The following is a 72,089-nucleotide window of genomic DNA, read 5'->3' on the forward strand; positions in this document are numbered from 1 at the left end:
AATTTAAATTTGACAATGTTAAAATTAAGACTTTCTCTGTGAAAATCCAACTGAAAATGTGGAGAAGCTATTTGTAACATGTCTAACAAAAAAATTAATAATTAAAATACATAAAGGCAACCTACAAATTAAAAAGAAAATGAATGGCAAACAGAACAGTAGAAAAACAATGGGAAAAATATTTTTTCAAAATATTTTTTTAAAAAGAATTTACATCATTTTGTAAGATTGAACATCCATATATCCTTCAATCTGCTAATTTTACTCCTGATATAAACCCAAAGGAAATGTTAGCATGGGTGTACCAGGAGACTTAGACAAGAGCATCCATTTGTTTGTAACAGCAAAATCCAGAAACAACACAGATGGAGGTAAATGGGAGAACGGATAAATAAATGTGGCATATAGTTGAATACTATGTAGCAATGAAAATGAAGAACCTCACTATGCTCATCAACATGCATCATGTTGAATGAAAAGAGCAAGGCACAAAAGAACAATTATATAAAGTTTGAAATCAAGCAAAATCAAACAGTACACTATTTAGGGATCAATACCTATGTGGTAAAACTAAAAAAGACAACAAAGGAATGATAAACCCAAAACAGTTTTTTTCTCAAGAAGTCTACTTTCTAACTGGCGAGATGGCTCATTTATATGCACTCAATCGCAAGTCCCTGGAATGGGGGAAGGTGGCTAGATTGGGGATGGGTACCTGGGACTTCAAAGGTGTTGCCAATGTCTGATTTCTGAAGCTCAGTGCTGGGTATACAAGTATCCATTTTATTGTTCTTTAGACCTTATGTTATAAATGCTTCTTTTGTATTAAATATTTATTTGCAGGTATTTTTTGTTAAAGAATAAAAGCACTGAAAATGGGAGAAAACTGTATCAGGACCAGTTTGAGTAGTCTATTGGTTCCTCTTACAGGCAGTGTAGCTTGGGGTTTTGAAATAGATAGGTGGCATCTTTAAAATTGGCTGAGTGACATTTCTGAGACTCAGTTTTCTTGTTCATCAAATGGGGCTGCTACTTGACCCATAATGTATTGTTAGGATGAAATTTGATCGTTTTTTTAAAAAATTCTACCTTATGAACTGCCATCTAGTAAGTATATATTTGTTTTATTGTTGTATTATTATTAAAATATTATACTATATTAGCAAAGAGTTTTAAAAATAAAAATATAAACTACAGTCTTTTGAAATGAAATATACTGAGGTAATATTAAATTAGTGGTGCATTATTTATAATATTGCTCACGAATTTGAAGGGTATGTTTTATTCAAAGAACGCACAATAAAACTGCTGTCCATCATCCAAACTTTGTCACAGCTCATTGTGCATGGGACATTTACACAGAATCGTACTTTGTCCATCACTCCAGGCTTGATTCTGAGAATGGCTATGGGTCTTCAGACAACAGGCATTGAAGGTCATTCATATTAATCACCTCCCATCAAAAGACTTATAAAGGAGAAAAGTAAAACAAAGTTCAAAGAGGAAGGACAGAGACCCCGCTTTTCTAGAGGTCAGGGTTTATGTGGGCACACCCTCTGGATGACTTCATCTGATAGTTCTATCAAAGAGAATTGGTTTGACAACCCCAGAGAGGTGGGCTTGGGGTAGCTGCTACTAGCAAAAGTCAAACTACTTTACCAAAAAAAAAAAAAAACAGGTTATGTTGCTGAAACTTTTGAACTAAAAAGAGAAGACAGAATTTCCTCCAATCACAAGGAACCAAGAAAAATATCACATTTCCTGGCTGCCCACTCAACTTACCACCCCCTCCCTAGCTCCCCTTGAGCAACAGAGAAAGAAATCACAGTCGTGAATTAACAGCGCCGTGAGCCAGACTTTCCTTACCCCGTGTGATTCAGCCCCACAGCCGGAGGAGGGGTAGGTCGCCAGTTCTTTAACACTAAGCGCTCTGGACTGGCTTTCAATATTAGACATCCGGAGTTTTTGAAAATTAACACTGGAACAAAAGTGACTATCATACTCCATGTCCCCTTCACCCGCCCTCAGTCAAAACTTTATTTTAGGTTTCTTTGGGGCCGTTTAAAAAAAAAAAAAACTAATGGGAAACACTATCTAGAAATGGAGAAATCAAACCAATACTGAAGCGTGTTGCAGCAATTACCACCACCTATGATTGATTTTACTACATACTAAAAGGAAAAATGTGTTTTACCATAAATGACACTCCTCAAACTCTGTCACCAGCCTCCTTCCAGCATATCTATTTAATCATGCATGACTGCAGCAAGGTGATGCAATAGTTTCAATGTAACTGCCTTATCTAGGCATGGAATGAGAAAACTTGTGTGATTGAGGAGTTGTAGACGCTCACAGCATAGTCCCTTGGGCATGAGAATAGTGGCGAATTTTTTCCGCTGAGCCTTGTAGGGGTGTCTATGGCACCTGAACCTTCCGGGAGGTGCCTCCCAATAATCCACAGACCAGATAGGACTCCAGGGCCTTGCTCTACACATTTCTGAGATAAAGGTATAATAATAAATTCAATTTCCAGCCCCCTCACCTGCTTTCTGGGTTTCCAAAGCCCAAAAACTTGCCTAAAACTACATACATGACCAGAGGAAATCCTGTTAACCACTAGTGGAATTGAGAACTATAAGAGGCTCTATTGACTATGAAATGACTATCAGATGCCCCATCTTTTTTTAGTCCCCACTGACATTCTCAGGATTATGTCTGTTGGTGATACACTTCTAGTGGGTGACCTTCACACTCATAGGCAGAGTGAACTCTTCCAGACCACCAGAGTAAAATCAACCTCACAGGGCTCCCTCAGCTGGGGAGTGTGAATTGTTGTATTGGCAATACAACTATGAAACCAACTACCCGGGATGGTTGTCTGCCCCAGCAGAGAATGAGGGAATCCTCAAAGTGCTACTCTCTGTGAAATTCACTATTATTATTCTCTAGTACATGATAGAACATTCTAGAAAGTACCCAAAAACTGCTCACTTACACAGGAATAAGGAGCCTTGCTCTGAAATGAGGCTGAAAGATACTTGGACAGCTGCCCTCCTCTGAGGAGGAGAGTTTGAGCCTTGGCATCCAGGGCGGAAGTGAGAAGTCATCTCACCTCCTTCCTACCTCTTCTGGGGAACATCTGCATTTCATTTGGCTTTTGACATCACAAATCAATATGATCCTATCCATTAAAATGCATTTCTCAGAAGCTCTGTGAAAAACACTTGAATATAGACGCTGTTTTCCAAGAATGTTCCCACTGTTAAAAAAGAAAATTGGCCTTAACTTTTTCTTAACGACGCTAACGTTTACTTCAAGAAGAAAACTGTGAGGTTTAACCTTTGTACATTTGATTTTCCCACGCAGCCTTTTTGGGACCTAGGGTAAATGGGGAGATAGTTATTATAACTTAATACTAATTTTAAAAATAGATACTGTACTGAACTGTTATGTTATTTGTAATTTCAATGCCTTTTATGGCAGATGTTTGGTGGTAACAGAAGGTCCGTCCATGTATTTTGTTGAAAAAATGTGATGAGATCTAGGTTTAAGATTTTGGAGGTAGGTGCAGGAGCGAAGTGGAGTTGTTTATCAAATTCATCAATATTTTAGGATATCCTATTTGGTATTGCTTAAGACATTTTTTTCTATCCTCAAGTCAGAAAAGATAGTAAACTATATGTTCTTCTCAAAGATTTAAAGTTTTGTTTTTGACATATAAATTCCATACTCTATCTAGAATTGATTTTTGAGTGTGGTGAGAACTAGGACTCCAAATTCAATTTTATCCATAAATATAATCAGTTTTCCAACTCCACTGATTAAACATACCTCCCTTTCTCCACTGCTCAGCTATGACACCCACATCACGTGACAAATTTCCATGTATACATGTGTCATATGAAGCAACACTCAATCTTACTGCTGAGCAAGGAAATCCAAATCAGGCCTGTTGAGGTATCATTTTACACCCTCTTATTTGGCCTCTTTATTCTGTTCCACTGAAAATGTGTCTGTCCTTGTATTAAACTGTATTATTTATTATGAATTGTTATTCTAGGATGGAGCCAGTTAGTTCTTGGTATATTGTCTGTCTAAATAAGACTTAGATTAGGTTTTCTAATCATTTGTTTCTTATTTATATACTTATATTGATGGCTGAATTAGATCTCTAATTTCCCTTTCTCATTTTATTCTTCTCTAAAATTGGTAGCAAATCACACTGAATTCATAGAATGAGCTGTGGAGTGTTCCTTTGTTCTGTATGACTTGTAGAGCTAATATGAGGGATCAGGTTTAAGAAAATCCCTTTTTTTAAAAAGATAACAAAAGTAATATAAGTTACTGCCATAAATTGTAAAAACACCCAATATTATTTAAAAAATAGAAATAATTATAGCATTACCATCCAGAAAGTATTGTTAAGTATATTTTGGTATATTTCCTTCTAGATCTTTTTGTCTATTTCTGCAAGATATGTCCAATTTGCTCTTTATCTCTCTCTATATATCTATACACATACACACACACTCATTCACACAGAATTATGATCATAGCAGCTTATACTATTTTAGCTACTCTTTTACTACTTCATTAGCATTCCCCATGCCATTAAATGTTCTTCAATAACAGGAATTTTAGTAGCTGTGTATTAAGTGGATTATTAAAATCCATATTAAGCTCCTTTTGGGTTCCAAATAAAACTTTTTATTTTTTTTTTAGGAGAGTGGTTAATGTTTAAAAACTCAGCACAGTAATATATTAATACATATTTCCATTTCCTGTTAAGCTTTGGGCAACTGTCACCTTCATTCTTAGCTCCACTTTGGTCCTGAGCCAGCGGCATGATCAAGCCTTGAAGTATAAAATGCTGAAACCCTACTCAGAGTTGCAACCTTGAATTTGTGTCACATCCAAGGCCACCGTGCCTCAGGCGGGCTCCGACTTCTTTGAGTCCACTGAGCTGCCCCCTTTCTCTTTTTCCTGGCCTGCACTGAGCTTGCTCAGCTCATATCACTGGGCAGCTTGTCCTGACTAACACTGAAATCCCCCATGTGGGCCAGGAGCCAGGCCACGAACTGCACTCAGCTTCTCCGGAGCCTTGACAATGGGATTTCTCATTGCTAGAAATTTGTTTATTCTGTTAGTCAGTAGGTCAAGTCAATAAAAATATATTGATCGCCTACCCTGTGCTATGCTACTATGTAGGGGATGCTACTGCCTGGACTTTGATCGGCTTCTGGGATATGGTTGCAGATAGACTCCAGTCAACCCTGCCAAATGCCTAATTCTGAAAATCACACTGTCTGGACCTGTTGGGTACTGATACCATGCCGAGCCTGCTATATCCCTTTTGACATAGTATTAATGACTTAAAAATCTAGCTGCCCATCTTAGGCCTGGATTCTATAGCCAGGTCAGTCCCCCACTAATTCTGGTTCCTTTCCTATCCTCATGTTTCTCTTGCCAAGATCTGCAAAGATGGCAGATTTTTACATAAACCTTCTTGGGTTCTGACCTTTACAACACTTACAGTCTACAAAAATATCTTTATATGTATTTTCCCATTCTAGTTTTTTTTTGTTGTTGTTGTCGTTTTGTTTTATTTTTTTGGAGACAGGGTCTTGCTGTGTTGCCTGGGCTAGAGTGCAATGGTGTCATCATAGCTCACTGCAACCTGAAACCCCTGAGCTCAAGCAATCCTCCTGCCTCAGTCTCCAGAGTAGCTGGGCCTACAGGTATGTGCTGCCAAGCCCAGCTGATTTTTATATTTTTTGTAGAGATGGGGTCTTGCCATGTTACCCAGGCTGATCTTGAACTCCTGAGCTCAAGCGATTCTCCTGCCTTGGCCTTCCAAAGTGGTAGGATTACAGACATGAACCATTGTGCCTGGCCCCCATTCTAGTTTTGAACCTTAAAATAATTCTGTGAGGTCAGAGGGGATGGTTGCTAAATTCCTGTTTCACTGAAGAGGAAATTAGCTTTAAGAAGTCTAATGATGTATTTGTGTCCATGTAGCTAATAAATGGCCTTTTAAGGACTTAAACTTAGATCTTGTCTCTTATTTCAGTGTTTTTTCTACATGATAGGGGTTGGCAGGGGGTGGGGTGGGGGCACGCGTGGGGAGGGGGGCTGCTCTGACCTCCACTTCGAACAGACCTTACAATTTATTTCAGGAAGTAGCCAATTCTCTAGCATGCAGGATTAATGTGTTAGATCTCCTAAGACAATACTTTACTCCCCAGATAATTATTCAAAAGGTAAAAATATTAGATACTGTGTAGTTAGTACGATAAAAATCAGTCGATGAAAAAGACCTTTGAGTAAATTCCCTTAAATTTCTCCTGATCTCTTGTGCACGAGGCCAGCTCCCCTTGTGAGAATATGTTCCTTAGCTAGGTGCAGACCTATCAAGGGGAAAGCTCTGTACAGCATCTTTTTTTTAATTTAATTTTTTATTAAAACATAATAATGACATATATTTATGGGATACATGTGATATTTTATACAGGCATACAATGTGGAATGATAAAATCAGGGTAAGTTGGCTACCCGTGACCTCAGACATTTATCATTTCTTTGTTTTGGGAACATTTCAAATCTCTTCTAGCTGTTTCGAAATATATATCCTTAGAGGGTTTCTGCAGACCCAAGATGACTTGGCTACTTCAAAGTAGGGAAGTTACCCCAATATGGGCAGTGTTAGCTGCCACCTCCTGCGGGAGCCCTTCCCAGCTCTCCCTTCTATGTTGGGCCTGAGGAAGGCCTGGAAACAGCATTTCCCAAGCTATCTTTCTAGCAGAGTTTTTATCTAGAGTTTCCCTCTGAGAAAGACTCACCAGAGGTTTGGAAAGCAAAAGAAAAGGAGAAACCATTATCCTCTGGTGACAGCTATACATAGTTGGTATAGGCAGAAATAAAATGTTATTCCTGCATTTTCACACATTTTGAAAGTCAGCCGCAATTTTTCCTGAGTTCCTCTCCCTTAGGAATTCTATCAGTTACCTTAGCATCACATTTCCTGTATTAAACCCTTTTCCACTTGTAATTTCTAACACGGTATTTTTTTTTCCTGATTCAATTTTGACCAATTATCACACTTTGCCCATGGTGTACTTTTGATATTCACGTTTGTTTCTTTCTCTGGATGGAATCTCTTGAAGGCATATGTGTGTCTAACTTATCTGTCATCCCCAATACTTACCATATAAAAGGTATTCAATAAATGCTGTTAAAACATAAAGAATAAATTTGAGTTGGGGGAAGGTGAGATATTTTGGAGCAAGTGAAGAATCGAATATCCTGAATAGGGGAATAAAAGGAAATATTCCAAGTGTTATTATTTAATTCTAGACTTATTTTCTGTGAGTCAATTAGTTATAAGCATTTATACACTGCCTTGACTAAGACATTCTATGCCCAAAAAATCCTCTTCGTAATGAAGTTCAGGAATATTTGTATGCCATGCAAATTAGTTTTCAAGTCGATGATGATATGGCTTCTAATTGAGATCCATGAGTGGTGACCACCACAAGAGAACTACCCATATTTAAAAAATTGTTTCAACCCATAGCTGGAGATAGAGAAAGCCAACACTGGGTTAAACATAAAATTCTGATCCCTAATAAACATCGGGCACCTCAAACACCATCTTAACATTTACATCCAGAGAAAGCCCCAACTATGTCAGACACTGGGTTAAGCATTTTAGACACAGAAAAATGTGGCAGAGAGCCACAGGCCCACATCACAAAGGGCCCTGTGAGCCACACAAAGGGGCTTGGACTGAGCTGAGGAGTCTATCGAGAGCCATTAAAAACAAGTCCTATGGCCAGTGAAGTTCTGCTCAGAATTTAGGGACCCAGATGTCAGGTCCCTGCCCCTGAAATTCTCCAGTTCTAGGGTATTCCATGGGCCCCAAGGGGAGAACATGATGACATGGACATTTCAAAAGATCCCCATCTGCACTGTAGAGGACGTTTTACAAAGCTTATGATTGACACATAGGAGGACCAGCTACAAAGCTGTTTGGGTGGAGCAGGTGAGAAGAAATCTGGTTGCTGGGCATGGTGTTCTAGAAGAGATAGAGGGGTAAAAGGTCCAAATGAACAGAATTTTAATCCTTTTTCTTCTCTCTCTCTCTCTCTTTTTTTTTTTTTGTTGTTGTTGGTTTGTTCTGTAAATTAAATATTTGTCTGAAATTTTTTTTTCTGGACATTTTATTTCATTTTCATTTACATCAAATATTAATAATATTTTATAGTATCATCTATTTACCTGATGGTTTGGAATACAGGTGTACTATATGATCATAACATCTGTTAGCAAATTTTCTGACAGGTGTGATCTTTAATGTATTTTGGGCTTGGAAGAGGTATTAGTGTATTTACTCAGATGTGGAATACCAATTTGTCCTTTTCTTTAAAATACAAAATCCTACATAGAAAACAAAAGAAGCATAAAGTTGGTCTGAGTAATGTGTTTCTAAACTCTGTGGTTAAATAATTATGGCACATTTTTTACAGACCCACAGACTATTTTGCTGGCCCTGAGGGCATCTTGTGCTAGGCCCACGGGGTGACCCTTTTTTGGAGTCAGAGGCCTGTGTGTCAATAATTTCCTCTCTACTCTTTGAAACGACTCCTGTTTGTTTGTTTTTCACTGTGAAAAAGACTGCTCCTTTTTAATACTTGTGATAATTGTTTTTACTTTAAAGTATCTACTTTAAGAACCACAAACTAGTAGACAGCTTTAAATCCTCAAGAAGTGATAAAACTACCACCAGGTTTTTAAGTTTTCTAACCTTAAGTTTAAATCATTTTAAAGCTTATGTTTCCTAAAGATGATCACGAAAAGCATGAAGTGCTAGCTACTTCCTATTTTCTGACTCATTGTTCTACTGGAAAATCTATACAACTGGAATTTAGAGAGAAGCATTATAGATTCAGGACGCTAGTTTAGTATTCGACCAACATGCTAATTGATTTCAGCTTCACAAAACTGTTGGCGTGAAGGGGCCCTGGCACAGCCTGGACCTGAAGGATTTCACGGGCCAGCCCTTCAATAAAGTCAGGGTTTCTAAAACCTGAGAAGAATTTCACTGAATCGTAGGTCGGAAAGATGCTAGAATACTGTCTGTTGTTTTAAAGGCGAGATGAGTGCTGTTTTGAAGGCAAGAGGTGGGTGGATGGGGCAATGCAAGAGTTATTTATTCTTTCCTTAGTCATTTCAGGACTCCACGTTTCCTCATATTAGGAAATTCATGCCTGTGATTATTGTGCTTCCTCATACTGTAAATCATGTCTCCCCTTCTTCTGATTCCTGTGCGGTCCGACAGCAGCAGGATGTCCTTCTTACTATGATAAAGGATTCCGATGATATTTGAAACTGTATGTGTCAAATTTCATTCTAACAAAATAAAGATTTCCCAAATGACTGACTTCTAACTCAAGATTTTAGGTACTACCTGGAGGAGGCAGTAGCTTGGAAATAAGATTTTTGTCTGAGGGTTAAATAATAAACCAGTTCAGAAATGTACAAAGTCACCAGAAGAGACAGACTGTGACTTAACTGAAGGTATGGATAGGAAGGAGAGGAAAGTGGGCCAGTCAGAAAGTGGCAGTGGTGACACAAAGGACAGGCAGGGTCTCAAAGGCAGACACTGGTGGGGCCCATCCGAGCACCACCATATGCAGAGACAGTGCCCTCAAGGACTCTTGACCTTGAGGAACATGGCCCAGTACACGCAGAAGCACGCTTCAGCCCACAGCCTGTCGCCAGCTCTCCAAGATCTGATTCCAGGCTCATCAGGCATGTGGATAATAAGAATTCCCATAAAATGTGTCTCTTAGGACACAACGACCAGAGAGTTCAGGTGTTAGCGCCTCTTTGGTAATTAGTGGTTCTTTTCTAAATTATCAATACAGTAAGCATATCTCTGATCTTGCTTAATCTGATATTGCCTCTGGGACATTGAGGTTTTGTGCCACTTTTATGCTAAAGTGGATTCACAGTGGTGATAAAGGCCACACAGTGCAGGTGCAGATGAAGAGCCGGTGACCTGCAGAGGAAGACACCTGTCCTTTTCCAATGCTCTAGGTGCATACCGTAATTGTGTTCCTTTCTCCCCAATTGCCTCTGTGAAAATGTACTCTTTGGGCTACTAGCCATTCCAGACTCTGTACACATATTAGAGCCATTTAAAAATATAAACTTAAAAAATAATTTAATATCAGAGACGGCCATCCCAGGCTACTTAAAGATGAGAATCTCTGTGCACTAGCACCACTTAAAAGCCCTCTGGGTGATTCTAATATGTCCCTAGGGTTGAGAACCATTGGCTGCGCTATTGATAAGAAGAGCATTTTCTGGTAGGGTGAGGAGGAAAAGTTCCCTAATATATATTTTAAAATATTAATGAACATTTTACAGATAAAGCACCTGAGACTCAGAGACTTGAGGCAACTTGCTCAAAGCTGAATAACTAACAGGTAATGGGGCTGGGATTTAAACATAGATATTTCTTTTATAAAATACCAACTTTTTCCATGATATCTGGGAGAATGTGGTACAGAAGGCAGGAACTCTACTAGATTCTGGTGAAGGGAGAGAAGAGAGGGCAAGTGGATGGCAGGAAGAGCATCCAGAGTGTGCGTAGAGTGGAGTTTTCCAGAGGTTCTGTGACATGGCATGATGCCATTGTTCTGGTGGAACGTTGCTTGTGTATTCTGTGCTTGGACATTTTCCCAGTTTTAATTTCTAAAATGGTAAATATAAACCGATATAACACACATAAGCAAAAGCTCTCTGGGGTCCTGAACAATTTTTGAAAGTGCTAAGACCAGAAAGATCCTATTCTAGAGAGAATAGGAAGCCATAACATATACACATATATATTTATGTGTATGTATATGTGTGTATATATATATATATACATATATGTATGTATGTAGTGGTGGGAGACAAGAATGAATACTCAAATTGGTTCAAATTATAAAGAACCTTGCATAAAATGTTGGAAATTGGACTCCAAATCCTTTTGCTCTCATACCACCTTTAAAAATATTTTGGGGCTGGGTGTAGTGGCTCACTCTTATAATCTCAGCACTTTGGGTGGCTGAGGTGGGAGGATTGCTTGAGGTCAGGAGTTCAAGAGCAGCCCGAGCAAGAGCAAGACCCCATCTCTACTAAAAATATAAAAATTAGCTGGGCGTGGTGGTATGTGCCTATAGTCCCGGCTACTTGGGAGGCTGAGGCAAGAGGATCACTTGAGCCCAGGAGTTTGAGGTTGCTGTGAGCTAGGCTGATGCCATGGCACTCTACTCAGGGCAACAGAGTGTGACTCTGTCTTAAAAAAAAAAAATATATATATATATATATATTTGAACATGCATTCACAATGTATGTATTATTTTAAATCAATTCTAATGCACTATCATATTGAATATTAAAAATCACAAAATATAAGAATTTTAAAACAATGAGATAAAGATAATGTAAGCAATATTTTAAAAGCAATATTTTATTAATGGTAAAACACCTTTTGATATCAATAAGAAATAATAATAAAATTAATAAAGCCATTCCCAAATCTAAGTTCACTTTGTTGTAATCCTTTATGTTAACAGAGCTGAAATGACACCTCAAGAAGATAGGAAAAAAGATAAGATAAAAAAAATCACTGGGTGTGCTTCCTAATTCATGATTCATTATATTCCATTCCCAGTTATCAAGTATGCAAAAGTTTTTGTTGAACCTCTGCTAGTATATTCCTGTCTTCTTTGATGTCAATTACATAGGAAGGTGTAAAGATAAGCTGATATTTCCAACAAATGGGTTCAAAACCCTTTGAAACTCTTCATTTGGGTAATTTTTTAAAGACTAGAAAATTTTTTTTCCAAGTTTATCTGTGCAGACAAGAGAGTTTGTAGGCGGTACGTCTACACTGTCTCTGAAGGCATGGATGAGTGAAGGTGCTTCTGGCACCCCTGTGCCCCAGCTGAAAAACGTACACAGTGACAGTGATCCACTGACGATGACAAAGTCAGAGAGCACTAGCATACATTTAAAAATCAAATATTATTAGCAAAATTTTGTTTATATCATATTTTTTAAGATTAAAAAATAAACTCAGAGGTCTCCTGTTTTCTTGCTTCACTGCCTGGTGGCATGCACCCTACTTTGGTATTTGGGAGCACTAGAAAGCCATCGGGGAGTCTGAATTAGAGGACGCATGCCCAGGTCTATGATGTACAAGCATAGGTAACAACAGTAAGGGGACAGCAAGAGAGGGGGCTGGAAAGAAGCATCTGAGGCAAAGGGAGAGAGGAAGGCTGGGGCCCGAACTGGAGCTTCAGAAGGTTGATGGGGGTGGGCAGACAGATTTGAGACACATTCTGGAGTAATACATAAAGTTTATATGTGGGAGGTGGGGGGAAAAATCCAGAGGTGGCTAGGAAGATGACAATGCCCTTCCTTTCCTAAGCATGGAAACAAGAGGGTGGGCATGAAATCTGAGTTCAATTTTGGATGGTATGAGCTTTCCCCCTGTGTGGTATAAGGGCAGCATTCTGCAGCATTGGGAGTGAATATCTGGGCAAGCTGAAGCAAAGCCAGTTCCTTCCAAGCTTTATTTTTCAGCCCTCTAATCCCTGGACTCTTTGTCTTTTTGGAAAGTTATCAATTTCTTTGAGACTCTGAAGAAAGCCATGGGTTTCCGCTCAGGAAAAATGAATGTATGCACTGCGACATAAAATTGTGCATATACTTTATAGGACCCCCATTCCCCCAGAGGTCCCTCCACGACCCCAGATGGGAGCCTTGCTCTAACTGGCTTCCTGGATACTCTCTAAACCTGCTCTATTTCCCAGTCTATGTGCCAATCCTCTGAGTCGGAGATAATTTGCTAATTGTAAGTCATTTCCTATTTTAGAAACGCTCATGACTTATGGTCAAATGCTTGTGTTCATTATGGTGATTGAAGAATTGTAATTTCTTAATGCTGGGTGAGAGATGGGAGAGAAAATGGAGAAAAAAGGAGGAGACCCATTCTGAGACTATGTGATTCCTCAGGGCCAGCATTCACATGGCTCATGCAGGATGGGATGCAATAGAAAATACACACAACCATCTGAACATGATTCTTGGGTCACTGAATGAGAACCTAATAGGAGGTATAGAAGAACAAGTTAAATAAATGATACAAGAGAGCAATCAACCAAATCCAGAATGCAGGAGAGTCTATGGAACAAAGGACCCAATTGCTGTAACAAACTAATAGCATGAAAAATTAAAAGGGACTATTGCAGAATAAAAGAGCTTCAACAATTAAAAGCAATAGGATTTTTTCTTGTATAGAGGACAATTTGAGAAATTAGAATACATACTTGGGATTTGGATCATGTTAATAAAATAATTTAGCTGGGTGTAATAATGGTGGTTATGTAAAAAGAACGTGTTATCATCAGAGACACACGCTGAAGTTATTTGTGGGTGTGAGGACACAATACACAGTATCTGGGATTTGCTTTCAAACAGTCCAGCAAAAAAAGGAGGTAAGAGATAAAACCAAAAAAGGGAAAGTAATTGATGAAACAACATTTGGCAAAATGTTAATAATTGTTGAAACTGGAAGGTGGATATATGAGGGTTCATTTCCTACTTTTTCATACATGAAAGTTTTCTATAAGTTAAAAAGATTATAAATGATTTTTTTAAAGTGTGGTTCTAAAGTCTGGCTGATCACAAGAATCACCTGGGGAGCTTAAAACAACTCGATTCTGGGAGCTGCACAGCCCCAGAATCAATCCTCTGTGGGTACATTTGTACTGGATGGAAGCTGGGGATGAAGGCTTGAGGGTGGGAGGCGTCGTAATTTCACGGCCATGCCATGTCTTCTGACATGTCTGACCTGGGACATCTTACACCAGTCTTCCTTCCCCCCTGCCCATCTCTCTTTCCTCCTCCCTCTTGTTTTCTCCTTCTTCACTGTATGAACCCTTAGGGCAGGAACCTTCGGCGGAACACAGGGTCCTAGCACGTCCTTCCTACTCCCATCTGGGCCTCAGTGTCCCATTGTTGAACCGGAGGCCTGAGCCTGAGTATATGGCCCTGCCCTCATGCAATTGTTATTAAAAAGCTACCCTACTACCCATAGGTAACAGACACACCCATCACTTGAGTGTACATAAAAAAATAAAGTCACTTAGGAAGCACAGCCTTAATATTTGAGCCATTTTTTGCTTTTAGCCACTCATCAATAGAAAACATCAAAATTTGTTCTTAAATAATTTATTTTTAAATTTTGACTCTTGTGAAAAGTTACATTTATTTAGGAAAACTTGAAGAAATCCAACGAAGAATAGATAGCTTTCTATTAGGGACAACTATATGTGCAAATTTCAAATACTTTCTATAATAAGTATAAATAATTCTGTTTATTTCACATTAAGAATGAAAATATTGATAGACACAAAATATTAAGATACCAACTTTAACAGGACCAGATGAAAACATTGAAGTTTATTTGACATCTTCGGAAAGAAATTATAGAGGTTTATGTGTCAGGGGAAAGAATTTAGAGAATTCTAAGTAGAAAACATCAGGTAACAAGAATCACAAATAGGTTCAGGTCCTAAGTTCAGACCCAAAGTATAACCACCTTTCTTCCTGGGAAAATGCATTTCCCCTTTTATTCTAGAGCGAGTATAACAGCAACACAATGCACAGAGAGAAACTGCAGGCCAACAACAGAAAGAAATTTCCACATACTCACTGTTACTGGGTTTTGCTGTTCCAATGCTGGGGTGCCCCAGGACACAGGGTCACTTGCCCAGCCCCCCAGGACACTGCACTAACACAGCAAATAAAACCATCACAAAAGGCCACTTCTTTCCCTGTGACCCTCCCCAATCTCATCTCTGCTCCTTCCCTATCTTCTCTCCAAGGAGGTAGGATACTCAGAGGCATCTACAGAGCACAGAGACCAGTTTCTTTTCATGTGGCTGGAGTTTCGTAAGGAGAAGCATGAGACTTGAATGAATTTACTCTTGACACAATTCCTACTTTCCTAGGGAGGCCAGCAGAGTGTATCAAAGACGCCTACTCCCTCACTGTGGTCAAGAACTTGTCTGGTTCCACAACCTGACCCAAAGCAAATATGTTGCCTTAAGAAGACACTGCAGCATTTTCCTCAGAGTAGAAGAAATATCTTCATTTAAATAACCTTAACATTTGTAATAAAATAAATAAAGGGAATCACACAGACACAACTGAAGAGCTCCCTTTACAAAGGCAGCTGGTTGAGTTCACACGAGCTGTGTACATTAGACAGTGCCCCAACAACAACCAGAAAATAGGTTATTATTATTCAGTCTTCCTACATATACCTCTAGGGTAGCATTTCAGTATAATTTAAAAAATCCCTCACACATAATATAAGGGTATAGTATATATGTACACTTTCTTACACACACCTCAGTTCAAGCTAACCTTTTAGGGAGTGAAGACAGTGATAACCCAGTGTTACACGTCTTCCCACTAAAACAAGTCTGATTTTTAAAAGGTGCATATTGTAAAGAGCAGCTTGTTTTCTTTGTAATGTGAACAAGTTGTCGCAGCAGACTCAGAATCACAAGTCTGTGGATGGTTCTGCTTTTCTGCTGAGTCCCCGGGAAAAGAACTAGGTAGATAGGGGAAAACCATTAATATGTCCGAATGTCACTGAATATGTCCATTTTCCCTGAGCTTCCTTGAGCTTCTTGCAGGGGCCTTGGTGCCAAGGACTCAGCTTCACATCTCTGAGGAAGGGCAGGTGGAATGGCTCTGGGGTTCCCAACCTGCCCGACTGCATGCCTTTTCCCTTCTCTCCCGAGATGATAAAGCAGTCCTGGCAGTGCAGGCGTCACAGCCAGTCCTAGCACATGTTCCAGGTCCAAAGACATTCCCAGGCTCCTGCATGGTAGGAGAGGAGCCCTGGGCTGAATCTGACATCAACCACTGCCAGTCACAGTTTCTAAGGCCACCCGGGAACATTCCCCAGTTACCAAGCCCAAGCGTCATGGGCACGATGCTCATCTTTCCTCCCCTGCTCAATGACACCCTCGAGCACGCTGTTGCAGGGACTGAGCCTCCAGCGGCAGCTGAGGGTTTAGAGTGTAGCACCATGTTGGCTGGCGACTTGAGGCCCCTCTTCTCGTAGGGGCTGGCCTGCCTGTTTCCGGTTAGCCATACATCTGCTTGAACTGAAAGCACTCGTTGCAGTAGCCGTTGCACTTGGCATTGCCGAAGTGATCACAGGCGGGGGCCCGGCAGCGCTGTTTGGGGGGCTCTTCAGGATTGGGTTCAGCCACGTGGGCCCCAGGGACCACTCGCTGGGTGAGGTGCTGGCACTCCATGCAGAGTTCCTCGCTGCGGCAGGCCAGGATGTTCTTGCAGGAGGCCCGGGCACACTTGGGCCTTGAGGTGCTCTGTGTGGCTCGAGGGACGTCTCTGTGCTGGCTTGATCTCTGAATGGAAAGAACAGACAGAACTGTTGCACATTTCTCAGGGAAAGGACAATGAGACCACATGTGACAGGGTGGATTCTACAAAGAGCTTTATCTGCCTGAGCAAGTTAACAACAAGAGTGCACATGCAGCCTATGAGCTGCAGCTCATAGGTTGAGCTCCAGGGAAACCCTGCAGCTCCAAGGTTTCCTTCCAATACCACTAAAAGCCAGCCTGGCCTCAGGAAGGCCGAGAGGAACCACCAATCCTAACGTGGAGGCCTGCAAACTTGGCCCAGCTCTTGGCCCAGTTAAAGTCTACTTTTCTTATATGCCATAAAGTGGAGGCACCCAGGAAAGTCTGCCTGCTCAGTTCTAATGATAAGAAATTATTTAAGAAAGTTTGCTTTCTAGGTGTCTGTGCTTCTACTACATATCAAGGATATCTCTGATCACCATTTGGCTTTCTGGAGGATGAAGAAGTTTTATACTATGGTTGACTTTATTTGCTTTTTAAAATAAATTCAAAGGTACATTTAGGCCATGAAAATTGACAATACTTAGAACCCAGGGAGCCACAGGTTCTCCTAGCAGACTTTCTTAAATAAGCCACTACTTTGAGAAGACAGAACCCAGCAGGAAGGAAAACCTGCTTATCGCAGTCAGAAGAAACTGCTCCAGCAAGGAGGACTCAACACACAGGAGGGGAAATTCCTCAAAATGTCTCACCAGTTGCTCTTCAGTCCTTTTGGCTTCATGAAATCTCTGGTTCTGAGCTTCAATGAAACACTTCTGACAGTAGCCTTCAAACATGGTGCTCCCAAGGGTGCCACATTCCCTGCCCAGGCATGGAACTGTGTTCTGGAACCTGGAAGGTGTGGGACTGGCTTTTCCTGATGCAGTGACAAAATCTACAAGAGAGTTGATGCTAATGAGTACCACACATAGGTCACCCTGCAGACACAGAGACAATGACATTGGAGAAATCAACGGGTTCCAAATACAGACTAGGCCAGCCTTAAGTAGATATATGAAACCAGCCTTTTATAAATTCAGCCAAAAAATTAATTAAAATACTATTACTGAAACATCTTTGGCTTTACAAATCTCTCACTTTGAACATGGAGCACCGATCAGTCACAGTAGCAGAACAAAGAACAGACAGTAACTGCTCATCCTCCTTTTAAATTAGAGATTTACGAAACCACAAATGTTTTTTTACAGCGTCAGTGGAGACTTCCCTCTCTCCAGCTATTCCTCTTCAGATTTTGCGATTTCTCTATTCTACCAAAGTCGCACAAGAAATCTGGTTTAAACTCTTATCTTATAAATGCCAGACACTGAGTGGCCTTATGAAAGCAAATTCCCTGACCGCTATCTGCAGGGCACTTTTGGTTTTTGGAACGTTGTATCTAGGAGCCGCTGCAATCATACAGTGCCTTTTGCCTGCACATGTGGTTGGCAGAGCCACTGTGACTGTCCCTGGGTACAAGCTGGTAGAAAGGCATGGTGGGTTCTGACCATTCTACCTGAATGCCCAGATGGGTGCCTTTCCTTAAAGATCAGGAACGAAACCTGCTCTAGACAGTAGCTGCTGCATTAGGATCATTTCACTCACGTTTGTTTTCTCTGTACTCGATGAAACACAGCGTGCAAAATCCCTTGTTTTCTGGAGTCCCAAAATACATGCAGCCAGGTTTTCTGCACTTGCTCGACCCCGTCCTGTCCCCTGGAGTCCGTGCGGCTGGAGAGAGGCAGCCAGATGGGGCGGGGCTGTCGTTTCCAGGTCTGTGGCAAGAACGTGGGGAGGGACTCCGCCTGAGCTGGGAGGGATCCGACTTGGACCGCTGATGACAGGAGGAAGGGCCACCGGAGCTGAGAATGGAGGCGGGCTCTGCCGTAGTCCTTTTGAAGCAAGTGCTGCAGATCCCGTTAAACGTCCTGCTGACATCCTGGAGGCAGGCACGGCACTTCCCGGGATCTAAATGCCTCTCGCGGTCTGCGGCGTGGCTGGCCTGGCGCTGCCGGGCACTGTGGCAGCGCTCACACAGTCCGTTGTGCTGCACGTTCAGCGTGAACGGGCAGCCCGGGCTCCTGCACTTCATGGCGGTGGTTTCACTGAACAGGAAAAGGCTGGGTGCTGTCGGTGGGGCCGAATGAGGACCCCCAGCTGGCTCCTCGGGGTTCCAGGCCAAGGGCTCACAGGCCTCTCCCCGAGAAGCCCCAAGTGCCACGCCAGGGAGCCCCTTGGCACCTGGCTTAGAGTTCAGCTTTGGGAGTTTGTTTTGATTCTTCTGCCGCCTCTCTGAACATTCGTGGCATAAGGGCTGGGTGTTCACAGACATGAAGAAAGGACAGTTGGGAGTTTCACATTTTACGTCCATGAGAGATAGCTGGGGCATGGAAGGTTCCAAGGGATTCTGGGCATGCATCTCTCTCCTCCCCTGCTCGTTGTTTTCCTGCCACTTCTTGTACTCATGCTGAACAAGTTCAAAGTAATCATCTACCAGATTGATTTCTTTTGGTAAGTTAGCTTCATCCAATCTAAAGGCCAAAAGGAAAAATATGAGACTACATGACATTTGTACATCATTAGCTCATAGAACAAACTTCTAGAACTCTATAACCATTCATTGAAAATGTAGGCATTTGATAAATAACTCGTACTTCTAATATAAGGTGGTACACTACATTTACTAACATGATCTAGAGTCAAATGTGATGTCCGTCTGCTAAGAAGATTCTGTTATTTTTAAAATCATAGTCTCATTTAATCAATCTCGGTCCATCCCAAATTACAGATTGTTCTAAAGAAAGGGCTGCTCTGGGGCTGCCTCTGCTTCTTATTACCCTACTGGCCCCTTCAAAAGTCACTTTGACTTTCTAAGTTCTCAGAGACCAAATTTCTGTTAATAGTACAACACTACTCAGGCTATTCATTTGGGACTAGTCTATAATACAAACCACTTTGGAACTTTGTGTTCTACATTTTGCTGTTATTAATTTACACTTGTGTCTTGTCTCTACTAGCATTAACTGCCAGGGTAACTAAGAGGCAGGCACACCCAAAGGCGCTGTCTATTTGCTTTTGACTTTGTAATTTGCTAATCTCCACTTTGAGAAACCGATTCTCTTATGTCCTCACTGTCGTCTCTTGTGCATTTCAAGTGCTCAGAAACAGCCAAGTCTTGAACATAAAGCTGGTGTTTAGAGATTGGCTATCTGCACAGCGCATACTCTGGGGCTCTCCTCCCATTTCCGTGTGGCAAAATCATGGGCTGTCACATAAACACATTCTACAACCCAGGGTGTGGCTGATGTGTCTATCTTTACCAAAAATACAAGAAAAAAGGCTTTTGTTTTCAAGAGTTTTCACTTGCTAGTCTTTTTAATATGTATTAGAGCAATTAAAGAAAACTCCCCTTGATGTAAATGCCCTTTTAAAGCCCATAATTCTGACTCTGATTCTAGCATCTAGATATCCAGGAAAATTGTTCTGGATAAATTCCTTGTTTGCATTGGAAATCAAAGTTAGTACTCCCTTAAGTGTTCCTCTTCAACCATGCACGAGGCTCTGAATTTGTCTCACATGGGCACACACTGGCTGTAGATTACTTTTTGTTGAGCTATGGGTGAGAGCCACCAATCGTGACTGAAGCACAATAGTTACAGATGACAGAGAACCGAGCTAAACACAAACTGCTTACTTTGCAGCTTTGATGAGATGAGTCGTGCCATGGTCCCAGCCTTGGACTGGGATTTCTATCAGCGTCAAGTACTCTTTCAAGAGCTTTTCCTTCATCTCATTTTCAGGCTCTGTCAAAAAGTGAACTTTCAAGTCTTCAAATCTTCCTCGATCTCTGTTAACAAGTGGAACAGCTCGGATTTCTGAAGGAAAAAAAAAATCACATAAGTAAAACAGTATTCTACTAAATGAGGTCTTATGTAAGGTCATATATAAAATAATTAACTTTTGAAGATGCACAAAAGTATTATCTAGTCACAGTTAAACTCAAATGGGCAAACAAAATGTGCTGCATTCTAACATAAAATGCATCTATGTGATATTGGGCAGGTAATTTAACTTCTTCTAGCTTCAACTGCCTCATCTATAAAATAAAGATACCAATGTCTACATCTCACAGGAATGCTATGAGGATAGCATGCAATAAAATAATATACCTAAAGCACTTAATGTAGTGCTGACTCTACATGAAGCTATTAAAATAATAGCTAAACTTGACAAACATTTACCTGTTCATACCAGGCACTCTATTCAGGGCTCTGTGTGCCTTAATTTATCATGTATACTACTATCATTAATAGTAGTAGTGATGTATATAAATATATCATCTACTTGCAATTAACATATTGACAGCACTTTCCAAGTCATACACAAAAAGATATGGGGGTATTTTGATTATTGCTATTGCTCTCCTGTTACTAACCAAACAGGTGACGGAATGATATATTTAAGTAAAAATAGTATTCTTAAATAAGACTATTTCAGTAAGGAGCAAAAGAGCAAACTCTGATGTTCCAGTATCTAACAGAATTTGTGAGTGTGAACTGATGCAGTTTTCTTACCAGGCCCACTGTCCTTCAGGGTCACTAGAGGTACAAAGTGTTGGCTGTCGTAGCCGAGAACGATGGGGTATCTGTAGCATTCCTGGGGAGGCCAGTGGAGAGGCAGGTAAATTCCACCCACTCTCAGAGGGGCGAAATTTGAACCCGATTCCAAACTTCTTAGCATTTTGTCTGTTCAGCGAAAGAGAAATAAATATAAGGCCCTTGAGTGACTTTCATCAAATTCCATTTAGCCACTGTTACCTGTAACTTTAGTAGTGTGGGTCTCCCCTAAGAGCGGAAAGCACTTTAACACAAATAAGTGATCTGTAGGTATCTCACCTGAAATGACAATGATTGGCCTTCTGAGGATGTTACAAAGGACAAATATGTGTATTTCTTCCAGTGAATTATACTGAAGTCCACCCTGGGCCCCTGGAGTGTCTGTGGAAGCCATTTTGATTAGGGTGTCCCATTCATCATTCCAGTTCTAAGGAGAGAAAGGTGAAGCGAAAAAAGATTGAACATACTCTGTATTAAAAAAACATTCTGACATCACTCGACAATTATTCATTTATATAACTCAGCTTATTTTTCCCCTTTCTTGAAACCATCATTCAAATGATCACCCTTTTTCCCGTTTTGGTTCTCTTCCTTTACTTTTTCCACTATAAGGCAAACTCAAAAGTGGGGGAGTATGGGGACAGCACCTGCTTTCAAAAAAATCCCTGATGAGGCATAACATTGAAGCCCCTCATCCAAACATACATGAAAATTCCAAGCTTGTGGCTGAGGAAGGTGAGGCACGTGGCTGGATCTGATTGACTGGGTCAGCAAATCACGCTAGGGGCAAATGAACCCAAAACCAGAAAAAATACCAAAGGAAAAGGCCACAATCAGAAGACTTTCAGTTACAGTGAAGAGACCCACAAGCTAGGAATCTGCAACCCCAAAGCAGTGGCAAATGCCTCAGGTTAATCCCGCAGGAGGTTTCTGGTGTTTTCCATTGAGTATGTCTTAGCCATATTCACGTGACCTAGTCAACCATGTGATCCCTGAAGGTAGGACCTGGCCCGGGGTGCCCTTTGCCAACCATGGAGCTCTGTCAATAGATGCTTACAAGGGAACAAGACATACCCGAGTGTCGTAGCAAAGCCCCGTTTCCACAAATTCCTGAGATTTCAGAGACTCCAGTTGCCAGCGGAATTTAAAGTTGCGTGTGTCTGTCTCCTTAAGCGTGCTGAAGAGTGCCTTCCTCAGGACCAAGTCTGTGTCCTGAACGCCCCACATGTACTGAGAAGTGGCGTGCATGAGGCAGTTGCCATCACCTGAGGGCAGAAGGGAAGGCAAGAGGCACAAAGTCAAGTTGGATCTGCATTTAAGGCCAGCAAAGGTTTTCAGAACAAACTAGCCCTACTGTGCTATCATAGGGAACTGAATGGTTTAATTTGGTTTAAATTCTCAGTCAAGGGCCAACTGATAACATATCACAAGGTGATGACAGTTTTAAGGAAAAAAATAATTCCTTTCATTCTTCTTCTTAATGAATGATACCGACAGTGCAAAGGAGCCAGGGGACCTTGGTTCCAGATTGGTTTGCTCCTAAGTTGTTCAAGTGACCTTGAGGGAAATTCCTAAGGCATTTTTCCTCCTTGTGAAATGAGGGCACTAGATTACGGTCTCTAAATCCCAACCCTTTCCAACATTCCCCCATCTGCTAGTGAAGGCACTGGCACTGTGCTCTCTAACTCAAAGGACACACAGGGCAGCGCGCACAGACCAGGAAGCAGGCATGGCTCAGTTACTAGACAGGGACCTCTGGCTATGACTCAGCAGCAAATGACTTGATCATTCCACATTAGCCTTTGGAACCTGGGAGTTTCCTCTCCTGGTTTGTAGAATGGGCTGGACAACACCAAATTCCTTATGGCCTGTGGCCTGCCAGCCCCAGGTCCCCCAAATGCTTTATGTGAACCTGCTTATTAGCAATTGTAAAGTCCTTTTTAAAAGTTAGAATGTACCTGGATATCTGACTATGAAAATAAATCCATATTTAGGGCTGGCATTTTGAGGGGAAAAAGAAAATCAGAACAGGTTTCATTTTATTCTATGAATTTGTGAACTTTCCAGGTTAAAACTCATAATTCAATAGATTGCATTTTATTTCAACCCCCAAACAATAAGCATTTTGGGGAAATGTTTAAAACAAAAAGAAAGTTAATTCATTAATCTCCTTTGACAAGTGCAAAATAGTTTTTATAAAGAAAAGTTAAACTGTTTCTTATTCTACAAGTAGAACAATAAAACTATTTGGAATTTTATCAAATTTTAATTATGGTCAAACTGTAAAAAATAATTTAAAAAAACCCACCAACAAAACCTCAAATATGTATCCACAGGCAGTATTCCTTCAATTTACACACTTGGAAAAACTAGCTAAGTATCTGAACAAATGAACAAAAAAGATCACTTGAGCCTTGTGTCTTGGCAGAAGTGTGGCAACCACTGCATTCTGTTGAAATTTCCCCTTTGCAAAATCTAGAGCAAAGATAAGGCTTTTTTTCTTCTTCTTGTGCTTACTTTCAGTTCTTTATTGAGATGCACCAGTATAAAATTCCCTAAGTAACATCTGGAATTCCCCAGTGCTAAGTTATTTGACTAGCAATTGAGCAACAGCTATTGTACTTTTTGTTCTGGTGTGTAGACATTTAAACTGCGAAGTGCACCCTGGACTTTCCAAGTGGGTGTGGCCAGGGTGAGCTGGAATAGGGCTACTCATTATACAAGTGAAATCGCTGCAGCCAATAGACGCTGGAATTTTTCACATAAAGTTTCAATTTTATGCCACCTACTCCCTTCCTCATTCACCGCAGTCTCATATCCTCAAATGCAAACTTGTGAATCACCCCCTCCCCAAACAGACCACTGCCTTTGAAGAACCCTCCTATGGGTCGGGGGAAGGGGGAACGGGAGGATAATAAAAAAGTACTAATAAAAAACAAAGAAGACAAATCATTTGTTTTTCCCTTCCTCCCTTAAATATATTTTCTTCTTTCCTCTGAATGTTAAGGAATTTTTCTCAAAAGTGGGAAAATATACGTCTAAAAATCCTTATTTTTCAGAAAATATTATCAAAATGCACTTGCTTTTGTAGTGTGACTCCTTGTTGATATAAATGACTTATGTTTGCAAAATAAGTGTTTCCTATTTATATTCTATTTTTTTTTCATATGGAAATATGGCATTTCCTTTCTTAAGGAAATAGAGCAAAATGTCAGCTAATTCTGTTAATGATGATAAGATTTTTCCCTTTCTACCACACTTCTAGTTCAGTAGAATCTCTTTGTTTCCAAATCTCTCAAAGTTGACTCTATCTCTTTTTTGTAACAAAATGGGAAAGGGTTAAAACCACCAACTGTCAGGCATATAAAGCCCTTGATGATGACTTAACATAATTACCTACTTCTTGGCATCACTTAATTTAATGCCAAGAACAGTATAGACAGTATTTATCCCTAGTCTTCTGTCTACCTATGTTTCTAAGAGTACTTTCGCAAATACAGGCAAGACATTGAGGCGATATACAAGAGCCCCTAGAATCAAAACAAAAACCCCACAATCATTCTAAGTTACCCAAGTCAAAAACAGCCAAAGTTAATGTACCGATTTAGTTAATGTTCTTATCATAATCATTGTCAACAAGGATTTTCTGCTTTTGGATGTAGTATTTTGATCAGGATGGCTTAGGACTGTCATTGATGGAAGGGCCTGAGATTCCTGCTCTGATCTAAACCATGAACTTTTTTTTAATTGCTTTTGCACAGTCTACTTATTTATCCTAATAATTATCTACATCCACACAGTAGAGTTTTGCATGTGCATGAAGGCAGTATGCTCAGATGTTCCTATTGATACCCATACTCTCGTTCAAGGGAAATGATGAAAAAAAAAAAGAAACAAAACAAAACAGTAGAGCTTGGTGTAAGAGACAGCTACTAGTAGTCAAGCCCACTGGGCAGAAAGGCACAGATAGGAAGAAATTCAGCGACTAGGACTCCCTAAAAATAATGAAGTAGAGGTCTACAGTCTGTGCTAAAAATCTCAAATATCTTTCTATTCCATATTACAGGACCACGGGCAATAGAACCCAGGCAAGGGAGGAGGAGACAAAAGGAGCCTCTTGTCCTCAACAGCCATTCACTGGTTAACCCATAAAATGCCACTAATTCGAGAAGTATAAGAACATCACAAGCATTTTCTAATGACAATAGGAAACAACAGTAATAGTTTTCACACCATTTTTTCCTTTTGAACATAAAGCCTTTTAAAATTTCCATTACTGGCCATGGAAGGGTATTTTACACATGATTAAACAGTCACAAGAATTAGAAACAAATCACTTAACTGGGGCATGGTGTTTAGAAATACATAACCCAAAGCCTATTGTACTCTGTGCTCTAACAGATACAATTAGAAAATATCTTTAATAAAAATACTCACCAAACAAGCTTGCTTTTATCACATGCCCCTTATAGAGTTTCTACACTTAGGGGTCTACGCTAAATCTCAAGAGATTTGAGTTTGGGCTAGTGCTATGAAAACTTCATTGATAGGGACCCAGAGGCAGAAGCCATCCTCCAGGCAAAAGAAGCTAGACAGAGCAAGTCTTACCATTTGTTTTCAGAGCCACGAGCTTCCTGACTTCTCGACACCAATTGAGCTTCTTCTGGCTTTCCAGGGAAGCCTGGATGCTTCTGTCGATGAGAGCTTTGTGGATGATCTCCCGAAACTGTGGGCAAAACTGGCAAGTTCTGAACATTTCCAGCGTGTACCGGTGCATGGTTTTAAAATGAGGAATGATCCCATTGGTAGGTTTAAAAATGTCCTCTGGAGTTCTCTCTCTTATCTTCACAGCTTTCCGCATATTGCTCAAATACAAAGCCTGGGGAAGGAGTTGTTCAGCCATTGTGCTCTCCAACACCTGAGGAGGAGGGGGGAAGAAGCCCATTCCGTTAGCCTGACTTTGATACCACTCCTATATACCTGCCTGCAGGAAACCCCGGTGTTTGATCTTGTCATTACCCTAATCTGTAGGCACAAGATCTTAGTCACCTCTACTCCCAGGATACCAGCTGGCCTCAAAGATTAACTCACACCGGACTGTTTTAAGTTACATCACTTTTAAAGATTAGTCTAAACAAGAGAAGGAAGGCGGAGAGTGGGTACTGAGGAGGAGGGGGATAACCCGTGTTTTCAGTAATGTCTGTCTGTCAGGGAGTCAAGCCTGTCTGTCAGCAACAGGTACTGCGCCTCAAAATCGACTTAAGCTCCCACTGCACTCAGATGCCGCTCTGGAACAGCTGCTGGCTTTGGGGAGTACTGAATGCCAATTAAGGGCACAATAGTAGGTCTTCCCTTAAGACCAGCACCAAGCAATCCCAGCTTCTGGGTAAAGTCTAGATTTATCACTCCCTCCCTGTGATGGAATGACAACAAATATTTTATGAAAAATCCTGCAATTTTATGCTGTCATCTAGGCTGCTAGTCTTTAGCCCCCCCAAAGAAGTATTTGTAAGGATTTTATTCATAAAATGTATTATAATATTTATAAAGAGTAAAAACTGAATGTTTTATAACCAACACAAAAGTCTATTTCCAGCAAACTGCTTCATAATTTTAAACACAAACAGCACTTCCTCAAAGCCTATCATTGGACTTTATAACAATAGGCTAAGAAACAGAATACCAATAATAGAACAAATAAACTCTACATTTCTAGTAATAGACATTGGAGCTTAATTAGTTCAACTCAACTACCAACCAAACTTTTTCTTGGTTTTTTAAATTTTTTGTTTGTTTGTTTTAGAGATGGGGTCTCACTATGTTGCCCAGGCTGGTCTTAAACTCCTGGGCTCAAATGATTCTCCCACTTCAGGATCTTGAGTGGCTGGGACCACAGGCACTGCGGCACCACCATATCCCGCGCAGCCAAATTGTATCATTGCTCTTCAGGTACGAACACTCAAATGCATTTCCACCCTGTCCTATACCCTGAAATATTCAAGCATATTCAACTGGTGGAGGAAATGAGAGTCTGGAGCAGACAAGGAAAGGAGTTTCAGCCAGGAGACCACTCAAGACAAGTCAAAGAAGTGTGCAGACAAAGACAGAATCTATGACCCGCGCCAACAGCGTGGGATGACGTGAATTAACATAACGTGGGATCTCTCCAGTGTGCAGCTCTGGTTCCCTACTCCTTAGTAGGGTGCCTCACCACACATCCTAATTTCCAAGAAGACAAAGACAATTTCAGAATACAAAGATATTCTCTAGGAAGTTTTGCAGCGATTGTTTAGCCTACTCGCGCATCATACTATCTGCCAGGGCAACCCAGTTGATAAAGATGTTAAACCTGTGTAAGAAGGATAGGAAGAAACCTGGATTTTTGGGAAACCACTGGGGGCATCTAAGCTCTCTTAAAGCCATTGATAAGGTGGTCTAAATTCTGGTGGCCGACTCAAAGGAGAAAGTTTGGATTAGACGACTCTGAGGTCTCTTCCGAGGAGTTTTGTGGTGGTAGTTTTGGACTGGGATTCTTAATCTGATTGCCGGGAGAGGCCAGGGAGAAGTCATTCTCTGGGTCAGATAGTGATCTCTCCTATGATCTCAGACATTCCCTGCAGGTAGAATTGGGCAAAGTCTTAGCAGGACTACAGACATAATGAGGGGACAAAAACACCACATACACTTTTCCTTTATGGAACAGCAAAAGTCTCTTTCACAACGTCATTCATCCATCCATGCATCTGTCCATTTAACAAACACTAGCTGACCACCTAATGAAGGCCAATCACCACACTTGATGCTGGGGCTAAAAATAAAAAATGACCTTATTCCCTGCCTTGAAGTCACAAACCACCTTAGTCTGCAGCTAAGGCAATGAAGGTACAGGTCCTGTGCAGGTCCCACAGCCATTCATAGGCAGAGCTTTGCACACGAGCCAGGTTTTCCAGTACCTGCCTCTTCCAATTCCCACAACACACTGGCGGCTACAGTGCCTGCCACTCTCAGATGGGAACAGACCGGCAGTAGGAAGATTTTAAACAAACTAGGTGTTGCCTCCTGTTGCTTTTCTGACTTTTTTATTTTTCTCTTCTGGACCTAAACATTTTTCAGCAAAGATCTAAAATAGTGAGAGAGCTGTAAACCATGTGCAAGACATGCAAATGTCAATATTCGATAGCCCAGTGTGACCTCATTCATATATTTAGCCTTGCACAACCTGCAAAATTGCCTCCTTAAAGAAATCAAAACCCACTGCCCAAGTGTCCAGTTCCTGGACTTCTCCACACTTAAGATTAAAGAATAAATTTTTCTGACATATGATAATATCCTTATGTGCAAAAAAAAATACAATATTAGTCTTGACATTTTGTTTTTACATTCATTACCTCACTGCCTTAATAAATTTCCCAATTTTTGTCACAAGGATCAATGACATTCTATAGAACTTATTCATTACTCAAACTCTTCTCCACCTTGTTTTATTTCCCACTCTGGACAAACATTTATGTCCATGATGTGGAAATCTATGAAGTATTTATCAACAAATACGTCATCCGAATATTGGGGAGTACGCCTCCAAACATTCAAAAATTGTACAAAGAATTGCCAAAAAAAAGAAAAAATCAAAGTAGAACCTTAGACAATGAGACTGGAGCACTAACTGGCTGGCCAATAATCTGGGACATCAGGATTGTGGTCCAGAGACTCTTTAATTAACAGTGGTTCTCCCAAAATGCTGCCCTGGGACACTCGACCAGACTGGCTTTCCAAGGAAAGCAGATCAGACCCAGAGAGAAGTGAAAACAAAGGGGGCTCAAAAAGAGCCAAGCTCCTTCCTTACTTAATACCACTGCTTTCCTGAGAGACCAGGTGGCAGGATGTGGGACGACCTGGGCTGACAAAGACTGTCTGACTGTGGGGTAGGGGCTGGAGCAGCAGCCTGCAGATCTCTGCGGAAGTGGAGCCCCCCAAAGGTAGGTTACCAACGCACTTCTACATGCATACTTCGCTTACACGTCTGCAACAGAAACAGAGGGACCCGAGCACCGACCCCACCGTCCTGCACAGACCCCTGGAAGCTGTATCTGGGAAGGTGGCGGGCTGAAGCCCCCCGACTTCGCCTACTCTGGCTGCCCCCCGTGGCACCTCAGTGCCCTTGGGCTGGTTGTGCACAATCTAGGAAGAAGTCACAGTGCTTCTGCAAGGTCTACGTGGCCATGGGCATGTAGCGCTTCATTGCAAAAATAGACACGAAAAGGAGCAAAGCACCAACGACCACCCGCGCAAGGGGCCCGAGGGGCGACTCTCCAGCAGCCAGCTGCAGCTTAAGTTCTCTGCATTATCTGAAAGGAACAGCTGGCTGGAGAAATCCAGGGCTGTCACCCCAACATCTGGAGCAGCTACCTCAACTCCCAGCACTTCAAAACCTGGAATGGGAACGCAGGGCCAACAAATGCCCCTCGAGGACCTCTGCAAGACCAATGCCAAGTAGACGGCGCCAGCCTGGGGGCTGCCGCCCCGCGCGCGCCCGCAGCCCTTGGCCGCGGTGAGCCCGAGGCAGACGGCGCAGGGAGGCGCGGCGTTACCTGTCGGAGCCGCGCGATCCTCTCCCGCAGTCCCGCGTCCCGGTCAGGACAGGCGCGCGCCGCTGGCGGGGGTCGGGCCGAGGCTGCGCGCCATGGACGCCCGGAGTCGGGCTCGCTCGCTGCCGGGGGTGTGATCTCTGCTGGCGGCTGTCCTCGCCGCTCCGCCCCCGCGGGCTAGCTGCTCTCTGCACTCGCCCGCCACGAAGGCTGCAGACTGCGCAGTTTCCTTTTTTCCCTTTCAGTTGTACTGCCCGCGACCGCCGGGGATTTCCAGGGACTTTCCATCCAGTCACGTGACGCGCGCGTCCCGCGGGGACGGCCGGCAGGGGGCGCAGGGGAGCAGGAGCAAGCGTCGCGCGAGGCCCCCGCCCGGCCCGCCCCGCCCCGCCCCTGCCCGCCCCTGCCAGCCCCGGTCGCCCGGAGAAACTCCTGCGCCCCGCCCCGGGGTGTCCCCGCGTGAGTCACCTGGGCATTTCGGAAGCTGGGCCCAACGTCACATCCATGTGGAAATCGCAGTGATGGGAAGTGGAAATGAAATAGGTTCTTTTTCGCAGCCGTTTTTCTGCAGAAAATCATCAACTGTGGAGAAGAAGAAGGGAAATAAGAAAGAAAGAAAACCCTAAAAACCACCAGGCCTCCTGGACCACAGGCCTCGGGCAGAATTTGAAAAGTTTGAGCTGCGCACGTGATGAGCTCGGAGGGGGAGTCCTAGCCAGGGCCCCGGTGGGGATTTCTAGAGAAAGAAGCAGTACAACCCGGGACCCCAGCCTGGGTGGGGTGCAGGTCCGAGGAGACAGGCGACCCCGTGGTCCTGCGGGGTCCGGGGCTTCGGGGTCGAGGCCAGTCTTGGACAGAGTGAGGAGTCAGAACGACCCCCACCCTTATCCCCGCGCTTGCTCCATTTCCTCTTCTCTATTTCTGCACACCACGCGCCCAGGTGGCATCACATTAAATAGCATTTCAGTTTAGAAAGCGCTTCCCTAGTCTGGTTACGTGTTTCCTTGCGTTGTGTTTCCAAGGCTCATTTATTAGGTGTGTTTTTAGCTGTCCTGATAATTAGTTCACCCCCGGGATGCTAACGGCTGCTAATACTTTGTGCCTCCTGCTCCCATCCCCCATGTGCTCTTGGCTTGGTGATGCACTGCTCAGCCTTCATCTGGACGGTGAGTCACGGGGAAATGGGAGCCGACCACCTGGGCGGTGGAGGTGCTGGAGCTGTGGAGGGAGGGGCCTTAGGGCGCTCTTACTGCCTTGCTGCCCTCTAAGCACCGGCTCCCTTTTGGACCATCTACTAGAATGGCTAAGCTGGAAGCAGATTGTAATAGCCTGTACTATTGTCCCCTTACGTATGCTTAGGAATTCTTGTCAGGTTTATATTGCAAGGTGTGAATTAGAAAAGGATGACACTGTCTGTACTGAGGACCTGCAGAGACTGGGTGGGGACTGGATGGAGGGTGGCACTTTTTTGGCAAAGGGAGGTTTAGAGAAGAGAGTCGATAGTGGCTACTGGCCCAAGGCTAGTCCTGGTCTTTTTAAACCCATAGCTGGATTTTTTTTCCGGCTCCAAATCTTTTGTTATTTGTTCTCTTCTCCTTCGCAGATGTTTCAGCTGTCAACACTCAAACAATGGGTAGTCAACTTGGTAATATAAAATGACATTTATCAGGTACTTACTATATGCTTATATGTGCTTTTTTAAAATTTCAAAATATTAAGGAGGTACACATATTTTTGTTACATGGATACCTTTTACAATGCTTAAGTTGGGGCTTTTAGTGTGCCTATCACCTGAGTAGAACAGTGTTCATTGAACCCGATAGGTAGGTTTTTTACCCCTTCTTCCCTCCCCCTCTTTCTTAATTTCCAGTGACTTTCGCATCTCTTTGTGCCCGTGTGTGACCATCAATTAGCTTTATGTATGCATTTATATGAAGCTTAAGAAGCTTAAGGCATTTGCCCAAAGTCTACACAACCAGAAAGTGGCAGAGCCACCTGTGGAATTAGGTAGGTCTGTCTTTCTCTAAAGCCCATACTGATAAACCTTCATTATTAGACTCTTCCTTTCAGGCAAGGTCCTATAAGATTTCAAGTCTCAGGGGCCCTGTTGGTACTCTGACCCCCGTTCTCTCCAACGCATCACAGTCACTTAGCCAAACATGGACCCCTGGGCAGAATGTGGCTTGGGAGGCAAAAGGGCCTTGGTTCCACCCTCAGGAAACCTCCTAGACTTCTGTTGAGATGATGAAAGAAGATGATGTCTGTAACAGAACACCCTGCACAGAATGTTAATCCTCAGATCACTCTCCCTGGCGCTTCTTTGTAAACACAATCTGCATGCTCGCCCTCATCTGTCTGGCTCTGACGCTGCGACACTTTGTGCTGCATCCAGTGCCCCTTTCTGGCTCACGTCTTGCTCCCTGGTATGATGAGCTAGGAGTGCAATAAGGAAGAGTGACAAGCCTGAAAGGCCACGTTTCATACCTGCCACTTCCATTGCCCCAACGTGGCTGCTTTGCCATCTTGCCTGCCAGGATTTGTGACAAGGGTAACAGCAGGCAGATACAGGAGTGGTCTGTATCCCTCGATTTTGTTCTACCTCTATTTTCCACAGTTCTACTGTTGAGCTTGTTGATTCATCTGTTGATTCCACAGTTCTACTATTAAGCTTGTTGATTCCCCACCCCAAAGCAGTTATTACTGTCCTTTGTAGCTTCTAAATTGGGGCTTTGTTGGGTTAGACACATAGCTTTTCCCTTTTACTGCTTAACAAGACCAGTAAGAATTTTCTTGGTGGTGGTTCGGAAAGAAAGAATAGAAGAGGAGAGAGTATAGATGGAGTGACTTCTTATGAAAAAAGGGGATATAAAATTTGTTGAAGGAATTAAAAACAAAGAGATCAAAGAGATATAGAATGCCCAGAAACCTTGAAAGGGACTTTAATTTTGCTATAGACCTTGTAAAGTTGGATGGAACTCTTCAAAGAGGAAGGGACATTTATTAACATCTAGACACTTAGGAGGGAAAATGTGTCTCCTTATTAGCGGAAATAGGGATTGTGGTTATGTGGGGCGTTTTGCAGAGTTTCTAAGTTGGGTGCCATTTTCACCATGGTGCCAGTGTTCATGCATCATGAGCCGCATAAAATGAGCACATGTGACCTCTCGGAATTCAGCGGTACCAGTAGCGGACCAGCTTGTATGCTTGTATCACACACAATGGAAATGATGTGCATGTCAACATGGTGGGGAGCAGGAGAAACCTAATGAAAGTGAGGCACCTGTGACAAGTGGGAAAGGGACCAGGCTCAGCCCCAGTGCAGGTCGTGAACCTTTCTTAATCAAGAATCAGTGACGGCTGGGTCCAGTGGAAGGTGCCTATAGTCCCAGCTGCTCCAAAGGCTAAGAGGCCAGAAGATCGATCCTTTAAGTCCAGGAGTTTGAGTCCAGCATGGGCAGCACAGCGAGACTCAGACCCTAAGAAGAAAATAAATAAATAAATAATAAGAAAATATATTTGAAAAAAAAAAATCAGTCTTTCTGAGTGTATGGAATTCCAGGGCATGGCAATCATGGGTCAAACTAAAATTGGACATTTTATGTCTGTTGTACAATTGTCCCCTCCCCTTTTCCCAGCACTATGCTCTCTTGAAAGGCAGATTCTTGTTAAACATATTTTAAAGCAGCCTCTTGTGAGTATAGATAGCAGTTGAGTTGTTACAGAGTAATTTTGAATCCTGCTTCAGTTTTTCAAATCCTGCTTCAAACATTACTAAAAAATAATGTTTGCCCTTTCAAGCCCGTTGCCAGAGCTAGTTCTGAGAACACAAGAGAAGGTCTTTGTGGATTATAACTGTGAGAACTGAAATAGTGACATCATAGATTTCATCATCATATGAAGGCCAAATTCTACGGAAATGCTGTTTCTTATCTAAGGACCTCAGATCCCTTACAGGTGTTTTCTGGGCTGAATGGAGAAAGGAAGACCCACCATGGTGGAGGGACTACTACAGTAACCCAGTGAGTCACTAGTAACAGGAACAAAGACTCTGCACTGGAAGGGAGGCAAGTTAGTTTACTGCCAAGTATAGCTCTTGTCCCACTTTGCCTGAAAGCATGGATGCTGACATCGAAAACTTGTCAGAAAATTCATTGCCCCTATGAATTCTGATTTAATTTCCTGTCAACACTCGGCAAAGAAATTTTATTTTACGTCATGAATCAATATTCAATTCTTGGTTTCATTTCTGTTTTTGTGGAGGCTGCTATTAATGACCAAATTTGAACAATGACAAAAAGCCCAGAAATTGATATTATTAGGAACCAACTGGTGTTCAGTGTTGGTTTTAGCAGTGCACTGGTGCTCACCAAGATAAATCAGTGCCTGTTATTTGGAAGAGTCTCAGACATTGTGAAAATTTGTCCTTGACACTCTTCCTTTGTCCTTCTGTCTCCTCAGTGCAGTTTGGGGTCTCCATAGTCCTGCCTCCTTGGCACTCCTCTCCCCCCATCGCCATTAGAAAGGGATTTGGCTTTCATTCTTTCAGGGACCTGTTTTCTTGGACTGGTTAATAAGGTAATTCATGCTCTTTTTTCAAACAGATTGCCACGTGTTATTGTGCTGTATTTCTTGAGAAACCATTTTTATTGAAACCAGAACTTTCTAGAGCTTAATGGTAGAAATTCCAAGCACCTTAGAGGGATGAAAAAGGAGTTGCTTACATTTCTATGGTTCTGAGAGTCTGCGGTTGTAAAACACACCATGAATTTAATAACTAAATGGTGGTGGGGTGGGGGCAACAACCTCATTTTATTAAATGTACACATGTTCTTTCTTTTACTCACTAACAACAGCCTACATTTATTGATGTGATTGCCGCCTTCTTTCTTCTTCACCATTCATGTTTGATTCTAAATTTTCATCTTGTAGTTTTAGGATTCTTCTGAGCTGATCTTGGCCCTTGATGGTTGCGCATTGCAATGCTCAGATAGGCTGGTTTTGGTAATCTGGCTCTTTTAGCCTCTTTAGAACTTTAGGGTTGACCATAGCATTACATATTCCTTTAACCTTCTCCTGAAGGTCTGTTGGAAACTGAGAAATAGTCCTTTAAAATGCTCTGTTCAGTGAGCAGGTACCTACTCTAGCTTTGGAAAGGAATTTGGCACTAAGCCTTTAACCATGAAGGTTGGCTATTATCTGCATTATGTATTTAAACACCTTTATCTCCATGTGGGGACTAAAAAGGTCCTTGGTTCTTGCTTTGCCAGAAACAATGGACTTTTGTTCTGTGATTATCTCTTTTAGCTTCAATGTAGCATCATAGTATATCTCTTGAAAGGCATTTTATTCAACAAATAGGAATCCAAATTTAGGTAGACTGAACTTCTTGTTGAGCTACACTAAAAATGACTCAGCAGAAGTGAGTACTTGGTGTTCCTTTATTTTGCTGAGCTCAGGCCTACTTGTCTCAGGGCCTTTGCACTTACAGTTCTTTCTGCAGGGACTGCCTCCCTCAAGTCCTCAGCATTCAATTTTCTGCTTACGTGTCATTTAATCAGATAAACATCCCTGACTACCGCATTTCCTATCTCTCTCTCTTATTCTCTTTGCAGTATTTATCACAACTGAAAATTCTTTATTTATCATTTATCTATCTTTTCCCACTAGAATGAAATTCTTTGAGAGCTGGATTATTGCATATCATTGTTCACCTCTGTATCCCCTGTGCCCAGAAATGTGCCTGTTGCATAGTAGGAACTCCAAAATAATTCAGATGAATGAGGCCGGGAGAGGTGGCTCACGCCTGTAATCCTAGCATTCTGGGAGGCCGAGGCGGGCGGATCACTCAAGGTCAGGAGTTCGAAACCAGCCTGAGCAAGAGTGAGACACCCGTCTCTACTAAAAATAGAAAGAAATTAATTGGACAGCTAAAATATATAGAAAAAATTAGCCAGGCATGGTGCCACATGTCTGTAATCCCAGCTACTCGGGAGGCTGAGGCAGAAGGATCGCTTGAGCCAGGAGTTTGAGGTTGCTGTGAGCTAGGCCGATGCCACAGCACTGTAGCCCAGGCAACAGAGTGAGACTGTCTCAAAAAAGAAAAGAAAAAAGAAAAAAAAGACAGATGGAATGAAATGATTGAGGGAATGAATGAGATAGCCTTTCCATGTACACTTCTAAGCTTGTAAATGCACAGACAATGAGAACCACCTCTGTTTATTTTTTGCCATCTGGGTCATTTCCCGTGAAGTTTTAAACTACTAACTGTGTACAAAATTTTAAAATGTTAAAAAAAATGTCATAAAATTGAAGCAATGTAATATTTTGGGAGTCCAAACACATCAATGCAGTTTACTGAGCCTAAGTGTTGAGTTCATCCTAAGTGATTTATCTTTTTGCATAGGTAAGGCACTAAAGAGAAGACCAGAAAAGAAGAGGTATTGCTTTTAAAATTTCAGTCCCCAAATGTACTACTAATTGTCTTTAAGTAAAACTCCATTCATTGAAGAAGAAAATAATCTGCCTCTAAATAAGAAAGTGTGTCCCTGAAAAGAACCAGACCAATCATTTTCCTCTTTCTTGAATGAATAAACATCAGCAAGGAAGAGACACACAGACCCTCTGCCGGTACGTTTAGTATATGTGTTTATTTATGTTTATCATTCTTTTGTTTACAGCAAAGTGGCTATTTTTCCATATGCATGTTTAGAAGCTTTAAAATGTTTTATTGTGAACTTTATTTTTTAATTTATTTGTAAATGAGCGTATCACATGCAAAAATATTAATCTTATATTTTATGTTAATGGAAAAACTTATTAATATTTTCTCAACTGGTCTTGTTCTCTTAAAAGCCTTAGAATTTAGGCTCATTGATTTCTAGTTTTTATTAGAAAGCATTTAGAAACTTAGAAGAAAATTTTGCAATTGCCATGTTTTTAGTATGTGCTTCACAGGGAGTTGGAGGATGAGGGTGGGGGTGGGGTGCCTGAGTTTTTCTTTCTTGAAATAAATCTGCTGAATCTGTCAGTTCTCTAGAGAAAAACAACAAGATGGGCATTATGCTTCATCTCTAGAATGAAGTGTAATTTTTCTCTTGAAACGAGTGACTTTCATGGTATCTTATAGAGGTACTAAAACAAATCTCCACTCGTCACAATTTAGTTCTGAAATGAACCCATAAGAAGAAATGCCTTGATTCTTGAGTCTTTCATGGGTGGGTGCGGTGTTCTCTGGTTGAACAAGTCACTCTTTGGTTGGTTCCCAATGATGTCAAACATCCAAACCTGAGCAAATGTGGGATTTGAGATTTAAGAAAAAAAAAAACCATGATGAAAGAACTTAATTCTCACATATATATATCCCTGGCTTTGAACTTCAGGAAAATTATTATACTTCTTGGGTGGCTACAAAGTTCTTGGCCTTGGGCATTTTAACTATAATTGCTCAAAAATGCATAGCCTGTTATGTCTTACTCACCAGCTACAGTAGTTTTCTTTGTGATAACTGAACTTTCAGTGCAGAACTTTGGATGCTGCTGTTTTTAGAGTGCCTTTCTAGAGCTAAATCAGATAATTTAAATGAAAAACTCACCACAACAAAACATAAATAACCTTTCCAAACTAATGCTCATTTACTCTAAGCCTTAAAGCTTCTTGTCTGTCTGAGTTAATAGTGTTTTTAAATTTTTAGAAAACATTTCAAGTCAAAAATTCATTTTGAGAGACTTTAGAAAAAATGGTAGAACTTTCAGCCAAGCCAGGAGATTATTTTTTTCTTTCTTAAATTGACCTCATTTTGCTCATTTATAAAATGAATGGTTTGAATGCACTGGTCCCTAAGAGTCATCCCAAACCCAACATTTTCTCCTTCTACGGTTTCATCAAGAAAATGGAATATGAACTAATATTACAGTGGATGACATTTGCTAAAAAAAAAAAATCTGAGTACAGGGTCTGAATCAGACTGCTGGGTTCAAAGCTCAGCTCTGCCACTTACTAGTTAAATGACCATGGGTAACTTACTTGCTTCTATGCTTTAGTCCTGCATTTGAAAAATGGAGATAAGAATAGGACCTATAGTTATTAGGAGGACTAAATAAATTAATACACATGATGTGCTTAGAACAGAGACTGACGCATAGTAAACACTCAACAAATGTTAGTTATTATTTACTCAGTTTATTGACAGGATAAGCCATTTTATTCTAAGATTTGCTTGGAATTAATCAAACTAAAAGCTACAACAGGCATTTTATGGTTTTGGGGGAAGAAGTATTACCATTATATGGCAAGAGAGTTCAAGAATTCCTTGACACATTTACTTGTTTTTACCAATATAGAACTATATCGAATATTAGAACTTGCAGAGATCTTGGAAACCATGAAAACTGATGATTTTCAAACTACATTCTACACAAGATTCCCAGAGTTCCTCCGAGATGACATGAAGCTCATCCCCAAGGCCATCCAGGATGGGTGAGGAGCTTCCAAGGTCTTGAGCTTCCAAGGTCTTGCTTCTAATTCAGCCAGAGTGGCTTTGCTTCCATCTGCTTTCTGTGCTGCAATTCTGGATAAGAATTTATCTGATTTAACACAAATCTCATTGAGTTTTTTTCTAAAGAGAAAAGTGGGCCTCAGTGAGGTGGATAGATGTGCATAGTATCACGTAGCAGGTTAATAACACATCAGAAGTAAAACCCAGGTTTCCTGACTGCCCAATAGACCACATTCTACCATGGAAACTTTCAAGTCGATTAAAGTAAAAACAAACAAACAAACAACCACCACCACCACAAAAACCCCAAGGAGTTCTTTCATTTGATAAAAACAGTAAAACCTAAACCAAAGGAACTGGAATTTAGAGGTTAGATAAGATGCCAGAGACTGGGCCTTTACATTGTTTTGTAAATTCTTCAGACTTTAATCTCATTTAACTTCCCCATCTATGCAAAAAAGAATACAATAATTGCTTTCTTAGGAAGCATTCCAAGGGCAAAATAATTCATATGTGTCAACTACCATGGGGTTTGGGAATGAAAAATTCCCTACAGCTCTAAAGCAAGCATTATAATTTGAGGTTTCCTGGCAGTTTTTGCAAGAAAAGAAAAACTAACCTTTCTTTTCCGGGCCAAATGCCAACGTAGGTAATTACCCTTTGCCCACTTTCTTTCTCCAAGCTGTTTTAATTAGATAAGAACTCTGCCTTCACTTCCTTTGGCGAACTGTATTGGGATGTTGCCACATGCCCTTCAACAACTATCAGTGCTGTAGTTTGCTGAGTGCTTTTCCCTTCAGAATGGGGAAGGTTTTGTCATAAGGACCCGACTTTCCTTATGGAAAAGGATCCAAAGGGTCCAAAATGCTTTCCAAGAAGCAGAGCGAAGAGGGGGCACATTTTTATGTTTCCCAACACTGGAGCCCTCAGTTTCTAGTAGGTTCCAGGGACCCCAAGAGCAATCAGGAAACTGTACCTTCCCCGCTTGTGCTGGATATCTCTGGCAGATGTTAAGGGAAAAAATGGTTCAATAGATCAGTCTTGCAGTCAACAGCCACCTCACGATCTGTCTCCTACTCTTTGAAAAATTGCCCATAGAACTGATGGATCTACAGAGTCACAGTGACAGGGCATCCACTGAGCCCCACCACCTTGCCGACAATGTGGCTTTCCCATAGCAACAGGACAGGAGTGCCCAGTGCCAGGTACAAGCAGGCTTTGCACTAAGAGCTGAGTTCTAGGACCAACTTTCCTACTTAACAGTAATGTTATTTTAGGCAAGTTATTCAAGTTCTAGAAACTTCTTTCCTCAGGCTTACATTGTTTTTGACTTAAAATGTCTTGGAGCTGTCCATTATCACCACATGCAATCTACTTTATTATTTTGTTAATAACTGCACAGCATTCCATCATGCAGTACCATTATTTAACGATTGATGGACATTTAGGCTGCTTCCAGTGCTTTTGCCCTGGGAGCCAATGCTGCAATGCAGGTGGGTCATTTCACACGTAAGAATATGTCTCTGTAAGGTACAGTCTTACAAGTGGAAATGCAGAGGTAGAAAGATCGTTTGCATTTGAAAGTTAGATAGATAGAGCCAACTTGCTCTCTGTTGCAGATGGTCCTTTGTACTCTCACCAGCAGTGCCTGAGAGTGTGGTTTCCAAGAGGTGAAAATGGCATCTCTTTATAATTTAATGTGATTTATTTTTTGTAATGAATGATGTTGAACATCCTTTCATATTTTAACGAACTATTTTAATTTCCCTTTCTGTAACTACCCAAGCCTTTTGTGTACTTTCTCTTGGGTATTGGTCTTCTTATCAAAATGTAAGGACTGTTTACATATAGGGAAATTAACCCTTAGTTTGTGGTATGAATTGTAAATATACATGCATACATATGTATATGTAAAGTTTATCTTTTAACTTTGTGTATGGAATAGTTTTCCAAGCAGAGTTTTAAAAAGTTGTTTTATGACTTTTTAGTTTTTATCATATTTAGACAGGTCTTTCTCATTCTGAAATTAAAAAAATAAATACAATCTCCCAATGTTCTTCTCAGTATCTTGTGACCTCATTTTTCACATTTAAATATTTGATCCATATGGAATTTATTTTAAGCTGTGAAGTAGAGGTCTAATTTTATTTTATTTCTTCAGATGGTCATTTAGTTGTTTCAGTATTGTTTGCTGAATAGTACATCAATCTCCAACTGAATTTATCATATACTAAATTTCTTTCTGTGTTTTGATATATTGTTGGAATTTCGAATCTGTTCCACTGATTTTTTGGTCTGTGCTTATGCAAAGAAAACATTGTTTTAATAATTGGAATTTTATAATGTGCTTTATTATCTAATAGAGTATCTCTCTTCTAATTTTTTCCCCAGAATTTTCCTGGCTAGTCTTGCTTGTTTATTTTTCATATAGACTTTAGAATCCACTTATTCTCTCCCTCCTCAACAAAATCAGTTAGTATTAGAAGAGGATAGTGAATTAAATTTATGGATTACTTTAGGATGACTGTGTATTTATGATGTTGGACCTTTTTATTGAAGACTATGATATATGTCTTTCCATTTAACTATTTTTGTGTCCCTCTGTAGTATTTTGAATTTTCTGTATTTCTGTCTCTCTGTGTTCCATATAATCACAGTCATTTGTCATAAAGTGTAGATATTATGAAGAGGGGATAATAATGATACCTACCTCAAAGATTTACTGTTAAGGATTAAATGAAGATAATATACAGTGCCTGGCTGTAACACACACAAAACATATAATGTATGACAAATGCACACATTGCTATATCCGGGACTATGTGTGACTAATCCAATAAGATAAGTCAGTCTTTCAATAATCTCAAATTTCCATGGTTGTGACTCATACTTGGCTCTACCCTTGAAATAGACACTATTATTCTACCTATGCCACACTCACTCATGTCCTGCTCACCTCCACAATAGGTGTATTGAGGTGACCAGAAGTCCCAACAGGGGTGTCTGTGGGCATCTTTGTGGGACATGAGATAAACAGGGTATGGCTGCTCTGCCTGCCGAAGGGAGGTAGGTACCAGCACCCAGAAAGAGGTCATCGCATGGAAGTCACATTTCACAGCTCTCTTGACAACTGTGGACTAGGAAGAAAATAGTGCCAGTTACACTATAGATTTCAGACCTATTTTATTTCTGTTTTGAAAGTAGAGGCTCTCCCTCCATAGGATAGTAGGGGTTTGATAAAATTGCTCAGTTGTCAATCCCATGAAGAGTGGGGATCATCATCTCCTGACACTCAGCACTCCTTATACAGGTATTTTACACACCTGTGCACACTCACTGTATACTCAGTATTGTAAAGCAAGTTTTACTTGCTTTATCATATTTAATCTTCTGATGGTAGGTGTAATCATCCCATTTTAAAGATAAAATAACTGAAGGTCAAGGTCACAGATCTAAAAACTGGCAAAACTGTGGCGAGAGATTTCTTGTCTCCAAAATCTGTTTTATTAATCACATTCCAAAGAAGTTAAACAAAATAGACTATAAAATAAAAATAAATTAAACTACTATTTGACTACATGTCAGGGCAAGCTCCTTCATCTGGAACAGAAGCATTGTCATGCCAGGTATTATTAATGTACAAATTCTTTTTGTTAATAAATAAAATCACACCCCAAGTATGTAGTTCTTTGTCTTCCTTGAAAGTCGGCCTGAAAAGGTCCTGGGAAATGTAACTACATTTTCAGTTGCATTTCCTTTCAGGGGATAAGATTTACATTTTTATACGATCTGAAAACGCCATAGGAGCAATATCCGAGGAGTACTCTATTCAATTATTCCTCTTAATTAAAAAATTTGCCTTCATTTGTTAGAAAACTTATTTATGTCATACTTCCATTTGCCCTTTCCCAGGCAACCTAGCCAATGTCTGAGAAATATATCCACAAATGGGAAAAATGGTTCAGCGAATTACTTATTCCCCAAGGGAAAAGCATGTGGCTAATGAATCAGGGGAACCTGATTGTCCAGGGAAGAGAACACTCGAGGCGTTTCAAACATGAGTCACAGAACATAAGGACTACCCCATGATCAAAAAAGGTGAATGAACAAAGCCAGAATTCATTTTTTAGTTTCCATCAATGTAATCGGTATGGGCTTGTCTCCACACAGGCTGGGGAGGCCTGCGTGTAAAGGATAAGAGTTTCTCACTAAAGTACCCAAAGGGAAGCCCTGTCAGAGAAGGAGCTCCAACTAGGCATGGAGGGCCCAGGGCCTGGGAACCAATGTTGGGTGAATGGGTCAGGCTAGTGGAAAGTCACGTTGACATTCGAACAAGGGGAGAGGCCTGGAGTCTGGGAGGGGAAGTATGCAGAGAGCTGGCAGGGGATGGTGGCTGGACTAGGTTTCCAGACTACCTCATTCCTAGAAGAACTGGGGAGATCAAATCTGGGACTTACTCTTGCAGGAAGTGGAGTATTTGGTGTTTTAGTAAGGGAGATACTTGGGCAAAAGAGCTGACTCTGGGGTGGGAGGGGAAGGCTTGTTCCTGGGAACTGCATGTCTGTCTTGCTCATTGCTACCTTGTCTTGTAGAGGAGGCCCTCTGCTTGGCACACAGGAGATACTCAATTAAGTGTTTGTTGAGTGAATAAATGAGGCATAAGGCAGACACCCAGGATCAGAGTGGAGGACACGTGGCGAGAGCAAGTCTCTGAGTGAGGTTGACTTGATTCTGAGTCACCTGAGCAATGACTAAGGACACGGTTATCCCAGAGCCTGGGGTGGGGCTGAAGCTGCTGGTGGCAGGTGCAGTGGCTGGGTGCTGGGCCCAGGAGGGGAAATTAGGAGGATGAAGAGTAGGCAGGCAGTTCCTTACTCACTCTCTGACAGCTTGACATTATTATTAAGACTTCACTTTTGATCAAACACACTGAAAATATTGCCAGTTTCCTCGGTTTCCACGGAGCCTCTTATTAAAGAAGTCACACCTCCCACATGTCCATGGTTCATAATCTTGTGAGTTTCCCTTCAGTTTCAATTTATTTAATGCTCACTATGTGGCTGGCACTGTGATAGGTCCAGTACAGCTGGTATCTCTGTTCCTCCAAGTAATCTTTAAAGGTGCCACTCTGCTTATCAGCTCCTAGATGCTGCTGACACTGCTGGTCTCTACGTCTTGCCACTGGATGGCAAGAATGTGCAGCAGAGTGGGCCAGATAGTGAGTGTCTTCAGCTTTGCGGACCATGGTCTCTGTCACATCTCCTCAACTCTGCCATAGATGCATAGTGCAAAAGCAGCCATAGAGGACGCATGAACAAGTGAGTGTGGCTGTGCGCCGAGAAAAACTGCATTTATGGACACTGAAACTTGAGTTTCACGTGATTTTCAAATGGCACAAAGTATCATTTTTCTTTTGATTTTTTTTCAGCCATTTAAAAATGTAAAAAGATGTATTAGCTCGTAGGCTATAGTTACCTGACTTCCAGTCCAGAAAAATCAGTGGCGTCAGTCTCAAGGAGGTGAAGAACTTCCCAGAAGGATAGCCCAGGGTTTGAGATTTCTGTGAGATCACCGCCAGCCACAGCAGGTGGCAGACGGATGACTGAGACGGGGAACACCAGCGGTGGAATCAGATTTGCCCCTTCCATCAGGGCGACACAGCGAGGCTTCTTACTCTCTTAATACTGTAGTTTCCTCACATACAAAGTGGGGCTAGAACGAGTACCTATGTCACAGGGTAACTGTGATGAGGAAAATAAATGCATTAATGCGAATACAGCTTTCGTGATGCCTGACAGAGAGGAATTACAATGCTAGATTTGTCATGTTAGCATCAGTGACAAGCAGGATGTGCGGACAAGAGCCCCTGAGAACCCGAATGCACGGCAGCGTTGGCCAACTTAAAGGTGGCCTGAGAGAGAATTTGTGGATCACCGCACTGCAGTTGTAAACAACCGTACAGTTTTGAGGAATCGAGCACTAAGCTCAGTTCAGTAAAGTGGAGGTGAGATCAGTGCTGAGTTTGAAGGAGATGTCTTTTTAGGGGAGGGGACAGAAACCCTCTGGAGAACTGTAGGCAAGGCACGGTGACATGGTCGGTATCTAGGCAATAAGAACAAGTAATAGAGCTGACACTTAGATAGCATTTACAATGTGTTGGGCAATGGTCTAGTGTTTTATAAGCAGAAAACTAACCCTCATGATCACTTTATAAAGTAAGCACTATTATTATCCTAGGCAACTGAGAAAAAGAGGTGGTAAACAACGTGCCCAAAGCCACCCTTTCTTTAAGTGGCAGCACAGTCTGGCTCCAGCCTCCTTGTTCTTAATCACTATGATGGAAGTTTTTACCCCAGGCTCTGTAGGTTCTCTAGATAAAATTAGCGTGACCAGACTTGGGGACAGCAGGACGGGAGATCTCCTCCCAGGGAACAGATGGGGCTGTGGGGATTTGCAATTCTTTTATGCCACTAGGCTGTGACAGATAGCAAATACTGTTCATGTGCACATGGAAATAGATCTTTGTCTTCATATTTCACGCTTACTAACCTCTCAAGCCAGAGTCCTGGTCTAGTCACACAACACACTGTGCCAATTCAGACTGTAACCTTCATTTCTACGTAGATTCATTTTCAGAAGCAGGTGGGGGTGGCACACATATTTTTGTCTCCACTCTGTGTGGGTGATGGCCCTGGCCTCATATGTGGACTGTGCACAGGCAATATGAAACAGAAAGGTGCCCGTTATGGATCAGAGGGAAACATCACTTGAACCAGGTCTCCTGAAATTAGTGCCCCTGATTACTTGGATCCTATGAGTCTATAGAAAACTTTGGGTGATTCCCCACATCATGACTATTTTTTTTTTTCCCATCAGTAATCTATAATAAAAGACGTTGGTTTTCCTGTTTTATCTGACAATTAAACAGCTCTTCTAAAATTGGATACAGAAAAGGAATTTTTAATGAGGGTATTCCCAACTCTATATACCTCAGAGGATTTGCACTGGAAAATTGATCTCACTGTGTAGGCCCATATTTGGTAGCTTCCTCATCAATGAGATCAGATTTCCTGGGTATTCCAGAGTTGCCTTCCCCAGATTTTTTTACTTGAAGCACCAAACCTAGAAATCTTATGTTACCTTTTCTCAGAGGTTAAAGAATGATAAATGAACTGCCTGTCTTTTGTATATAAAAGCTGTATTTATAAGCTTTGGCCATGATTTTGCGTCATCTTTCCTGGTTAAGCAAAAATAATCTCAAATTTTCTAAATTCCCCAAGAGTTCCTTTCAGCTAATTAGTGACTGTGATCTTCTACATTATTTTCTAAAGTGTAATAGATATGTCTTGGATTCTAGCCCTGTACATAATTAATATTTTTATCACTGTAATGATAGCTAGCCCTTAGCCACACTGACACACAAGTAAACTAACTGGCATTTGTAAGTAGATTTTCTTTCACTTTTCTTTTTAATCAATTTAATACTTAGAGTTGTTTTTTTTTTTCTTTTTTTAATGAGACCCATTTGAGTTTTATGAGAAATATGCCTGCCGCTATTTAAAGACAGAGCTTGCCTCATTTCTCTGGGATATACAGCCAACAAAATCATTGGAAATAATTGTTTAGTTAAAAAAGAGTCATAAAAAAAAGTCCTGAATTGCTCTAAACATACTTTGTAACAGTTTCTTAATATGCTATGAGAGTCAGTGCAATCAATTAGAAAAATACGCAGCCGAATACCAGGAATTCCTATCCTCTGCTGAGCCTCACTCGTAAATATCATATGACCTTAATTTAAGTAACTGACTTGGGACAGATCCTTATGGCAGTAAAATGTTGATTTTGTGTTCTAGAAAGGGATGGATTGTTTCTAATTTAAGCCAGACATACGCCGTTACCTAATATTTGCTCACAGCAGACTAGAAAAAACAAACTTTTTCTAAAATATCTTAAATTTGAAAAGAAAATGATTTCTAAAGGTGTTCGGATGTTCAGTAAACAGATGAGTGGACAAGCATCCTAGTCTAGAGGAATATAAAAGTGATTTAGGTTATTTTACCTTTGGTTCCCCTTGGTTTGATGAGGAATTTATTATCTTTTATGTGATGTGTATTTAACTCCCAAGAACCCATACTGAGCAATCAGGACAGTGTACACATTACGTACTATGTTGTGGTTATCAAATGCTGTAGGAACTCAAGGGAGGATATACCAACCAGGCAGGAAACAGCCAGGGGTAGAAGCTCCGCCGGAGGAACTGAGAGTTGAGGCTGGTCTTGAATGACAGGGACGGTGCCCAAGGGGTTCTGGAGAAAGGGGAGGGCTTTCTGGAAGGAAGCCAAGTGGGCCAAGTCATGAAGGTGGGAAAATGAGCTTGACAGGTTGATGGAAGAATGGAAAAACTCGCCTGCCTTGAGCAGAAGAAAGCTGGGGCTGGGCAGCATTGTAGGGGCCGTGCAGGTTTTGCTGGGGAACGTTGGCTGCATTAGGGAAGGGAAAAGGGGAGCCTCTGAAAATTGTAAGCAGGAGCGCTGTGATGAAAATGGTTTTTAGAGCACATTGATTTGGCGGTGAGGTACTCCAGGACAGACTGAGAGGCAGTACTTTGGGTAGCAACTTCTTATATTTTTGTATATCATAATATCTTAATTTGGGAGATTAGCTATTTCATCATTCCATAAACTGTTTACCTTCACATTCACTTAGATATTTTATACAATATTTTAAATTTATTTAAAGTAATATTGGTTCATTATTTTATATTGAAATACTCCATACAATTGTGTTATGTCACTTCCAGCTCTTATGGACCACGGCTAGGTAAAAATACATGAGTGGTACTCTGTCAGGGCCTGGGCTGTGTTCGTACACAAGGCGGATATGCTGTCTGCCCTCAAAAAGCATCTCCACTGTGATTGATCATGAGCAAATCATTGCAAAATATTAAGTTACAATGGTGGCAAATGCTAAGAAGTACTACCGTGTTTCCCCAAAAATAAGGCCTACCCATAAAATAAGCCCTAGCAGGATTCTTAAGCATTTGCACAATATGAGCCCTACCCTAAAAACAAGACCTAGTGATGGACGTGGCTATGCAGCCTATCTGCACAACCCATGCTTTTCCTCAAGGAGCGGTAAAGAAGACGAGCAGCCCTTCTCATCTGCCCCATGAGAGCTCTATTGCTCGACATGAGAGACTGGGGCTAATGGTTCTAAAGGAAATGGAGTCACAAGAAATTCAGGATGGAATTTGGGGTTTGGAGAGTTATGATGATGTTCCAGAAGAAGATGACTTAACTATATTTGAATAAATGTAGGTTGTTGTACTGTACTTAAAAAAAATAACATAACCTGAAAATAAACCCTAGGGTGTCTTCTTGAGGAAAAAATAAATATAAAACCCTGTCTTATTTTCGGGGAAACACAGTAGGTGCTATGGGGAAGTCTAATCGGGGAGTCTAATGTGGATTTAGGGCCTGAGGATTGGGGAAAGTCTTCTTGGGGAAGTGACATTCAGAATGAGATCTTTTTGGAGTGGAGGAAGAGAGAGTAGAAGCTAAAGGGAGTTAGAAATTCTAAGAAGAGGAAATTGCACTGTGAGGGACCTGAGGTGAAACAGAGTCCAGAGTATTCAAGGAACTGAAAGAAGCCCAGCTGGGGCTAGTGGGGGGGCAGGGCCTGGGCCGAGGGAGGGAGGCTGGGAGGCGATGGATGGTGCCTGGCCTGGCAGACCACAGGAAGGGCTTTCATTTCCATTTTCCTCAAAGGGTGTCCACCCCCTGCCCCTAGCCACAAGTCACAGCGACTTCAACATCCAAGCTCACCGTCCTCTAACACCATACAATGTACATCTGAGCGTGGCCACATCTTAGAACTCAAGGTCAACTGAAAGTGTTCTACCTCTCTCATCCCAAATGCTGAAATTCTCTCCTCTGACCACAGTCACATATCCCTTCATCTCCCACTGAACTGCCATTTGGCCTCAGAGCACCTTCTGTTCCCTTCACTGTTCTAGAACCCTTCGTTTCCTAGGCTTCCTTCCAGCTGCTTGTCTATGACAGCACAGAACTCAAACTCAGCCACATTTAACCATGCCCTTATTGGTGTGGGAAAGCTCTCTTTCTGGCTGGCCTTCTACCATTCTTACTTTCCCACACATCACCCCAGAATAAAGATGAACTTATTTTCTTTGCTCCATCCTTAAGCTTTGCTGGGAAACGCAGGTGGCTTCCTAGTGATATTCCTACTCATTCATGCTACTAGTTTCAACTGGACCTTCATGTCACTTGATGACCATTGATTTATGATTGCTTATTTCATTCATCCTAACCGCTTTCAAACTTTCCAATCTTATCACCCTAACCCCAAACCTGCTCCCCCTTGACATTTGTTTCCTATGTCAGGAATGGGCACTCCACCCTTGAGTTACCCATGCCAGGAACCAGGAGTTCCCTGGATGCCTCCTTTCTCCCTCTCACACTCCCTCCCAAATCCTGTTAATTGCATCAACTCAGCTTCTCTCTTTTCAGTTTGCTTCTCTCTCTCTCTTTTTTTTTCCTTGTTTGAGACAGAGTCTCACTTTGTTGCCCAGGCTAGAGTGATTGCCATGGCATCAGCCTAGCTCACAGCAACCTCAAATTCCTGGGCTCAAGTGATCCTCCTGCCTCAGGCTCCTGAGTAGCTGGGACTACAGGCATGTGCCACCATGCCCGGCTCATTTTTTCTATATATATTAGTTGGCCAATTAATTTCTTTCTATTTATAGTAGAGATGGGGTCTCACTCTTGCTCAGGCTGGTTTCAAACTCCTGACCTCGAGCAATCCACGCCTTGGTCTCCCAGAGTGCTAGGATTACAGGTGTGAGCCACCGTGCCTGGCCAGCTTCTCTCTATCTTAATAGCTGTTTCCTAGATTCAGACTGTCATTGCTTTCCTTGCCTCTCCTGTGGAATTCTTCTAGTCTTTCCTCTGCATAGTCTCAGACATGAAATCTAATCTTGTCACTGCTTTGTTTTAAATTTGCCAATGACTCCCATTACCTATAAGAGGAAAGTCCAGCCTCGTTATATGGAAAACAGAGCCTCTGTAGCCTGGCCTCCTGCCCACCTGTCTGACCTTTCTGCCCAGGGTGCCACCCCCTTCTGCCCCATCCCGCCCCCGAACCTGACTCCCCAGCTGTTCATACTCGCCCTCTTCCTCTGGCCCACCTTGCTGTTGCCAGCCTGTGGACATCGGCTTCCTCTGTCCAGGTGTCTTTCCCCACCCAGGTTACTCCCCACATGCTTGATGTCTTTGCTGTGCAGCGCGCAAGCTCCAGGACACTGTTCTGAACCATCTTCCCTCCCTCCTCTGTGGGCAGTCCTGACCTCTCCTTCCTCCAGGCCCCACTCCACCCAGTGGGTATTTCTATCAGAGCACTCATTATACTTAGTCGTAGTAATTTGTTTTCAAATATCTCTTCTTCAAAATGGTTGTAAGCTCCTCAAAAACAGGGCTTAAGTATCACTTGACTTGGCACGCTTGGTACCCAGCACAGCTCCTGGCCCACGGCAGCCACACAGACATGATCACCAGAGAAACCAAAGGGCAACCTCTGGCTTGGCACGTGATCTCACGGGTGACCTTACTGAGACTAACTCCTCCTCATGGGGGACCCTTCCCTCTTTCTCCTCTACTTTCTTTCCAGAGGAGCATCCTGTGCCTTCTCTCTTTCTTCAATCCTGTTTTAAGGAAGAAGCGTCCCTCATCCTTTCCAAGACTTACCTCAGCCCTCATGTCTGGGATCCAACATGCTCCCATTTCTCCTCTACTTTGTTCCCTAAGTTGTTGGTCCTCTGTTTTCTACTTTCTGTTTCTTCTTCTACTTTTTTTCCTTCTTGCTTACAAATGAGCTCTTTTTCTCCTATTATAATAAAAGGAATCTACTTCCCTAACCCCTCCATGATCATCCTGTCTGCAGTATTTTTCCCCGCCATGCTCAGCCTGTACCCACTCTCTCATTTACCTAATTATTTTCTTAATTGCACTCATCACAACACTATCATTTTATTTTCCTGTTAACTTACTTTCTGTACCCACTAGAATGAAAGCCCCATCAGGGCTGGGACCACTCTCTAATGTCTAGCACAATGCCATGGGCAGAGACATTATTTATCTGTTGGATAAATGAGTACACAAGTGAATAAGTAAATGAATAAATGAACCTATTATCTTTCTTCTTTTCAACTCCTTTGAATTCTGCACTTCCAGTGCTTTTTCCAACCCATTCTGGTTTCTAGTCCACAGCTTTATTGAAATTGCTCTTTCAAAGTTTGTCAATGACTCCTTTATTACCAAACCCAATGGCCTTTGTATTTTGGGTATGTCATAAACTTTTCTTGAAATTCTTCCCATTAGTGGTTTCTGGGGGAATGCACTTACCTGGTTTTCTTCCTTCACTCTGGTCACTCCTCTGTCTCTATTTCTCTTCCTCCACTCAACTTCTCAATTGTTTTCTGGGAAGTAGTCTTTTCTAATGCTATGCAACCCATTTATCTCACCCATCCCAGAGAGTTCAACTGTGACTGCCAAGTGAATGAGCTGCAAACCTGCATCTCTGTCTTCAGCCTCTTTCTGAGCTCCATGTGGGCCTTGTATTTATTTCTAAATCAGGATCCTGCAAAAACAAACCTACAAACTTCCCTCTTCCTGGGTTCCATATTTCAACCAATGAAACATCATCCTCCCATACACATAGACTCAGATCCTAGGAATTAGCTTTGTTTATCTCCTTGGCACCTCCCACTAATCAGTCACTTGCTAATCTCCTTGGCACCTCCCACTAATGTCTTGTCAATTATTCCATTGCAAGATAGCTACCTTTAATTTCCATCCTTTCTTTTACATTGGAACCATCCCTCACGTAACCTGTAAAGCAATCTTCCTGAAATACCAATTTTGAAAACCATAAGCCTCTGCTTAAAAAACTATGGCTATCTAGAAAACATTTGGAAGGATTAATAAGAAAATCTACTATTTGACTTTTGTACCATGACCATACTTAGTAGTATAAATTTATAAAAGTCTAGTTTGAAAATATCTTTTATTGCCTGTGAAGTTTACAAACTCCTCCACCAAAACCTTTATGTCCATACTCAATATAATTCCAACCCAACTTTCTATCTTTATTCTTCACTGTATGTTCTAGCCAAATGGATTATTTGTTATATATGCTCACATATATTTTTTTGATTTATGGTTGAACTTTTAATTTAATTCACTTAAAGTATTGGTCTTCAGTGAAGTTTATTTGCACATATATAGCTCAGGAAATTGAGCCCAGGGTACATATTCATATATGTACCCTGAATTGGAAAGGTCAAATTTATAACTATCCCATAGCACAGGCCAAGTTTCTTAAAATACACTTAGTGTGCTGAAATGGGGCCTCCATGTATGCTGCTCTTCAGATGCCAGGAAGCAACAAGAGCAGTGATGAGTCTTGTCTGGCCAATTTGCTGTTGAGCTCCTGTTTTCCAATATCCATAGATTCCAGGATTCAGGGTCCAGGATCCAGTGAAAAGGGGACACCTTGCAGTCAGTCATTCTACTTTTTCCTGCTATAGGTGTCAAGTCTCAGGTAGGCAAAGCAACCAGGCATTTGGGAAGTGGGAACCTGATTACTTGTTTTTACTTTTCTTTCCCCACTCTTATGTTTACTTGTTTTACTTTTTCAGGATGCTAGTTTCCCTAGTCATCCAGAGGCCAACTTAGATCCATATATGCTCATTTTGCTCTCATCCCAGAGAGAGCCGACATATCTAAATTAGAAATATGAGCTGTGAGTGCTGCTGTCTTTCACTAGCTCTGAACTTCAGCTGCTCACATCCCCAAAGTATAAGGTTATCAGAGAGCAGCAGAAGTGCCCATCTTGCTAGCATCTGTTGACATCCCTCCCCTTACCAAGCCATGGCCGTCTATGAAATTCTCCTCTCAAGGATGAACACTTGGAACACATTAAAATTTTTTTCAAATCATTTTATTGTTTTCTTTTTATAAGAGAAATTTATTAGAAAAATATTTTTAATTACTGTATAATCATTTTAGCACTGTACAGCTAAATAATATAGTAATTGTGTTGTATATTAAATAGCCATTCTGGGAAATCTGACAACCTTTAACATTTTTGTTTTTATACGAAACCATATTTCAGGTTTCAAGCAGACAAATGTATGCAGGCTTTTGAAATATGTAATTGTAGATGTCATGATTTCAACTTTCTAACACACACACATATGCACACACTTGTGGACAAAGGCTGGATGGGAAAAGGAAAATCATTAATGTGCAAAGTGGTGAAAAAATGTTCTTAATAATGTTGTTACATGTATTTATAAAATTAAACATTGCCTTAGCAATAGGCAACTGCAAAAAAAAAGTCATCTCCTCTCTGAAGGTGATTCTTCTCCATAACCATGATATACTTTTCTGTGATCTCTTAGCACCTTAATGTGATAGTCACATTGTAGCATAATGTATAATTAATTTGCTTATATGTCTATTTTTCCAATTAACTACTTTACTTAAGGGTAGGGATTATTTTTCATTAGTCTCTGTACACTAGTTCAAGGATTAGTACTTTGAGTTGGCATTTAGTAAACTGTTGAATGAATAAATAGGTAAATTTCTTCATGTGGTATAGTGAGAGTAGCACATTCACATGTCCAGCTATTTATGATTAAACTATATGAAAATCATCTACAACATTTGAAAACTTTGGTCAAAGCAGAAAATAACCTCCTTTGAAGTAGGTATGTGCAAATAATTTGTAAGTGAATCTGGAGGGAGTGTGAACAAGAAATTTTGGAGTTTGTTCCTTTAGTGTATTCCCTGACTTCAGGCCTCATTTTCAGTTCCTCAAATTTCTGTTTTTGTTTTGTTTTTGTCAGCTTTTCCTGATAACATCATTTCCTGTCTCTAAGGTTTTAAAAGGTCTTGAAATGAACATTTCATCCAATCCTAGTCTGATCACTAGGATTCTAATGGAAGGGTTATCGATGATGACTGCTTAGGAGGAAGTGGACTAGGATTCAGGCTGGTGATACCGTGTAGGATGTAGTTGCATCACCATCACCAAAGAGAGCAGATAAGACCCAAAGAGAGAAAAATGTAGGGATTCGGGGGTTGAGATGGAAGGAAGAACCACTGAGAATGCTTGAGATAAAAAGATCTTATTTTAAAAAAATGATCATATTCAAACAAATGAAATAAGCAGAGCATTGTGAATCAATTATTCAGTATTTCCTAAATTTGCCTATAATGAGAATCGCCAGGAGTTATGTGTTAACAATAGAGATTTTTAGTCTTCTTTCAGATCAGAATTTCCAGGACAGAAGCCTTTAACACATGGTGACTCTTTGAAGCAGGCAAATTTAGAAAATATTTAATAGGTTAATTATAATTTCCTTTTGGCAAATTTAGAAGGTAAAGTCTTTAAATCCTCACACCCAATTACCCATACCCTCCTCTGTGCCTATAGAGGCTTTCTTTCTCCTTCTTTCCTTCCTTCTTTCCTCCTTCCTTCCCTCCTTCCTTTTGCCATATTTACTAAATATGAAGGTTTTTGATGGGAATAAGACTGCTTATCATTGTAGAAGGAGTTAAAGCAAATAGAAAATGCAGCCCCAAACTCCACAGGCCACTACTTGATGCAATTTATAAATTTATGAACTTTCATGAGAGATTTGAATATTTTAGGTAACTACCTAATCAGGCATGTTTTATGTGTGTGTGTGTGCTTTGTTTGCTTTTTAAACTCTGCTTTGCTTTGGATATGGTGTGTTTGTCCCACCAAATCTCATGTTGAAATCTGATCCCCAGTGTGGGGGCTGGGAGGTGGGATCTGGTGGGAGGTATTTGGGTCTTGGGTGGAGCCCTCATGAATGGCTTGGTGTCCTTCTCCAGGAAATGAGTTCTCTCTCTCTCTCTCTGGAGACTGGATTAGTTCTTGGGGGAATGGACTAGTTCCCAGGACTGGGTTGTTATAAAGCTGGGATGCCCCTTGGGTTTGGCCCCTCTTCTTTGCTCGTGCCTGCTTCCCCTTTGACTTTCTCCACCGTGTTTTGATGCAGCACAAAAGCCCTCACCAGAAGTCGAGCACATGCCCTTGCCATTTCTTGTATAACCTGCAGAGCAGGAGCTAAATAAACCTCTTTTCTTTACGAACTACCCAGCCTCAGGTATTCCGGTATAGCAACACAGAACAGACAGAGACAAACACTTACTGAGTAAAGTTGGAAAATCAAGCTGAGTCATTTAATCACTCTAAAAAGCTCCTAATCACTCTTCTACTTGGGAATTTTTTATCTGAAAGGTTCAAGTATTTTATGTATGGTATACACTTTCTAAAAAAATGATTTGGACAAACTCCAACACTATTTCACTCTGTCATTCAGTGTACTAAATCAGCATCTGGGAAATCCTTGCCCTGAATTAGCTGTAACTTTAGCGTCTGCTAACTTTCTGATCAGCACCCTTTTCATTTTTAGGCTTACATCCCAGTCTCTTACTTTTTGAGATTTAAATTTATGGTTTGACAATGAGTTAAGTTGTATTTTCCAGGATGTAGACATTGTACTTGTAGCATCACTAATAAATTAATACATGCCTCTACTTGAAATGGATTAGGAAAAAAATAAATATAAAACCACAAATGGAAGCCTAGAGTAAGGAAGTATATTGAACTTGGGTTGTGTAAGGCTTTCACATGCCTCTGGATTGTCTTATTTATTCATTCTGAGTACAGAGCAAAACAGTAGCAGGGAGTAGTATGTAACAACTCTAATAATGAGTATCAAAAGGTTTGTGAATGTAACAGAAGCTCCTCCACTGGGTAGTGAATTTTTGGAAGGGAAAGATCTTGCCTTACTAACTCCTCAGTACTTCTTAACACAGGGTAGCACACAGTAGGGATGCATAAATGTTTATTGGACTTGAATTTGATTTAGAGATGGCTAGGAATACTTGCTTTCTTTGTGTATGATCTAAAAACGTGGGGTAATTGGTTCTTATGTAGGTTATAATCTATCCTATCTATCTTCCCTTCTAATATATTTCATTGGGGAAAAGACACAATAACTAAAGTCTTTAATGAGCAAGTTGTTCATAAAATTAGTCCAGTTTACTTCTTGTGTAGCTTTTGTCTCTCTCCCATGTATCTTTTCCTAATATGGTAAATAACACATTTCAGAGAGCACTTTCTTGACTTGGTTTTACTATTAGTTAATTCTTCTAACATGTCCCATTTTCACTATCAGAAGTTGCACATTTCTTATTGGGAGCTGTGGTTTATTGAGGACGGGGAGTTCCTTTAGGGCTAGTAATACTTTGGAATCCCCAGGGATGGTCCATGACAGAAGAGATTAGAATTCTGAAGTGACACCCTTCAAACCACAAGTAGCTAGTATATCATCTGAGTCATAGTCATCACCCAGGTCAATTTGAACATAAAAGGGGGGAGGGGGAAGAAATCCTCGTAAAAGTACAGTGTACCCAGTAGAAAATTATTCAGTCATACTTTAGAATTTTGAGATCCCACCCATTGAAATATTTTTATACTTAAAATTCCAAAGAGGCTATCATATCAATTACCTCCTATTACAAACTTTCCTACATTATATGACGTATTTTTATTTTTATATAGTTTGTTGAACACATATTCTTTAGGTTGGTTCCTAATATCTTCCTTGGTGGTTTTTCTTTTCCCTGACGAGGGTTTCCTAACATCCCAAGCTTCACATTAATTAAGGTACTTTTTATAATTGTCTACACTTGCAATGTAATATGAAGAATTGAGTTTATCTGAAAAACGTAAGCCATCAAATCATTTGTTAGAGGCCATCTGTGTGAGAGACCTGAGTGGACTTACAGATCACAGCCATGCACCTTAATCACTGAAGGGATTCTAGAACAGGAACTCATGGTAGAGAGCAATAAAAACCAAGGGGTAATCAAATAAAATCATTTTTCCATTCACAAATAATTTAATAATTAGCATTTACAAGAATAGCTAAGTAATTCTGGATATTGGCTGGGGAGAATCTTCTCTATGTTCTGCACTATGGCTCCATCTTGGCCGGCACGTTGCCTAATCACGATAGTATCACTCATTTTTTGCTGCTGTCACCACCACCTGTTCCAAACTTAGCTTTCATTTTGTGTATTATCTTTTGTTCTCACAAGCAAAAGTCCTTCTCATGTAAGAAATATAGTGTAATAATTAAAATTCAGGTTGGTGAGCCCTTGGTTTATATGCCAACTCTACAGCTTTTTTTTTTTTTTTTTTTTTTTTTTTTTTTTTTTATCATAAGACCTACTTGGTAACTACAGCTTTTTAGCAGTAGAATTTGGGGCAAGTTACTTAATAGACTCCTTCCTCTCCCCCTCCTCACAAAGCCATCCTCATCTCTAAAATGCAGGTGATAAGACTGACCTCCCAGAGTTGTAAAGATTAGGTGGAAAAACACAATGCTAAGTTCCCAGAATAATGTTGGCTCCTAGCAAATAAAAAATGGCATTGTCTTCCTGCAGAAAGACAGTGTGGCCAACCAGGGAAAGCAGGGGAGGGGCTCCTAAGACTCAAATTCAAGTCCTGGCTCCAGTGCTTACTAGCTGGCCTCTGTGGGAATTCTAACTTTCTCTCTTAGCCTCAGTTTCTTCATTTGCAAAATGGGCAGAATATTCCTTACTCTATCTCTCTGAGTAGCTTAAAGGAAATAATTTTGTGAACTACTTTATAAAAACCATGAGATATTAAAATGTTTTTCATATGATTACAAAGTTTGTGGGAATTAACTTTTTTTCCTGTGGGGAACAGTATTTTTTCAACAGGGGCTCAATGGTTCCCTTTTGATTTTTTTTGGGGGGGGCGGGTTGTGGCATTCTTCTTATTTTTTATTTTTTCTAAATGACTCATTTGGCACTTGATATGTACTATCTTGTAGGTTTTCCTTTTTTTTTTTTTTTTTTTTTTTTTGTCACTTCAACTCTATTCTAATCTCTTCAAGAGTAAGGACCCAATTTTAAACCTTGTGGGCTTGGACAGAAGGAGCGGAAGGGAAAATCTTCCCTGGGGCACCAGACTGAGGGTGGGAAGGGCCAGGCCATGGAGTAGATCAGAGACAGTCTTCTGAGAGAAGAGGAAAGAAAAACAAGAACCTTGATGACATGGAGAAATTCTGAGACACAGAGGAACATTGAGGGGTTCCCATAGACTTGCCCTGATCTTAGTGAGGAAGAAGGATGATAAGATGAGGGAAAGAGAGTGAGAGGGAGTTGGAATCTTGGAAAGGTACAGATCAAAGTCGTGTTAACTCAAAAGCATACCACACTTCTTTCTCTCTGTATGATGAGTAAAGACCGTATCTTCCTAATTTTTGAAAATCCCAGTGCCTATCATGATAACCGGCATATCGTTGACATTAAAAAATGTTTCTTGGCCGGGCGCGGTGGCTCACGCCTGTAATCCTAGCTCTCTGGGAGGCCGAGGTGGGCGGATTGCTCGAGGTCAGGAGTTCGAAACCAGCCTGAGCAAGAGCGAGACCCCATCTCTACTATAAAATAGAAGGAAATTAATTGGCCAACTAATATATATACAAAAAATTAGCCGGGCATGGTGGCGAATGCCTGTAGTCCCAGCTACTTGGGAGGCTGAGGCAGGAGGATTGCTTGAGCCAGGAGTTTGAGGTTGCTGTGAGCTAGGCTGACTCCATGGCACTCACTCTAGCCTAGGCAACAAAGCGAGACTCTGTCTCAAAAAAAAAAAAAAAAAAAATGTTTCTTGACTCTGGGATGAGTAGAAAATAATATTATTTTATTTTATTATCTGTTATGTAATAATATATAAACACATATATAATATAATAACTATTTATTAGGCACTTAGGTCATATGTTTAGAACTTTGTCTATTATTTCATTTAATAACTAGAACAGCGTTATTAAGTAGATGCTATGATTATCCCCATATTAGCGACGAGAAAACTGAAACTTTGGAAGGAAGTTCTGAAACACTGTTGTGGGGCATAGAGTATCGAATTAAGTAAGGAAAAATCAAATAATTATAGGAGAATTGAGGGTCCAACTGAGGGTGGACCACATGAGTTTGAGCTGAGACTCTCAGCACAATTACATGTTTACCTCAGCAATGCTCTGCCACTTGGAGCAGTTGATTGGATTTACCTACACTTAGCATACAGGGGTTACGTAAACATGATCCTCTTTGCGCTCCACGTGTTGGACTTAATGGCTATGAGTCAGGTAATAAAGGGGACAGGCTTTTGAATAGAGATAGGAACAGCTGCGATGTGTTCTTCAGTCTCGTGGAGACGAGTAATTGTCATTGGCCCTTGAGTATTTGAAATACTTCCCCCCACCCTCCCTAGCTAATCTACTTGGCCTGTGGCCTACGTGATCTTAACTTCTTCATTCAGGAAATACTGGTTATGAGGACCTGGGAGGGGCCACCTGGAGGCTGGTGAACCTAACAACCTATGCAGCCTGCATTTGCACAGCTGAGTTATTATCTCACTAATGGGTGTAGGGGGCAGAAAGGAGAGAAGAATCCTCCCCAGCACACAGCTGGGCCAGCTGGATGGAGGTGCTTCAGGTGTTCATCAAAGACTGATCACATCATCGACCTCTCATATGACCAGGGCAGGGCAGGTATACTAGCTGTGAAAGCCAAGTCTGCTCTGCGGAAGGCAGGAGGGTTTGTACAATCTTCCCAAGTATAGGGGAAGGGGACAGGTAGGTAGGAGTTAAATTGTTGAGTAGGAAGCAATAGATACCTTTTATTCTAATTACCTTAGGAAAGAATCTGGTATTATATCAATCTAGCACATAGAGTTTTTGCCTTCAATCTGTAAAAACAGCTTGTGAAAATTGTGCTATTCTGATTTATTTTGGGATCTAGAAAATGGAGCATTCTCAAAAGAAAGCAGACCGGATGGTGACAAGATTCAAAACAGTGTCACTCTAGAGACAGGTAAAAGGGGTGGCCTTGTTTGCCTGGGGGGGGGGGTTGCGAGGGAAAGTCTCTGACACAGGTGCTGGCTCTCAGCCAGGCTGCACATTGTACTCGCCTACCTGGGCCCACCCGAAGAGACACTGAATTGGTCCGATGCAACTTGAACAGCGGGATTTTTGGAAAGTGCCTTGGTTGATTCTAATGCACAATCAAGTTGAGAACCACTGTTTAGAGCAGGGTGCCTGACTTATGAAATAAAAAGAAGCTTCCTGTGGGAAAGGGTCTTGTCTTTGGCACCAGGAAGGGAACTAGTACTAGCGGCGGGAAGGCAATAATGGGAGCTCAAAGGAGACAAAGTTTTGAAGCTTTGTACTGAAATGGAGGTGGCTTAGTGGGTAGAGAAGCCTCTGATACTGGCAGTGGTCAGGAAAGGTGGAGAACCATTGACTAGAAGGTCGAACTAGACCAGTGATGGCCAGATAGTGCCAGGAGGACCACGGCTTCCTGAAGCCCCTTCCTCTTCACTCAGAGCAGCTCTGCTTTCTATTTCTATATTGGGTTTTCCCACAGCACTTCCTCTGAAGAAAGAGTCTGCTCAAAAAAACTTTTAAAACCACTTAACGAGTTGACCTTTATGGCTGTTACTAACTCTAAAGTTCTAAAGCATTAAATCTTCTTTGATGTTTTCTAAGAAATCAGCTACTGATTGATCCATTCTTCCAAAGGCTGAGGGGAAAGAGAGGAGAGCAGGAGAGGCATGGAAACCTGAGCAGAAGAGGGGGGACTTCTCCTAGCTCAGGGCCAGGGCGGGAGCCCTCAACCCTGTCTGGATTTGGAATCACTTGGGAGCTTTACAATAACTAACCCCTAAACCAATGAAATCGGCCTCTGGGGATGGTGCCGGCATAGGTGCTCATAAAATACAGCAGAGTTAGAGCCTTTGGCTTACTGGATGGGCAGTAAGAAGGACTCTTTTGTATACATTGAGGCCAAACATGTTAGACAACCACCAACACAGTGGTTCATAAACGTCAGGTGTGTCAGAATCACCTGGAAGACTTGTCCAAACACAGATTGCTGAGCCCCACCCCTACAGTTTCTGATTTAGTAGGTCTGTGATAGGACCAATCATTTTCATTTTTAATAAGTTCCAGGCGATCCTGATACTACTGCTCTGGGGACCACACTTTGAGAGCCACTGCTTTGACAAAACGGATTAATTTTCAACATTAAAAAGAACTTCGTAACACTCACTGGTAAGTAATTGATAGTGTGCACCCTTGATGTGATAGGGTGAGAAAGGCCCTTTATCACTGTGGTCTTCCTCCCCCAAATGCATAGCCCAGTCTAACCATGAGAAAAACATCAGGCAAATCCCAACTGAAGGACACTCTACAACATACCTGACCAGTACCCAGCAACTCCTCAAAACTTTCAAGGTCATCCAAACCAAGGAAAGTCTAAGAAACTGTCACAACCAAGAGAAGCCTAAGGAGAGATGACTGCTTAATGTAGTGTGGTGTCCTGGATGGGATCTTGGGATAGAAAAAAACAGGGAAAAACTGAGGCAATACTGTATCAATATTAGTTCACTGGTTGTGACAAAGGGACCACACTCTTGTAATATGTCAGTAATAGGGGAAATTGGGTGTGGGACAGGGAACTCTCTGTACCATTACTGTGCTAAGTACAATAATTCTGTAAATCTGAAACTCTTCTAAGACAAACAGTTTATGTGAAAACAGGACTTCCTGCCTGCTAAAATACAAACTATTCTTGATGGCAGTAATAGAGGAGGTATCTTTGAATAGCATCAAGGAAAAAAAGAAATCAAATAATTATATTTCTAGTTTGAATGAATCCTTGCCTGGCTGGAGGAGGATAAATTATATAACATAATTTTGACTCTTTTATTCATGTGATTATGTGACTTATGTGATTTTGTAACTTTGAAATAATTTTTAAGGGCTGTAACTTAAAAATATATATATAAGTATACATATATAAGTATATATATGTGTGTATATATATATATCATATATATATCAGCATACTTACAACTGACATTAACGACAAGGTAGCTGCTCCTCTCAATTTATTATGATGCAGCCATGCAGTGGGAATATAATCCTAGTAAAGAAAGGTACCAGCTGGGCATGATGGCCCACATCTGTATTCCTAGCACTCGGGGAGGCCAAGGGGGGAGGATTGCTGAAGGTCAGGAGTTCAAGACCAGCCTGAGCAAGAGCGATACCCTATCTCTACAAAAAATAGAAAAATTAGTGCACCTGTAGTCCCAACTACTTGGGAGGTTGAGTCAGGAGGGTCCCTTGAGCCCAGGAGTTTGAGGTTGCAGTGAGCTGTGATGATGCCACACTACACTCTTGCTGGGGCAACAGAGTGAGACTCTGTCTTGACAAGAGATAGAGAGAGAGAGAGAGAGAGAGAGAGAGAAAGGTATCTGTTGTAATGACTTAATATTCCCAGTAAAAACTTTTAACCTTTTGATTAGACCTATCTGGAAACCATCACAAAGGTGGTCATTCATTCCCTCTCTGTCTTTTTTTCCCTTTCTTCTTTTTTTACAGTTCCAGGAGAATCTGCTTAAGGTGATCTAAATGAAAGAGTCAGAGTCCTTTGCCAAGCCAATATTTAGCTGCTGGTTTGTATTTATGGATGACCTTATTTCACTGGCCTCAAGAGTACACATTATAAAATTCCCCATGTATCCATTTAAGTTTTTTCTTTTGTAATTGAGATTTTATTGGCTGTGTTGGGGATCAGTACACAGACATTTCAATTTGTACACAGTTATTAGCATATATACCAAAAATCTAAAAGCCATATATTGTAATTCTTTGTTAAGTAGTTATTCCAGTGACTTTTCCAGCTTAAAATTTGGAGGTAAATTTTCTTTGAAAGGGTATCAAGTTCCAGTATCTTCAGCTGTTAATAAACTGTTACATAAGTCCCACCAATTCAAAATTTATTAGCATATATACATTTTCAATCCTTCACATTAATAAAGTTATTAGGAGAACAGGGCTGCCATGACCAAAGATGTCACAGAGTGTGCACAATTCTGGCAGGGAGAGCCATGACCCAGGAGTGGTTTTCTTTAAGAAACAATTCTACTAAAAAACAACATGAAAATAGAAATAATTTTAAATGTTCAAGACATTAAATGCAGGACCATGGCTATATTGCCAGACCATGACTATATTGCCATGTAGTGTGTTTTATACTATAGGATATAAAGACCAACCCCTGGGTCTGTGAAATGTTAAGCTGACACCCATGACAGTCAAAGCCTTCCATAATTCAAAATGCCACACTCTCTCTGGTTGTACAAAAATAAAACCAACCAGCAAATGATTTCACTTCTTTAAAAAGTGCATTTACAGTGAAAAAAATAGAGTGAGGTGGGATTCCTCCTTCTTAAAAATGGGAGCTACTACAAAACTTTCACTGGCAAAATACTTGATAAAAATATTCCTTTGGATTGTACAAGAAGGCACACGTGAGCCACTGATAAGACATGGTAAACAGCATTCGTCAGACGCGGCCTCTTTCTCTCCTGGTTCATCAAAGGCTGGCTCACCTCAGTTTTAGTCCCTTCATTTTCTGCAGGTAAATCTTTGGTTTCTTGGTTAGCCACTTTGGCCTGTTTTCCCTTTCTCTGCTCCCCCTTTTTTCCCTTTTGTTTGCACTCTTTCTGTCTGCAGATTTATCCTCTCCGGCTGCCATTTTTGGCTTCATTTCCACTTTTGCAGGAGCAGGTTTAGCTGACAACTGCACCAATCTCCTTTTGGGCTCTTCTCTCACCGCCCCGTTGGGAGGGAGAGCACACGCTGGTGTCTGCACAGCGCCCCAAGAGCCTTGGAGAAGCTGGGCTACTTGGCGGCTGCCGCTCTTCCCTCAGCCCGAGCTCCCGCTGAAGGGTTATTGTGTCCCGGGAGCACTGTGTGCTCACAGCAAGCCGGTGGGGATGGAAGTGAGAAGTGAGAACTCTCTGGACACGCATGTGCACCATTCAGACAGCATTCACGCCATTTCCCTGACTCGGCTCTAGGTCCCCTCAGCCTTTTGGGTGTTGGGTGCTTATGGTCCCTGCTATGGTGCCCAGCATGGTTCAAGATCACAGCAGGCACCTCTGGCAAGGTAGATAGTGACTCAAGGGCAAACTAAACACCCATGGACAGTGGATTACAGTATATTGTAGTAGATTGGTTCGGACCATTTATCTTTTTTTTTTTTGAAGTGACTTACCTGTACATATGTGGGAGATAAGTGAGGAAGTTAGATGCACTCCTAGGGCTTGGCACTGGTCTACGTGACAGCTGTAAGGGAGGAGCTTAGATGCCAGATCCATCTCAATCCAGGCAGGCCCTTGCAGGGGATCAGACTGCAAGGTCAAATGTGAAACTCAAAATCTTAAGAAAAAGACTCTCATCATCTGCACCTTTCTCTTCCTAAATTGAGCAGCAATTCTGGAAACGGAGTGCTTAGACCTTAAATAGCATCCCTGGGGTACCAGGCATTGTTCTAATGATCTCATTTCACCCTCACAGAGGCCCTGGGAAGGTAAATAACTTGCCAAAGCTTAAGCAGTTTGGAGTAGAGTTAGGATTCCAATCTGGGTTGTCTGGCTCCAGAGCCCATGTTCTAAGCCAGTGGGCTCTCCTGTCTCTCTTGGAGAGGACCCAATCTTGGCTAGCTGGCTAGTCCCAGAGACCTCCATGACTGTCAAAGGTCTAGAACTAGAATGTCCCATCATTTATCCATATTTCTATTTCTCCTGCTTTCTACATGACTACCCCATCACCACCAGCAACTGGTAAATATGGGTTGAACTTTTGTTCTATGCCAGGCATTACAGATGCAAAGATAAAAAAGAGACCGTAATCCTGCCTTCAGGAACTATAGGGAAGACAGACACCAAGGCAAATCCGTCTACAAAATCCCAAATGGGTTGTAGCCAAAGGGGCCAAAAGAAAAAGCTGTTGTGGCCAGATGGGCAGGGACCCACCTTGCCTTAGGGACAAGGACTCCTGTCCATTCTTACTTAGTTTTCTCCTGATTACTTCCCTGATTTCTCTTACTGACAACTGACACATCTCAATGGCAGAGATTTGAAGTGCTCTCGACAAGGTGCTGAGATGTTCAGAAGGCAAGTTTTCTGTATCCAACAAACAATTTATAGAAGAATAGAGGCTTTAATCTCTAACCCAGCAGATGCTATGTCTACTTCTTTCCCCCAAGAAAGAGGACATTTATATTTACTTTGTTCCTTCTTCCAAGGCAGGAATTTTGTGTTCCAGAAGCAAGATCTTTTGGCAGCCTTGCCCTTTTTGTATCCTAGTCTACTGCAATAACAAACAACAGTTGCTGAGGCGTTGTTGTTGACGTATTACCTTTGAAAACTCCCTCGTGTCATAGGGCAAGCCTCTTCCACATGATAGATCATTATCTTCTGGTCCTACAGGCAGCCTTGTTGCCATGGAGACCCAAAGGGATCAGGTATGTTGTTAGCCTGCATCACTCCGGCTGGTCCGGGGTACGACAAGGGCTTTCTGTGCGTCACATGTGGCTGTCCTGTGGCAGGCTATGGCCAGACTTTTCCTGCGGGTAAAACCTAATCAAATGATCAGCTGCAGATAATATCAAGACCTCTGTTTGACACGTTAATAGTGACAGACATACTTCCACAATTAATATGGTGGGAAAAAAACACTCGAGTCACCAGACTTGGGATGAGAGGTCTCGTATTCACATAAACACAACCTGACGTCACTGCTTGTCACCGCAAACTGTTTTGTTCTCCAAGAATGCCTTTGTGCTCACCCTCTGATCTTGCTTCTCTACATAACAACTTTCTTGTTTATATGCCCTTTGGCAAGTGCAGCAAGCACTATTTCCTGTTTCTAAACTTGTAGACAACAATCCATACATCTCATAGTTGTCAATTTTAACCAGATAACAGCAGAACTTTGATGCTGCTTTTTAATCTTTAGCTTAGGTTAACAAGACCCTGGAAGAAACGTTGATTTATTTGATAGAGCATTTTTAATTAATTTGGCTAATTCCATGTGATTCAAAATCTAAAAAAACAAGTAAGTAGAAAATGCATGCCACATTCCTAAAACATTTTAATAGTTCTAACAGTCTTGTACACTCTTGCGATGAAGTTGATTACTGCATTAACTGAATATTATTTGTGTAGTACTACTATGTGCTAGATATTGAACTAAGCTTATTCTCGTAAAATTTTAACATTCTAAAACTATCAAAATCTGTAATATTTATAAAAGTAAAATATCCTAATCCAACAATTTGGAAAATACATTAAAATAGAAAGAAGTAGGGGAGAACTCCTCTGTAATATCATTCAGAGATAACCACAATTAATAGTGTGGAGTATATTTTTCTTCTTCTTTTTTATTATACCTGTGTGTGTGTATAAGTTTAAGCAAAGCTAACAATATGCTATTCATGCTTGTTTCTTTTGCTTAATTTTATGTTATAAGCACTTTCCTATGTCGTTACAAACTCTTCATAAATAATCTTATTAAGGATTATATAATATTTATCTTATCGGTAACAAATTCCATCTTTTATTCCCTGAACATGCTATATAGATTATAGCTTTATTTTTTTTTAAGTCAAAACTCTTTATTTTCTTAAAATAATAAAAAAAGACAACTTCACTATGTTTCCTGCTAAGTCCTAATTTTCCAAATATGTGCTTGAGTTTTCTTCCATGCCACTTGGAAACACAATGACACACTTAATTTAGGTCCATTTCCACCCTTCCAGGTCTTGGCATATGCTGTTCCCTTTTCTCAGAACACTCCTTTCTTCTGCCATCCCCAGCCTCTGATTAAATTCACACATTCTTCACATTTTAGTTTAAATGTCACTTCCTCTGGTTAGGTCCCCTCTGCTATAAGCTCCTATAGCACAAGTCATAATTACTCGATTAAATGTTTATCTCCTCCTAGACTGTAAGTTCTGCAAGGGTAAAGATGATGTCTGTCTTTGGCTTCTGTTCTAGCTCAGTGTGTGTGACACATACTGGTTGCTCAAAAAAAAAATATTGAAATGAGTAGTGGACATTTAATGTGTTTCTATTTTCTTTTTATAAGCAATGATGAAAGAAGCATCTTTTACGCATGATTATTTGTTCGTATTTTGGAATTTTTAAATTACTTTCTGACAATAAGTTCTTGGAAGTAGAATTACTAGGTTAGAGAATATAAACACTTAGAGGCCTCTTGAGAAACAACAGATTGCTTTCCAGAAATTTTCACACCCCTACCAGCAGTGTATGAGATTTCTTATTTCATTGTGCTCTTATCAACACTATTAGAAAAAGAAATTATTTTCCAACTTGGTAGTAAGAAAAGTTCCCTACTGCTGTTTCAATTTTGCCTTCATTGAGTACTGAGGTAGACATTTTGTAATCCATTTGTTATTCATTTATATTTACTGTGAGTTGTCATGTGTCCTTTGCCCATTTTTATTCTGAAATTTTCATATTTTTCTAATTCATTTTTATAAGCTCTGCATGTTTTAAAGATATTAGATGATTATTTATTTGTGTAGATTTTTCCTTCTATTTAGATGTTTGTGTTTTATGCTTATGAACTTATTAATGTTCAAAAGTTTAACATTTTTACATGGTCAGATCTGTCATCATTTCCCTTTGGATTTCTTATATAACTTTTACTCCACCAGTGATTAAATAAATATTCAGCTTTTTTTTTCTGGCATTATACAATTTGATTACTTTGCCTGTGTGTGTATGTACTTGGTGTGTGCATTTCTATGCATATATACTTTGTTCTTATCCACAGGTAATTTCATTTGGCATCTGACAGGAGGGGAGAATCTTCTTTTGACAAAAGTACTGACCAGTTGTCTCAACATGATGTGTAGAATCTTTGCTTTCCCAATGATTTAAGGTTCATCTTTTCACTAATTTTAAAAATCAGTATTATCGCAGCTTAGGGATGTTTTCCCAGAGTGGGGCTGGTCCTTTTTCAGCATCGAGGTTTTAGGGAGAACCTTTGAGAAGGCAGGGTAGCTTCTCCCCACTCATCTCCCTGGCTCAGCCCCTGGGCGCCTCCATTCGGCAGCAACTAAGCTTCACTGAGGCTGAACTCCAGGGCGTTTAGAAAACTTGAGATCTGAAACTGGTAAAGGCACAATGCATTTGAATGAAAGCCAACCAGACTAATTTAGCTGTGTTTATAAATGTGTCTTTCTGGCATTATCAGAACATAGCTTTAGTTTGTCTGGCATTGGACCCTTTCTAAGCACATATAGCCTGTGAACAGATGACCACTAAAAAGGAAGTGCTATTGTGGGAGATAGATTATCTGTAGTTATTCCCAGTGTTCAAGAGACCTGAGTCTCTATGGTGATGGTTTCTTCTTTTACACATCACACAGTTGTAAAAGGGGGGTGGGGGGGGGAATGCCAGTCTTAACTAAGACAAGAGTTGACAAAATGTTTCCTTCACAGGAAGCCACTAGCCACATACTCAGAGAGGTGGTGGGAGTAGACATGTCTATACTCAGTAAATTTGCTCTTGTGTTCTCACCTTCTTGTTTGCTGGCTTTGGACTCAGGTACAATATTATAATTCTTGCAAGTTGGTCCCTGAGAAAATTGGAGTTACAGAATGTAACAGCTCAAGTTATAAAGCATTGTCAATACTAATTTGCTGCATTCTCCACTAATCAATATTGGAGACAGAAGCAAGTGATTACTTTTAAATTTCAAGAAGCAGATCCTGCCCAACGCGGTGGCTCACGCCTGTAATCCTAGCTCTCTGGGAGGCCGAGGTGGGCAGATCGTTTGAGCTCAGGAGTTCGAAACCAACCTGAGCAAGAGCGAGACCCCGTCTCTACTATAAATAGAAATAAATTAATTGACTAACTAATATATATAGAAAAAATTAGCCGGGCATGGTGGTGCATGCCTGTAGTCCCAGCTACTCGGGAGGCTGAGGCAAGGAGGATCGCTTGAGCCCAGGAGTTTGAGGTTGCTGTGAGCTAGGTTGACGCCATGGCACTCACTCTAGCCTGGGCAACAAAGTGAGACTTTGTCTCAAAAAAAAAAAAAAAAGAAGCAGATCCTGACTACAGCATTATACGATTCATTCATGTAACAAGAACACTTATACCCCCAATATTTTGAAGTAAAAATTATTTTTTAAAAAAGAAAAAGAGGCAGAAACAATGGGAGTAAAAGAACCTTGTTACTTCAGGATAATATCATAATTGATGTCAAAGTGCTACTGAATTTAAATGGTAACGTTTTAAGTCTCTCCACACCCTGCCCAAAATATGTGGGCCTGTGTTTTTAAAAATGGATTCATTCAACCTTTATCTAGGACTCAAATAAAACTTCCCCCACCCCTTGAATCTTAGAAAAATCTAATTAAAATTCATTTTCCTTGTTATTTTTCAGGCTACTAAAATTGCTGCCATTGGGTGTGTGTTTGGGGGGAAGGGGTTACAAGTATTTGAAATGTCCTAAGGTATTACAGGCTTATTAACAAGTAGGAGACAGCAAGTAGCTGAGAGATCCCTGACTTGTGCCACCTTAAATAATAGAGAACCTGGTCCCTATCACTCCTCCGTCCTCTGTTCCCTCTTACCTGCTCTTCTTTTCCTTTACTCACAGTACTTATCCTCTGGAGTACTATTATTTAACTTTGTCTGGTCATTGCTTGTTGTCTCTTTCTCCATGTATTCCAAGTGCCTAACACTGTGCCTGCCACACAAGGAGGCACTCTCGATCAATATTTGATGAACTCACTTTAATCAACTCACGTCCCTGAAAAGTACAGTTTTCTGATGAGGCGGAGTCCTTCGGTCCAGTGGTCATCTAGGACCCAGCTCTTCATGTCTACTGTGTTTTTCTTGGTGTCGACTCTATGCCAAGTCAGGCTCTTCTTATGGTTCCCACATGGCTCTTGCTCCTTGGCTTCTTATTCAAATACAGCAGGAGGGACAGAGAGTTTATCTTGCATTCCAAGCCGAACCCCTGAGACTCACTCTGAACAAACAGGTTCAGGTCACAATCACTGTGGCCATAGGGATAGAATGTGCTGAGGGGTTAGCCTGGGCCACTGCGTTGCCACTAAGACTGAATTAGCCTTTGAGGTGCCATGTGGATCCCCAGACAGAAACTGAGGGGCTGCAGGAAAGGGGGAAGCGGAGAACAATGTCCACTCTGCTCAACAGGCAAGGACAGGTTAGTTGATGAGGGTTTACCACTACAAGCAAACAGAATTCGGGAAATTCCCCCTCCACTCTACCTAGTTTATGTGACAACAGCTGAGGTTAGACTCCATTTAGGTGGTTAGGCTGAGTTTTAGTAACCATTTAGGTGGTTATTCTCAGTTTTTGGATGGATTTGAGATTTCCTGAGAGTTGGAGGAGTCCTCTAAGAGGATTCAGAAGAGCAAGCAAACAGAATGCTGACCTTAAGAATAAAGATATTGTCGTCTCTTTGCTTTTTCTGTTGACAAAACTTATCGGAGTTAGCTTACTTAGCGCACCAGACACTGACACTTTTTCATCTCCAGGGACTTATTGTCCAAGTTAACTCCAAGTAACTGGCTCCTTATCCCTATATTATCAACTCAGTATTCACCCCTGAGTGGACTATTGTTGAATTTGGCCATCTGCAATTCTATTAATGAGAAGACGGGTTGCTACAAGTAAGTACTGAAGGCAGTGCAGTTTCCTAAGTCAGTGGGCCCCAACCTTTTTGGCACCAGGGACAGGATTCATGGAACATAGTTTTTCCATGGACGAGGGGCATGAGGAGGGATGGTTTAGGGATGATTCAAGTGCATTACATTTATTGTGTGCTTTAGTTCTATTATTACATTGTAATATATAGTGAAATAATTATACAATTCACTGTAATGGAGAATCTAATGCCCCTGCTGCTGTAACAGGAGGTGGAGCTCAGACGGTGATGCAAGCCATGGGGAGCAGCTGTAAATACAGATGAAGCTTCACTTGCTCGTCCACTATTCACCTTCTGCTGTGCAGCCCGGTTCCTAACAGACCATGGACCAGTACCGGTCTGTGGCCCAAGGGGTTGGGGACCACAGTCCTAAGTTATATACCAAGTTAGCACGAGTGTCAGGAAGTGTAATTCAGTTTTCAGGATTTTAGTTTCCTTTCTTATTCACAGTATGGGGGTGCACCCTTATTTTCTCAGATTATGAAAATAACATAAGTGATAATTATTGTCATTACTACAGCTGGCTCCTCAGAACACTCTTGTTCCTTTGGAGCAGTATTCGTCAACCATGTCATACTCTGAGAATGAAATAGGACCACTTACCCACGCATGATCTAGTCCCTGCTGGCTTTGCCAACTCCGTCTCCCCTTTTCACCTTCTACTTCAGTCACACTGGTCTTTAAGTTGCCAGAATAATCCAAAATTTTTCCTTCCTCAGGGTCTGAGACAACCTGGGCTTGGATTCCACCTTTGTCACTGAACTAGCTGTGTGACAAGGGCACATTACCAAACCTTTCTGTGCCTTATCTCATGCCTCTGTTAGGTGGAGTTAACAATAGTTCCTCCTTCACAGGATTGTGTTAGGATTAAAGATTATAATAGATGTAAAGTTCTTAGAATGTTACTGGGTTCATAATAATTTTTCAGAATATTAGCTCCTCCACCTCTTCTATACCCCATCCCATCACTTTCCTCTAAAATTTCTTCCCCTCCCTTTCTCCAAATCTGGATTTTTAATATGAATTAGTTGTTATTTAAACTATCACCACTTCAGAGGCCTTTGCTGACCGTCCAATCTATAGTAGCTCCTTTGTTATTTTCTGTCACACCTCTCTATTTCCTTCAGAGCACTTATCTCAATTTGTAGTTATATATTTATTTGCTTTTCCTTTCTTTTTCATTAACTTTCTCCATGATTAGACTGAAAAAATCCATGCTAGTAGGGTCCTTGGAAGTTTCATTCGTCATTGTACATACTGCACATGTCTACACTGAGCAGGCAGTCAATGAATATTTAGGAGTGAAAGCTCGAGTCCTCTGAGCAGTCAGTGTGCTACACAGGGAACCTGAAATCCTGAGTTACTAATAGTTGTGTAATGTGCCAGAGCAGAAGCCACATTGCTGAGAATCGGTGCCCTGGCTGGGGCTGGCATGTGAGGGGGAAGGAAGAAGTCCTCCTACTTAAAAGAGAATGTCATATAACTTGGACATTTGTGGCTTTCCCAGGCCTCAGCTGCTGGAGTATGGGGAAGTGCCATGCAGGAGAGGCTGATGGCCAGCTCATGGCCAGGAGAAACAGGGACCAGCTTGGAGAAAGGATGTTATTCAGCAGTACCCAGAAGACACCTTCTAGGGAATTCCAGAAATATTTGAAAGGCACCTTACCAGGGGTTGAAGGTCCACCATCCTCAGGCTGTGAAAAAAAACAGGGAAATTTGAGTTAAGGTTGTTCCTGTTATCTGTACAGTGTGGTAAGGCCAGGGGAAACTTGAATTACAGCATTAATACTATCATCCTTGTGCACAGAGTTCAGAGAGAGAAATACTCCAGTGAAGGTCCGTCCCAGGTGCCAGTGGAATGTGACGGAAAGGGAAGAAGGAGCACAGTTACCAGCACTCCTGTGTCATTACCTGTGTGGCCTCCACAGTGGCCTTTGACTTTAGCAGGCTGCAGGAAGCGTCGTGGAGAAGTGAATCACTTTCTATCTTACTGAACCTTTACAGAAATCATAATTCTAGTACTAGCCAAGAGTAGAGGATGTCAAATATGTTTATATTATATCATCTGGACGCCTGGGAAAAGGGCCCTCTGGGAAGCATATTTATAATACTCTAGGAAATTGTTCG

General features: G+C 41.2%; 1 protein-coding gene and 2 long non-coding RNA genes across 5 annotated transcripts; 2 read left to right on the forward strand and 1 right to left on the reverse strand.

The window, feature by feature from the left end:
* Positions 1 to 14,273: 14,273 nt before the first annotated feature.
* TNFAIP3 (TNF alpha induced protein 3) lies at positions 14,274 to 29,959 on the reverse strand. Its single transcript, XM_012748063.3, has 9 exons — positions 29,701 to 29,959; positions 25,721 to 26,030; positions 22,187 to 22,377; positions 21,392 to 21,539; positions 21,071 to 21,241; positions 20,191 to 20,371; positions 18,102 to 19,027; positions 17,213 to 17,394; positions 14,274 to 16,505 (listed from the first exon to the last, which is right to left on the reverse strand). Exons 2-9 carry the CDS (start codon positions 26,013 to 26,015, stop codon positions 16,221 to 16,223), a joined length of 2,379 nt encoding a protein of 792 aa, XP_012603517.1. The 5' UTR covers positions 26,016 to 26,030; positions 29,701 to 29,959; the 3' UTR covers positions 14,274 to 16,220.
* Positions 29,960 to 30,181: 222 nt separating this feature from the next.
* On the forward strand, positions 30,182 to 41,716 carry LOC105862063 (uncharacterized). 3 transcript variants are annotated; one of them, XR_001149872.3, is made up of 4 exons: positions 30,182 to 30,863; positions 31,301 to 31,366; positions 36,101 to 36,324; positions 38,037 to 41,716. It is a non-coding gene; the product is annotated as an uncharacterized LOC105862063 (long non-coding RNA). The 3 variants fall into 3 exon arrangements; XR_012919267.1 differs by having other exon boundaries at positions 30,182 to 31,366; XR_012919266.1 differs by having other exon boundaries at positions 30,182 to 36,324.
* Positions 41,717 to 57,999: 16,283 nt separating this feature from the next.
* On the forward strand, positions 58,000 to 68,327 carry LOC142870930 (uncharacterized). The gene is made up of 3 exons (XR_012919268.1): positions 58,000 to 59,211; positions 60,342 to 60,449; positions 61,782 to 68,327. It is a non-coding gene; the product is annotated as an uncharacterized LOC142870930 (long non-coding RNA).
* Positions 68,328 to 72,089: the final 3,762 nt, after the last annotated feature.

Source organism: Microcebus murinus, chromosome 5, assembly GCF_040939455.1.
Source record: "Microcebus murinus isolate Inina chromosome 5, M.murinus_Inina_mat1.0, whole genome shotgun sequence".
Lineage (NCBI taxonomy): Eukaryota > Metazoa > Chordata > Mammalia > Primates > Cheirogaleidae > Microcebus > Microcebus murinus.

What these genes read in the sequence shown, in the direction of transcription:
- TNFAIP3 (XM_012748063.3), bottom strand. Translation starts at nt 26,015, where the DNA reads ATGGCTGAACAACTCCTTCCCCAGGCTTTGTATTTGAGCAATATGCGG. An exon ending in GGCTTTGCTACGACACTCGG is followed by an intron (nt 21,540 to 22,186) that starts GTATGTCTTGTT and finishes TTCTCTCCTTAG; the next exon opens with AACTGGAATGATGAATGGGA. An exon ending in GCCAATCATTGTCATTTCAG is followed by an intron (nt 21,242 to 21,391) that starts GTGAGATACCTA and finishes TTCGCTGAACAG; the next exon opens with ACAAAATGCTAAGAAGTTTG.